General features: G+C 47.5%; 11 protein-coding genes and 1 non-coding gene across 12 annotated transcripts in view; 8 read left to right on the top strand and 4 right to left on the bottom strand.

Moving 5' to 3' along the window:
* LOC101765417 (trafficking protein particle complex subunit 8) overlaps positions 1-4,564 on the top strand; it is a 13,863-nt gene extending 9,299 nt beyond the window's left edge. The window contains 9 exon segments of the mRNA XM_022823408.1: positions 23-95; positions 849-1,025; positions 1,102-1,212; positions 1,359-1,529; positions 1,659-1,814; positions 2,499-2,732; positions 2,872-3,030; positions 3,239-3,345; positions 3,438-4,564. Of these exon segments, the coding sequence (XP_022679143.1) occupies positions 23-95; positions 849-1,025; positions 1,102-1,212; positions 1,359-1,529; positions 1,659-1,814; positions 2,499-2,732; positions 2,872-3,030; positions 3,239-3,345; positions 3,438-3,972 (1,723 nt within the window). The 3' untranslated portion in view covers positions 3,973-4,564.
* A 1,912-nt stretch (positions 4,565-6,476) lies between these two features.
* On the top strand, positions 6,477-8,064 carry LOC101763640 (syntaxin-121). Its single transcript, XM_004981451.4, has one exon. The coding sequence runs from the start codon at positions 6,946-6,948 to the stop codon at positions 7,873-7,875; it is 930 nt and encodes a 309-aa protein (XP_004981508.1). The 5' UTR covers positions 6,477-6,945; the 3' UTR covers positions 7,876-8,064.
* A 727-nt stretch (positions 8,065-8,791) lies between these two features.
* LOC101762553 lies at positions 8,792-16,215 on the bottom strand. The gene is made up of 10 exons (XM_004981448.3): positions 15,972-16,215; positions 15,721-15,843; positions 14,956-15,201; positions 14,149-14,376; positions 13,804-13,917; positions 12,289-12,778; positions 11,923-12,065; positions 10,817-11,212; positions 9,430-9,537; positions 8,792-9,330 (listed from the first exon to the last, which is right to left on the bottom strand). Exons 2-10 carry the CDS (start codon positions 15,814-15,816, stop codon positions 9,022-9,024), a joined length of 2,130 nt encoding a protein of 709 aa, XP_004981505.2. The 5' UTR covers positions 15,817-15,843; positions 15,972-16,215; the 3' UTR covers positions 8,792-9,021.
* Positions 16,216-19,086: 2,871 nt separating this feature from the next.
* On the top strand, positions 19,087-22,043 carry LOC101762146 (dnaJ protein homolog). The gene is made up of 6 exons (XM_004981447.3): positions 19,087-19,339; positions 20,390-20,558; positions 20,649-20,790; positions 20,880-21,156; positions 21,247-21,445; positions 21,550-22,043. Exons 1-6 carry the CDS (start codon positions 19,190-19,192, stop codon positions 21,867-21,869), a joined length of 1,257 nt encoding a protein of 418 aa, XP_004981504.1. The 5' UTR covers positions 19,087-19,189; the 3' UTR covers positions 21,870-22,043.
* A 3,652-nt stretch (positions 22,044-25,695) lies between these two features.
* On the top strand, positions 25,696-27,036 carry LOC101761734 (putative RING-H2 finger protein ATL71). The gene has a single exon (XM_004981446.2). The coding sequence runs from the start codon at positions 25,999-26,001 to the stop codon at positions 26,578-26,580; it is 582 nt and encodes a 193-aa protein (XP_004981503.1). The 5' UTR covers positions 25,696-25,998; the 3' UTR covers positions 26,581-27,036.
* Positions 27,037-31,077: 4,041 nt separating this feature from the next.
* LOC101761072 (putative phosphatidylglycerol/phosphatidylinositol transfer protein DDB_G0282179) lies at positions 31,078-33,693 on the top strand. Its single transcript, XM_004981445.2, has 4 exons — positions 31,078-31,276; positions 31,373-31,474; positions 33,090-33,247; positions 33,358-33,693. Exons 1-4 carry the CDS (start codon positions 31,180-31,182, stop codon positions 33,463-33,465), a joined length of 465 nt encoding a protein of 154 aa, XP_004981502.1. The 5' UTR covers positions 31,078-31,179; the 3' UTR covers positions 33,466-33,693.
* A 1,068-nt stretch (positions 33,694-34,761) lies between these two features.
* On the top strand, positions 34,762-42,667 carry LOC101760384 (mucin-19). The gene is made up of 9 exons (XM_022823256.1): positions 34,762-35,164; positions 35,722-35,768; positions 35,861-35,976; positions 36,283-36,448; positions 37,166-37,450; positions 37,849-37,923; positions 38,287-38,955; positions 39,065-39,546; positions 40,095-42,667. Exons 1-9 carry the CDS (start codon positions 34,846-34,848, stop codon positions 42,184-42,186), a joined length of 4,251 nt encoding a protein of 1,416 aa, XP_022678991.1. The 5' UTR covers positions 34,762-34,845; the 3' UTR covers positions 42,187-42,667.
* A 417-nt stretch (positions 42,668-43,084) lies between these two features.
* Positions 43,085-47,416, top strand: LOC111255836 (calcium-dependent protein kinase 10). The gene is made up of 7 exons (XM_022823257.1): positions 43,085-44,937; positions 45,539-45,682; positions 45,799-45,951; positions 46,066-46,181; positions 46,408-46,575; positions 46,687-46,911; positions 47,016-47,416. The coding sequence occupies exons 1-7, from the start codon at positions 44,028-44,030 to the stop codon at positions 47,142-47,144; spliced, it is 1,845 nt and encodes a 614-aa protein (XP_022678992.1). The 5' UTR covers positions 43,085-44,027; the 3' UTR covers positions 47,145-47,416.
* Positions 47,417-48,607: 1,191 nt separating this feature from the next.
* Positions 48,608-52,237, bottom strand: LOC101759980 (fasciclin-like arabinogalactan protein 16). The gene is made up of 2 exons (XM_004981441.3): positions 50,637-52,237; positions 48,608-49,117 (listed from the first exon to the last, which is right to left on the bottom strand). The coding sequence occupies exons 1-2, from the start codon at positions 51,961-51,963 to the stop codon at positions 49,041-49,043; spliced, it is 1,404 nt and encodes a 467-aa protein (XP_004981498.1). The 5' UTR covers positions 51,964-52,237; the 3' UTR covers positions 48,608-49,040.
* A 3,010-nt stretch (positions 52,238-55,247) lies between these two features.
* LOC101758899 (E3 ubiquitin-protein ligase RHF2A) lies at positions 55,248-58,963 on the bottom strand. The gene is given in 10 exon segments (XM_022823475.1): positions 55,248-55,543; positions 55,739-55,961; positions 55,963-55,983; positions 56,061-56,064; positions 56,111-56,173; positions 56,258-56,583; positions 56,706-56,805; positions 56,888-56,950; positions 58,450-58,496; positions 58,580-58,963. Coding segments are annotated over 9 exon segments (939 nt in total). The 5' UTR covers positions 58,712-58,963; the 3' UTR covers positions 55,248-55,543; positions 55,739-55,778.
* A 582-nt stretch (positions 58,964-59,545) lies between these two features.
* TRNAC-GCA lies at positions 59,546-59,617 on the top strand. Its single transcript has one exon. It is a non-coding gene; the product is annotated as a tRNA-Cys (tRNA).
* A 1,047-nt stretch (positions 59,618-60,664) lies between these two features.
* On the bottom strand, positions 60,665-65,110 carry LOC101758489 (calcium-dependent protein kinase 11). The gene is made up of 8 exons (XM_004981437.3): positions 63,692-65,110; positions 62,921-63,064; positions 62,665-62,817; positions 62,442-62,557; positions 62,194-62,361; positions 61,599-61,823; positions 61,395-61,522; positions 60,665-61,187 (listed from the first exon to the last, which is right to left on the bottom strand). Exons 1-7 carry the CDS (start codon positions 64,509-64,511, stop codon positions 61,400-61,402), a joined length of 1,749 nt encoding a protein of 582 aa, XP_004981494.1. The 5' UTR covers positions 64,512-65,110; the 3' UTR covers positions 60,665-61,187; positions 61,395-61,399.
* Between the last annotated feature and the right edge of the window lie 2,010 nt (positions 65,111-67,120).

The raw sequence follows: 67,120 nt of genomic DNA, 5'->3' as shown, positions 1-67,120 counted from the left end.
TGTTTTTGGTTGAACACTGCAGATTTGAGACCGATGAAGAAAATTTCGTAGTGTCAAAGCTTGACATTATATTAGGAGGTGGTGAAAGTAAAAGAGTATGATTCCATTTCTTGCCTTTTATCTCCGCACAATATTGTGTGTACCTTGAATCTTGTCAGGATGCCTTCACCAACTGATTCGCTACAGCAGATCCAACTTTTCCTTAGTAAAAAAATAAATGAACAGATCATATATTTTTAGGGGCTGAATGGGGAAAGATACTTAAGGGTCTATTTGCTATTGATGGGCTGTGCTGTTGGATCTGTTATTTACTGGGATTTATTACAGTAAGATTTGCTGTTTACGCACAAATAAGAAAGATGTTAATGACCAGCTCTTATATTCCAAAGAACGGTTGAATGTTGTTTAAAAAAACACCACTCATACATACCCTGATAAAGCCTGTTCAATTCAATGAAACATATCCATCATTTTGCTCGGTATCCTTTAACCAGTCATATGCTATTAGTATTTATATTCATTTATTTCAATTTCTTAAATCTGATTTAACAAGAGATGTGCAGTGAAATCACAAGAAGGGTCATCTTTCCTTTAAAAAAAGAAAGATATAACTAGGGTTAAATACTACACCAATTACTACCTTGTTTGTCACTGTTTCACCAAGTACATCAATTTGTACATGCAGTAGATAGTTGTTCCGTTCTTGACTGAGAAGCACCTTTTCATTTTTTTCAGCCCTTTATTTTTGCAGATTTGATGTGTTTGGCAATTATTGTTTCATATAGGTATTCTGAATTTCTGTTAATAGTCTTTTAAAATAATTGTTCATTCATTTCCAATCCCATTAGGTGCAACTTGATGTTACTCCAAAAGTTGAAGGTATTCTGAAGTTGGTTGGGATATGGTGGACACTTTCAAATTCCGTAGTAGGATATCAATACTTCGAATTTGATGCTCAAAAGAAAAACAAGAAAGGGAAAAGAGGCCATCGTCGTTCTTTGAACAGCAGCTTGGTTGTAATCAAGGTTATAATCTATCCAGATTTCTCTCATATATTATTTTCTGATGATATGTGTGAAGTTTTAAATTCTTTGCCTACAGGGTTTACCAAAACTTACAGGATCTATTGATCGCATGCCGACAAAAGCATTTGCTGGTGATTTACAGCTGCTCAAATTAAATCTGAGAAACCATTCAGAATATGCTGTGAAGGTAGAATTCTTGCCACTTATCTTACTCTTGTTTCTTATTCTGATAATTCTTGAAGACTTGCTGAGTTTTTTTTACAAATGACCATAACTTTATGCAAATATGAAGCACCATATTATTTGTTAACTCGTTACAATCCCTTAATGCAGGGCATAAAAATGAAAATCAGCAACCCAAGATTTTTAATTCCTGGTGATTCATCGGACATTGGCCTCAAGTTCCCGCACTGCTTAAAAAAGCACACGCAATCAGAAATCAATCTTGTACCATACAAAAGCACGAAGGAAAATTTCAAGGGTTTACTCTTTGCATTTCCTCAGGTGAGGTGGTTTACGGCAGTCATTTTTATTTTTGCACTTGAAGAGTCCCATTGACGTTTGTATGTTTCTTTGCGGTTTCTTTTATGCTGATTCTTTTACAAATATTGACCATCCTTTTTTTTTGTCCAGGATATTGAAATTCAAGCAGGTGCAACACTCTCGTGGCCTATTTGGTTTCATGCTGCAACTCCCGGAAATGTTTCTCTTTATATATCTATATATTATGAAATGGAGAGTTCCAGTGATATTAAATACCGCACACTGTGCATGCATTACAATCTTGAGGTAACATGCTTTCATCATTTATAACCCTTATACTTAAATAATATGTTTTACAGAAATTGCTGGTTACAGTGTCATGTTGGAAACTTTTGATCTCCTAAACTGATTATATTTGGAATCAGGAGTATTTGGATTGTTAGCACATGCATAATACTTATATGTGTTTTCATAAAATGCTACCAGACTTTCGTTTGGTGGTCAGGGTTCTCTGAAAAGGTCTTTCTGATACAATGTAGGAAGGATAGATTGTGTATAATGGATGGGTTGTATTGCTTGAACCCCATGAGCTGTTTATTTAGGAGTACATAGCTTGGAGGGCAAGGAGCCTCTCCTAGAGATAAGGAAGGATAAGGGATTGCAATCGATCCTAAACTTATATCTGGAGTTGCATAGTATACTCGCAGTTTCACTACACTACATATGGGTGAGACGTTGAGTGTGCTCCTAACAAAATTACTTTACAAGGGTAAAATTGCTAAATTGTTAGTGATCCAAGATCATGGTGTTTCTATATGTTGTCCTGTATACAGCACTAGTCTTTGTACTCTTAATTTTTGGAATGGAGGAACAGACTGGTTGTTCTGTGCATGCTATTAATTTTATGTTTATTATCCTTTGGTTAATCATTTACTGCCATAATTTCCTAAACAGATCAGATTTTAAAGCTGCAAATAATTCTTTTTACAGGTCTTGCCATCACTTGACATATCCTTTGCTATAAGTATGTCCTCATCAAGATTACAAGAGTATATAGTTCGCATGGATGTCAGGAACAAGACCCCATCAGAGTCATTTGTACTTCATCAGTTGTCATGTGTTGGCAGTAAATGGGCAGTTTCAGCATTGCCTTCGTGCAGTTCTATCAGCTCTGTTGAAACAGTATCAGCAAATCAGGCCGTGTCATGCTTCTTCAAGATTAAGGTTGAAGGCGCACTCTTTAATAAGCTGTTGAGACACTTTTACAAGCCATGTTTTGCATTGCTTTATCTTATACGCTTGTTCATTATGTTCTGTAAATTCAAGGTTGTGATATGTTTTCCATTGCATTCTTCTTTTTAAGGATTTTGAGGCTGATTCATGTAAAGAGGCGGACAGGGGTTCCTACAGAACTGATATGACTTTATATCCTGGGAGCAGCGGAGATGTGTTTGACATTGCTCGATCTCCTTTAGCTGATTTTCACTTTCAAGAAAGATATAGGCAAGGCAAGTTAGTAAAGGTCAGTTCTAACTTAGACTATGACTTACTATACCACTCTGGCATCACTTTACAGCATTTTTTGCATGTTGTTTCCAAGAGTTACCTCGGTAGGGTCACGACTCAACACAAACTTGACTGGCAAACTGGGCAGTGGAACTGTGGGCATGTGCACATTTTTTGTCATTTTGAATGATGATTATTCTGACCTGTACTTGATAACTGTTCAGGGGCCATGCAGCCTTCTTGATTTTGTTGTGATCTCAAAGGCAGCTGGTAACTCTTCCGAGCCTTCTCCAGACTTGCAACTACTTTCTCATCACACATGTCATTGCAGGCAAGTGACAAACCTGTACACAATTGGACATTTTTTTTGTTGGCCTTTTGGTGGTTTTGAATATATGCTGATCCTATCTTCTGTTTCCTTAGTGCCCTTAGCCAGAGCCCTGTATGGTGGATTATGGAAGGACCTCGAACAATTACTCATGATTTTTCGAAGTCTTACTGTGAGGTTAGCATCCAGTTGGTAATTCACAATTCAGCAGCACATCCGAGTTCGGTGAGAGTGGTTACTTCTGATGTCATGCCAGAGAAAAGCCAAACTGTCCATCCACATGATCCTTCCAGTGTTCAGGGTGGATGGTATGATGTCTCATTGGAAAATGACATCAAGGCGATCTCTAGTGCCAAGGGTACACAACATGAGAAGCAATCTTCAAAAAGCATTTCACCATATGTTTGGTGTTCATTGAGTTCTGCTCAAATTGAGCTCCAACCAGATAGCTGTGCTAGAGTTCCTCTAAAAGTATGCATATTTGCACCAGGCACATACAATTTTTCCAATTATGAGCTGCAATGGAAAGTGCATCCATCTGAGGGAGCACAAGTGGATGAAAGTAAAAATGGGTCATCCGGTAGCGGTCAAGGACATCCTTTTTATGTTACTGTTCTTCAAAGTGTCTAGGGAATCACCAGGCTGAAGAGATACACCTTGGACATCCATGTAGTTCAGCTTGGAACTCAGGAATTACATCCAATGGCAATGGAGCAAAGAGCCTCGCTCCACCGATCCAATCCTGTGTGGCTGTGTAAGATGGCACTCAATTAGTTCCCTGACTGAATATAGTATATGAATATGCGTGGATATGCGCACGATTGTTCTGGTTCGGTGCTGATATATTTACGCAAAGTCCAGGTTGATGATAAATTCTGGTCAGTACATGTATACAATTGTTGGTGGTAAAATTTTGAGGGACAAGCATTGGTAACGGATGATAGAGACTTGACAATACAGGTTTTGCTTGTGCAACTGTTGATGTGGTTAGTAGCCAGTAGGATCGTGTACTATTCTTGTACATCCTGTTTAATCTTAACACACTGCTAGACGTTTTCTCAGATGCAGTATGTAGTGATAGTTCAATTAGATAAATTTTCTGTACTTTTTTACAAGGTAATCAGGCAATCTTCTTGATAACATTGCTGTATGGACAATGATAAATTTTGTTTGCCCAATGTTTGTTGAGGCCATATGGTATATTGATTCCCTTTTTTCCCCATAATAGTCGATTAGTCGACTGTGTACCTTTGTGCCTATATAACTCTGTTGTTTATCTTGCTTTACACAATGATGTCCACATTATTTTCCTCTGTGGCTGTGTCTGAGTGGCGCTGATTACCTTGAAAGGTTATTACAGTGCTCCTCACATTGCTCGTTTTGCCTCTTTGCTATAGTTCTTGGTCGATTCGCTTGTGCGAGTCGGGCTCGGACCGCAACCTTCCGTTCCGGCCCTGCGCGCGCCACGGCTTGAACGCACCCCGCCTCCGTTTCTCTCACCTGCCCGACTCCGAAGCGGCCGCGAGCCCTCACGTCCGGGGAATAAAGCGAAGCACCGGCGGGCACGATCGCTCCAAAACCCAAGGAAGCGCGCGAGTCCGTGACCAGCAGCGGCAGCTGATCTGCACGCCCACGCTATCCGACGTCGTTGCAGCTACAGGTAACCAACCGCGGCGCTCGGCCGATGGAACAGCCGACCATGGAATCGATGCTCCAATCCATGGAACACGATGTGGGGCTTGTGGTGGAGGAGCTCGAGGTGGCCGACCTGTCGCGGACGTGCCGTCGCGACCGGTTCCGCGGCATGTGCGCGCGTGCCTTCTGCTCCCACTGCTGCGGCCCCACCACTCGGCCATCTGCTTCCACGACGTCATCCCCACCCCCCTGGACGCCGCCGGCCGGCCGGCCGGCCTTCCCGACGCGCTACCCGGGCTCGGCGGACCCGATCCCGGCCTTCGTCGCCGAGCGCATGGCCGCGTCGAGGAGCGCGGCGGCCGGATGCACGTCCGGTGCCGGGGCGACGAGGGGTGGTTCGCGTGGTTGGAGCGCATCCTCGGCGGCCCCGGGGACGACGACGGCGGCGACCTGATGCTGGTGCCGCTGCTGAGGAGGGACCCGCCGTGCACGTGCGTGCAGTGCGGCGGGCCGGTGCCGCACCCGGTCTGGTTCCGCTGCTCGCCGCCCTGCGCCGCGCGCCACGACGAGGAGCTCGCGCGGCGTCGGGACGCCTTGCGGGCCGCGCGCCAACTGGCCAAGCTGCAGATCGACGGATCCAACTAGCTACCTACGTGTTCGGTGTACCCATACGTAGAAAAGGTCCGAGAAGTGTGGGTCCCGTTCAGCTGATCTGATCCTAAACTGCATAACCCCTCCGTCTCACGGTACGGCGATGTGCCTCTCTATTCTCACCTTCCTGTCCAGCGACGGCGTTGATCGCCTAGCTAGAATGCAGCCCAACTGCCGCCGCCCGCGATTACGCGGTGATTCAGGCCGCCGTGGAATCAGCTGGAGCCGTGCGTTGTCCACCTGTCCTCGTCCCTTGCCTTGCGTCTGCGTGTCGCGGACTCCCCGCCGCCCGCTGGCCCGCCGCTGCTCTCCCAAATCTTGCGTCGGGTCAACGGGGGTGGGTAGAGCCGACTGCCGAGACGTCATCTGCTTGATGCAATGCATGCGCCCTCCCCGGGCCGGGCACTCGGGTTGCTCAGCCCCATGGTGGTAGAATACTCGTGTGACGCAATACATGGATGCAGATGCAGCACGAAAATGTGTGACGCAGATCAACGCGATTACTCTATAAGTATAGTTTGTCGATTGCATCACTTTTGCTAGTACCAATTGATGAGGGTGGGACTGGCCGATTGCAATCAAACCACTCTGGCAGCCGTGCAAGTAGCCTGATATGGCCCTTTTCGGCCTTTCCTCTCCTCTCCTTCGTGCTTGTGCAGTCGTGCACATGCGCTGACGTTGATCGGGTCAACATGGGCCACCTTTAACGATGAGTTCGTTACCTCCTCCGTATGATTGCTGCCTAAAACTCATTACTGTTAGTCTAAAAAATATAGTAATTATAAGAGTGCTTACTCGCAGCAGCCGCCCCGTCAAGTCGTCCAGTGAAAATGAGAGCTAGCTGCTCGCGTGTGCGGCAGCTGGTCAGCTGCGTGGTGCGGTGGTTGGTTCCGGCTCGGGACGGTTGGATTTCCAGCGACGCCACCGCGTGATCCGGCGCGACCGCGCGCGAGCCGGACCTGGACCTGGCGGCGCCATCGTCGTCTCCCAACTCCCGTACGTGTCCACCCTCCTGCCTCGCCTTCCTCCCACCTTCCTCCCTCGTTGCCATTTCAGACGGTCTCCTCAGTCCAGACGCCGACTCCTTCAACTCCGCGTCTTCTTCGTCCCCCTTCCACGATTGATTGAATCTTCTCCTTCCCCCTTGTCCAACCAACTACTTCTATTTCTTCTCCCGATCCAAGAAACCTGCCACCGAAGCGAGCTCCAAGAAACGATCTTGATCTCGATCCGGGAGGAAGTCGCCCGGCCACCCGAGCAGAGCCAGAGCCAGAGCAGCGGCGCGATCCAGGAGACAGCCACAGCCAGCCAGCCGCCATGAACAGCCTGTTCTCGAGCTCGTGGAAGCGCGGCGGCGGGGGAGATGGCGGGGACATCGAGTCCGGCGCTGACGGTGTGGAGATGTCCGCGCCGCCGGGTGCCGCGGCGGGCGCGAGCCTGGACAAGTTCTTCGAGGACGTGGAGTCGATCAAGGATGAGCTCCGGGACCTGGAGCGCATCCAGCGGTCCCTCCACGAGGCCAACGAGGGGAGCAAGTCGCTGCACGACGCCGCCGCCGTGCGCGAGCTCCGGTCCCGGATGGACGGCGACGTCGCGTCGGCGATCAAGAAGGCCAAGGTCGTGAAGCTCCGGCTCGAGTCCCTGGACCGCGCCAACGCCGCCAACCGCTCGGTGCCCGGGTGCGGGCCGGGGTCCTCCACCGACCGGACGCGCACTTCCGTCGTCGCCGGGCTCCGCAAGAAGCTCCGCGACTCGATGGAGGCCTTCTCCTCCCTCCGGTCCCGCATCGCCGCCGAGTACCGGGACACGGTGGCGCGGCGGTACTTCACGGTGACGGGGTCGCAGCCCGACGAGGCGACGCTGGACGCGCTGGCGGAGTCCGGGGAAGGGGAGCGGTTCCTGCAGCGGGCGATCGCGGAGCAAGGGCGCGGAGAGGTGCTGGGCGTGGTGGCGGAGATCCAGGAGCGGCACGGCGCCGTGGCGGAGCTGGAGCGCAGCCTGCTGGAGCTGCAGCAGGTGTTCAACGACATGGCGGTGCTGGTGGCGGCGCAGGGGGAGCAGCTCGACGACATCGAGGGCAACGTGGGAAGGGCGAGGTCGTTCGTCGACCGCGGCCGGGAGCAGCTGCAGGTGGCAAGGAAGCACCAGAAGAGCACCCGGAAGTGGACGTTCATCGCCATCCTCATCGTCCTCGTCATCGTCCTCGTCATCGTCCTGCCCATCGTGCTCAACAACACCAAGAAGTAGCAGCCTGGCTGCGGTTGGCCTCAGGCGCCATGGCGATCAGGTTGCCGAACGTTTTGTTGATACTTGATAGTTGATACTGCCCCAGGAGAAATTCTTTTTCCCCTATCTCGTTTTGTTGCGATTCGTGGCGTTTATGGTTGGTTGATCCGATCGGGTTGATTATATTTATCAGTGATTTTGTTCCTAACACATGGATTGGTATTTGGGTTGGATTCTGGCGACGAGCCATTTTTCTGCTCTTGCTGGGCAGATGAACGAACTTGGACTCTTTGGATCGAGCAGACGAGACTCGCGGGTCAAACCTGCTTGAGGCTTGACGCAGTCTCACCAGTCTTGCAGTGTTCCTAGCCCCCTACCCTAACATACCGGCCAGGGCTGGCTGGAATACATGGCCCGCCCAGGCAGGAGCAGAATACTCTGTACCACACCACTTGGTTCGCCGCGGGGGACGACGCCCTCGCCCTGGCCCTTACGCTGCTGCCGCTCCGCGTTTCAGCCTGATTGCTTCAGCTTATCAGCCAGCAAACAATGTTTTTCTTTCACAATAAATGAGCCAGCTTTTCAACCACCTTATAAGTCGAGCCGAACTAGCCGTTTCTCCTCTGCTCCCGTTGCTTGCACCAACGCTCGAGCCTCGAGGTGGCCACGCCGCGCGGCATCAAGCCACGTCCTCTGCCACATGTACCTGCCTACGCAGACCCGTTTATCCCCGGAGCGAAGTGACCTGACGTGCTGTCCAACACATGGGAGTCAAACCTCCGTGTCCTGAGGTTTGACTCCTATCTGTTGGACAGCAGAGGGGGGCTGTCACGGCCGGAACCGGTTCCACCAGAGGCTCACCAGTCACGGCCGAACACAGGTGCATGGCATGCCATCTCCTCCAGAACAAAGCAGGCATGAAGTACAATGGACGAAATGGCGCGGAACATGTTTAAGAATAAAAATCAAAACTGAAGAACTGTCTCGTATGCATTATACCAACCACATGTAGGCATACATCTTCTACATATAAAAGGATCGATAGGTAATGAACAAACAGAAGTACTCCATTCACTAAACATGCACATGCTAGCGTAGTTCGGCACAACAGATCAACGAACATACAGAACGATATCTCTGGTCTCGCTCATCCCATCGATCCGGGCTCTAGAAGAAGCTGCTGAACTGGCTGGCCAGCGAGTCCTTGAGGTTGGAGAAGAGCCCGAACAGGGAGTACTGCCGGAGCTTGGACACCTCGTACCACGAGTTGAGCACGTCCTCGTGCTTGTCCGTGCCCGAGAACGCCAGCTGGATCCCGGGGCTGCAGTCCGCCTGCCCGCCCTTGCCCTTGCAGCTCGTCGTCTTCACCGCGCAGCTCTTGTCCACGCACGCGAAGTCCGCGCGCCCGGAGCACGACTTGCAGTCGCCGTCCTTCCAGAACAGGTTCTCCAGCCTGCCCTTCTGGAACTCCAACACCTAATGAATCGGAGGATTTAGGTCAGCAGTTGCGAGCGGGGAACATGGTGAATATACTGTACAATTAAGTAACCAAGTTATGGTTTGTGGACGACGCACCAGGGTAAAGCTGGTCACCGTGTAGGAGCTGTTGCCAACGAACACCGGAGCTGACCTCGCGGCGTATTTCCTCCCGGCGAAAGCTACCATGTACCCACCAGAAGATGACTGGAACAGAACAGGGTGAAAGGATTATCCATTAGTCGCTACTCACTACATGTCACTCAATTGCATCCCAACTAAGAAGGATAAGAAACCTCAGTTTGTAATTCATCTCACATACTAGATGGCACAAACATGTCATGATGAGAAAATCATACCATGATTACAAGTTTAGAACAATGCAGAGCCACTTTCTTGTACAGAGGATGTATGTTTTTGCTGGTGACCATCATGGAGTAGAAAATATATGCGGCATTTTTTCCAGCCATTTCTGGTTGTCTCGGCAGTTGAACTCAGTTTTCAGGAGTACCTTGTGCATCAAATGCTATTGCTAAACATTATTTTGCAATAGGCATGCTATGATAAATCATTGAAGAAAATTTATACAGCTATTTTTGAAAGAAAAAATCGCTAGTTAGCCTAGTAAAAGCAGAGAAGCGTGAGTCTTCATCATTTGTTTTTTAAAAAAATGCAGGAGCTTTGACTTTCATTTAGCGAAAGGAGTTCATTCATACAAGCTGGGCACTAAGGAGCCCTCCCCCCAACGCACAGGGAAACAAGGTGGTGACACCTTCATCATGAAGATCAGCAAGTTTGTAAACGTTCAAAATTTAAGCCATTGTGGATGAAAAACTACATAAACCGGCAGCTCCAACCAATTCCTTGACACAATCAATTGGGACAGAACATTCCAAATTTGAGAGAACAACACATTCATAAACTTCCGAATAAATTGCATCGTGAGAGCTAACAACCCAACACTTGGACCACAGAAACACACGAGGCGTGTCCCAACCTCATAGGACAGTCAGCCCTACCCCTGCATCAGCAGCCCAAATGAGTCCAAAAATGGCACTGTCTCAACATGTCGATGGGACAACAACGTCCAGCTCCCTCAACGATTGGCTTAACCGCTCCGAGCTGGCCGTGATCACCGACGTTTCTGACGAGTTCTTCTCTGACTGCCTCAATAGCAAGTAAGGTTTTCTTCGCAGTAACTATTTCATCGATAGCCTAAGATTTTTTTTTCCTAGCAGGACGAATGGCATTGACAAATTTATTTTTCTTTTCTTCTAGTAGTAGGACGAATGGCATGTACAGATTTATTTTCCTTTTCTGTAAGAAAACGGAAACTAAAAATAAATATTTTATGCCATGAGGTGGAAAAATATGCAATTAACTAGGGTTTCATTCCGTAATTCAGATACCATATCACGAAGAATTTTCGCAATTGGACGCGAAATCAAGAAGGATTTAGTGGCTAGCACGGCGGCGAGGAACTCACCGGGTCGAAGGAAGAGGAGTTGATGGTGAGGAGCGAAATCTCGTCGACCTGGGGGCGGAAGAGCGCGACCTGGGCGCGGTTGGAGAGACCGAGGCGGCTGTCGCAGGGGGAGAGCTGCACGCCGCCGGAGAAGAAGGCGTCGCGGCCCGTGAAGGCCACACCGAAGGTGAACCCGTCGCCGCGCCCCACCGTCGTGTCCGCGCACGGGTCGTACACGCCGTTGCGGTCGTCGCCCGCGGCCACGGACGCGAGGAGGAGGAGCACGGCGGTGGCAACGGCGGCAGCCACCGACGCGCGCCTCGGCGACGTCGCCGCCATAGCGCGCAACTGGGGTGGGGTTTCCTTGAGCGCGACGGACGAGGGACGTTGACGAGAGGGAGGTTCCGGTAATCCGGTTCGTTACAACTCACGAAGACGCGTCGTGGGGGCAAGGAATAAAGAAGGCTAAAAAGGGTCGCGGCTTCTTGTTGGGCCTTGACGGCCCATTTCTCCTTGTCGGCCCTGCATTTACAAAACTTTTCTTTTCCTACTAGCATGACATATAGGCCTCTAAAAAACAAAAACATAACATGTTTATCATATTTTGTGCTAAATATCAGTTCACTCCCACAAGTTTGTTGACTTTAAGTCCAAGTTGATTTTCAGTTTGCAGCCTATGCCATCACCAGTTTCTAATCAACAAAGTAAGAAATGTTGAAAATAAAGACAATAGCATGTGTAACTTGTTCTCTGATGCGACTATGCGTCTATACCGATACCAATGACCACGAAACAGTTCAATAGATTTACCACGTAACCTTCCAAGTGACAACTATACCAATACCATGGGCCGATAACACTACCTCACATGTCAAAACACAAAAATTTACATCTCATAGCTACAGCTTACAAATACAACAATACACCCAATAGACAATAGTCACTCGACATATAGGGCCAATCTAATCTCTCATCATGGAATGAGCTGAGGCCACATCCATATTGCAACGAAATGCTGGATCTTCGCTGTCGAAGACCGCCAATACATGGATGATGCGATGCAGACACGAATGGCATCTGCCATCTGACTTGCTTAGCCCAATCCAAGGCGATGCTCAGGCTTCTCAAGTCTCCAGCTCAACTCTGTTGGGCAACGGATCAATGGAACTGGCAAGGTGATGCCTTGACTGCAACATTCGGTGCTCTTTTGTAGGCTTCAGGGATCGGTTAGCCGTGGCTTTCTTTGTCAGACGTTTGCCAGCTTCTACACCTGTGGTGATTTGCCAATAGCAAGTGAATAAGTTCGAACCTTTCTTTAAGCTGTCATCTAAATATCAACGTATCACATATTTGCAAGCTAAATTCTACTACAATTTGCTAATAACGTGTGTATCTACGGAAACAACTCAGATGACATACGCGTAACAAGAAATATCTTGCAAATCTTCAGATAAAAGAAGCTCATGCTAGATGCAGGTGGTGTGTGGACTTACCACTGCCAGGCAAGGACAGTCTTTTATGACCTTGACAATCCAAATCCCCAATCCTCTCCTTTGGATTACCAGTGGGAGTCCTCTCCTTTGGATTACTAGTGGAACGCACACCAAGTCCTGAAGGACGAGATGAAGCTTCATCAGAACCTTCTCTGGTTAACACCTTCAGCCTAGATTTAGCTGATACAGAACCACTGGAACGGTTTGTCGAGGAGCCACCACCCTCTGAGTTCGACGGGAAGACCTTCCGGTTCAGTGTGTTTGATTGAAGAGTTGAATCCGACTTTTTAACAGGTTTTCTGTATGGGGTCTTGGTTGCATTTCTGTCAGGTTGCCTGAATTCATTAACCATGACACTTCCATCTGCTGTGTAAGCGCCAAGGAACCGACTCTCCCAAGGACGAACAGCCATCCATCTCTCTAGCCAATTCCAGCCCCAGTTGTTCTTGTCAGGTTCAAATGTTGTAGCTTGTCTTGCACTTGCTTGCCACTGAAATAAAGGGGAGAATGTTAGAGTTGACCTCCACCGACTCGGTCGTGGACCGAGTCGGACCCTGATCCCGCGCCCTGATCGGGGGCGCACAACCAACTCATGGTTGCGGGGCCCCGTCGCGCAGCGCTATAAAGAGAGAGGTGGGGCCGGGGGCACGCACGCGGAAGATGTCGCCGTGCCCCACTCACCCACCTGACAAAACCTAGACCCGATCTACTAGGCGCTGTAGCGGCGGGAAGCACCGCCGCTACCTACGCCGCCCACTCACCGCGCCACCGCCGCCGACGCTGCCGTCACCGCCATGGCGAGCTCGTCCTCCAAGCCCGATGGTCGGTGTCCCTACTCTCTCTCTCTCTCTCTCTCCCTCTCGGTTATTCTTGACTAACCATAGAACATGTTGTTTTTAGCCTAAGAATTAAGTTAATTACCCACTAGATTCACACCTAGAGATCCAAGAAACTCTATCAGTAATAAATTAAGAATTTTAGATCCCAGGATTTTGAAAGTCTCCCTAACCTTGCATTGTGGATCCCTTTTTTTATCAGCTGAAAGTAATTTCAATTATCATGATTGGATGTGCTTTTCCTCCCATGGAGGCTCAAAGCACGGGTCTTTCCTTCTCCTTTCAAGTACTGGTTTCATGTTTGCTACAGACTGTAATTAGTACTAGGAGCTAAGAGCTGACCGAGCAGAATAGCATGGAAAAGATGAACACTTAATTCACAGGCTAGCATGCAGGGAAGGGCAACTTCAACTGCAACCTACTATGAAAGGAAAGCTTAGTATCCAACAACAGGAAGCATCATTGCTGTAGATACTAATGAAGCCCATTACAGAAGATCAGCAGGCTGGTAGGGCCAAACCAGATCACTTCACATATATCCATAATATATTCAGACTAGAGCAAGTTTCACGCATTACAACATTCACTCTAATCCAAGCAGGTTTAATAATTCAGTAATCATCTCATTACTAGAATAACAGTTTCTGCAATCAGTTAGTGTAAAAGTTGTATAAACTACCTGATGAGTAAGAGCATAAGCCATGGCTCGCTCACGTTTAGCTGCAGCTTCCTGCCTTTTCAAAAGTTTTGCTTGGATATCTTCCACAGAACCCATACTATCACACCAGCCATCCTGTAATTTAAAACAATGATAAAAGTTTACAAACAAACTACATCATTGTACTGTCATGCCAGTTATTTCCTACTGAAAAGAGCAGGATAGATTAAAATATGGCAATTTGTAAGCAAACCATGTCATAGTCTTTTGGAAATAACTTTTGAAATAGTATCAGCATATATAACTATCAGCCAAAGAAATGACAGGCTGATAGGATGCCTTGTTTTTGCAACTTGTGAGTCTCACCTCAATTTCTCTAACATGTGCCTCGTTTGTTTGCTCAGGTGAACTATTTTGCTGATCAGTCTGGTTTTCCAAAGCCATGCGAACACGCCTTGCTCTAACACGGGCTTGAACCCTGACCAAAGCTTGCATACAACGGAGCGTTGTAGCAGCCTGCTTTCTCACGATATGACCTCTTACAAGGGCTTGAAGCCTAACCAGCCCTTTTAAAGCTCGACGGGCTCTCCTAGCCTGAAAGAAGGAACCCGAGGGGGAACTATAAGGAACTAGAACAATAAGTGAGAATGGTGATGAAATAATCAGCTTATTTTCTGGAATCTCTTTGTTTCTGAGACAAAGAAAACTTCTTTTGCCAACTATACAGATGCAAATGGCAATATGCAATCAGCTTGTGAACATACTGATTTCAAGCATCATTACAGAGTACACCCATGGATAGATATAAACCATACTTAGAACATAAGATTAACTGGTTTAAGTTTGCACCAGGAAATAAAAATTGCATCGGCATCAGCTACAGCCAGAATTGAGATAAAAAACTGCAAACCTGATAATATACCAGGAAGGTCTAGCAGGACAACTTTATTTTTAGCTAAAACTCGATATCATTTGTCTATATAAAGTTGTCAACTACTTACATGACTCAGTGCATGTGATTAATGTGGAATTAAAACCATATGCAACTGATAAGGTAAAACAAACGGTGAAAAAACAAACAATATTGAGGTTTTGGGTATAAGAGTGCCAATTCAGGTTTGCTGAGATATTGGAGCTGAGAACATGTTCAGGAGTCTGCACTTGCATGCGTACCAGGAAAGCTCTAAATGCTGTCTGAATAACTGTAGCAGCCCAGATCTCATTGAGTCCATCTTCAGTTTGAGGAAGTGGAACATGAGGTGAACCACAAGTGGGTTCCAAACATGAAGGTACATCCGAATCACCTTCCAGTGAACCATTTCCATTAGCAACTTCTGGAAACTCTTCTTGTGCAGCAAGGCAGCTATCATATTGGAAGTGCAGATTCTGGCCGTGAATCTGGTCTGTGGCGTCATTTTTCTGCAATTTACCAATTGGAGACGTAAGCAAAATGATATGATACTCATAACAGGGTTATGATTTATATATCCATCAGCTTGTTAGTTTGCAGCTTTTGTAATGCACAGCAACTGAGCATTTTGAGTGCTCGAAATTCAGAAAGTGCCAATGAATGATCCAGGTATTGCCATTACTTTTCCTTATGCCTGCATGTACTTAAGCAACCTTTCTACCAAGCAGGTGACCAATTATTAGCAGTATGCACCCTGCTGTAAAACTCAAAACTAATACACACAATGCATAAGCAATTACCAAGCCCAACCCGAGTTCAGTCAAGAACCTAGGATCTGTCAATTGTCATGACATGATCGAAAAGCCCAAATATTAAGTTCTCCCATTTTTATTCTGAATATGATCCATTGATCCTTTCACGATCCACATCACTACATCAGGACTAGGCAATAAACAACATCAATGCACCAACCACCAATTTAAGAACCAAGATACGCCATAACCGCAGCATGATTGGACCAGCCGTACCATTTGTCCGATAGCTTCATCCTCCTTACGCTGCTGCTGGCGCTCCACCTTCCTCAGCCCAACCAACGACTTAAGCCACCTCGCCGAGATGCCCATGGCGCCGCCCTCCTCAATCGCAACAACCTAAAACGCAAACTTTCCAGTTTCCATCAGCACCGGCACGAATGTGTCGCGCCCAAACTGCACAATCCCACGGAAAGGAAAAGAAAAGGGGAGAGTAAAACGCAGCCAAGCCATAAAAGGCGTATTACCAGAGCAACGCCGGCGGAGACCACACCGAGAGCCGGGGTCGCCTCGCCACCCAATGAACGGCGCCGCTCGGCAAAGATGCTGGGGTGCGCTTGGGGGCCAGGCGCGATCCGGAGCGGGTGGTGAAGGGATCAAGGAAGGGGTGGGCTCGAAGTATCTCTAGTAGACGCCGTGGTGGAACCGGCCGGCCATTACTGCCGCAGCAGTGATGCCGCTGTGCTCCCCTGCGCCCGCATTATTGCGCCCCCGCTGCCGCTGCTCCTGCTTGCGTGGTGTGTTGCGGAGTTGCTGCAGTGCTGCCTGTGTGGCAACAGTGGCAACGGCACGGAGGAGAGAGGGAAGGGAGAAAGGAACAACAAAGGACGGCGCTTTTCTCGCCTTCTCACTTTCTGCACCGCGTGTCGGAAAAACCCTTTTTGTTGGTGTTTTTTTTACTCATCTTGCTGATTTTCTTGCGCCTTCTTGCTGAGCTCCAACAATCAGGACAAGATGTTTTGCTGATCGTCACCTGAAAGCGGTCGGGCTTGTCAGCTTTGCTTGTCGATTTTTGCCTGTGGTTTCTTCCGGTACCGTTGGAGATCACAAGTTTTAGGCCAGGTTTAGCCTTGTTTTTGCCTGTCAATGGTATCATGCATCAATCCTTAAATTTCTGATGAAGAACTTGTTCTTTCTTGCTAAATTGAGGAGCTTGTTTTCTACTACTCCCTTTGATCCAAATTAATCCAAATTATAAGTTATTCCAACTTTATTGGAGAGTCAAACCATTTTATATTCGATCAAAATTATAGAGAGGATCACGTAGATTTATGACACCGAATAGATATACTATGAAGTAAAAATATATTTAATGAAAAAACTAACGATACTTATTTGGTGTCATGAATGTTAGTATTTTTTTTAATAAATTTAGTCATTTGGAATGTTTTGATTCTTCAAGAAAGTTAGAATAACTTATAATTTGGAATGGAGGGTGGGAGTATTTGTTTGTTTGCCCTACATCTTTTTGGTTCGTTGCCGTTGATGGTAAGGCGCACTCATGGACTGGATGACCGTGCGCAACATCTTGAAATTTCGCTTTAGATCATGCGATTAACGTGCTACTATCAGCGGAGCCTATCAGTGCTGTGCTGCAGCTACCAACCACTGACCAGAAAAGGACAGATGCTCTTTCTCCTCGGAAACAGGAGGTTGATTGAGCGCCATGCCGCCATGTTACCCGTCCTTGCTAGTCCACAACACGTAGGCGCCTCTGTGAAAAGGAACACTAATTTGGATTTTGGAGGTTGCCGGATTCAAATTTCTGTACATTTATGAGTTATACCTTGTACGCAATATTTGAAATCTAGTAAGATTCTTCGCTCTGGACTGCCTCTACACTCTGTAGGTCTTTTAATAACTAGCGGCTTTTCTAATTGCCCATCATAAAACGCTCAGCATAAGACATGGTATTACACAAATTGTCTTTCATGACATGCTCAAACAAAAAAAAAACTCCGGATTGATAGGCATGGGAAATGCTCAAATTGTCTTGCGTGAGCTGAAGAGTATGTTAGTGTATGAGTTCAATATCATGTTCGCTTATGCTTCTTTTAAGCCACTGCGAGCTGCGGCTGTTTTGCAGCTGCAGCCAGCAAGCAGCAGCTCAGCTACTTGGACTTGCAGCTGTAGCTAAAGCCGCTACAAAGTAACACAAACGAACAAACTGCAAGAGTTTAACCATCAAATTTCCTTGACAGAATAGTAATTTTCCTTTGAGGTTAAGATATGTCCATCAACTATCAAATTGGCAAGTTTAGTCCTCAAGCTTCTTATTCGAGCCCAAAATTGACTTTAATCCGTGCAGTGTGCTAAGTCGGCGAAGAGTAGTTCATGATATGTTACCACGGCAAGCGTCCATATCAATTCCCAGCATGTTCGCTTCAGATTATTCAGCCGGCTTATCAGCCACCAAACAGTATTTTTCTCTCACAACAAATTAACCGTTTCAGCTTTTCAGCCGGCTTATAAGCTGAAGCGAACAGGCTCTCCATTGCTAACCCAACCTAGAATTGACTACCATAGCAAAAATGGGTGATTGATGACCATATGTCCATGGATAAAAGGTTTATGCTTTTTGTCTGTTTTGTGTATTCACCTTGATCAATCAACTATTTTTCTTGTGATACAAACACAAGGAAGAAAACTGTGTGCAAAAGAGTGAATTTATGTATATTAACTCATCTATAGCACCCATCGCAAAATAAGAGTATCAATGTTGCAAAGCGCGTAGAATCAAGGATGAGGCTAAACTTAAATGACAAGTTCGAGGACTAAATTAGGGGGTGTTCGGGAGACAGGAGCTAAACTTTAGTCCTATCACATCGGATATTCGGATGCTAATTAGGATGACTAAATATGAGCTAATTACAAAACTAATAGCAGAACCCCTAGGTTAAATCGCGAGACGAATCTATTAAGCCTAATTAATCCATCATTAGAGAATGGTTACTGTAGCACCACATTGTCAAATCATGAACTAATTAGGCTTAATAGATTCGTCTCGCGATTTAGCCTAGGGGTTGTGCAATTAGTTTTGTAATTAATCAATGTTTAATACTCCTAATTAGTGTCAAACATCCGATGTGGCAGGGGCTAAATTTTAGCCTCTGTGTGCCAAACAGCCCCTTAGTCAATCTGATAGTTGAGGAACAAATTTGAATACGAAAAGGATCGACGTGACCATGATTCCATTGGAATATTAGAAAATTCATGTTCCTCTTATAGAAGAATCATAAGGATTGCGGCCACAAAAGACGTTAGACGACGGGGAGCACGAGTATCTTCCCCAAACGAGCGGATCTCCTTTTCGGGCGCGCTTCGCTTCCCTCCGGCACGGACCCGAACCCGACGACCCACGCCACGCAGGAATCGAGTCGCGTCAACACGCGCTCCCCGTAGCCCGCCCCGCCACAGCGCCCGCCCTTTCTCAGGAAGACCCCGGAAGCATCTGGAAGCTCCAGCCCCAGCCGCCGGATCCGCATCCGACGGCCCGCGCCCCACCCGCCCCCGCCTCCTGCAGCTTCCAGAGCATTCACTCCCCACCACCCGTTCCCACGCTATAACTACCCCCGCCGCCTCCTCTCTCTCCTCCTCACAAACCGCTCCCGACCCGCGACCACGCTTCCCGTCGGATCAAACAGCTAGGGTTTCGGAGGGATTCTCCTCTCTCGTCGGCGGCGAGATGTTCGGGCGCGCGCCGAAGAAGAGCGACAACACGCGGTACTACGAGATCCTTGGCGTGCCCAAGGACGCGTCCCAGGATGACCTCAAGAAGGCCTACCGCAAGGCCGCCATCAAGAACCACCCCGACAAGGGCGGCGACCCTGAGAAGGTGAGCAGCGCGTGGGCTGGTCTGTTCGATTAGCTTCGATCTGTCTGCAGTGGGGGGAGTAGACGGCGGGTTATCAGGTTTGCGGCGGGTTTGAGGCGGTTGGCTAGGTCGATTTTTCCTCTGGTGCTTGTGAGGGGCGGCGGCGGCGGATCTGAGGCGGCATGGGATTCGATGAGTTTAAGGGTTGGGCTGGTGGATGCGTTCGCAGCGGTGGAGGGGTTCGGATGGGGAGGTAGATGTGGCTCTGAATTATTAGGATTATTACCTGCCACCTAGATGCATCTGAAGCTGTTCACGTGTTCCTGAAAGTAGTTGCTCTATGCGATTTTGATGGGATTGATTCTTCGGATGGTGGTTGATTATGCTGATTGTGCCGCAGACCTTGCTTGGTACTCAAACAGCGTAGAGTTAGCTTATGATACAGGATCAGCAGTTTGTTAGTGTTTTTAGACCTGATTGTTTGCTGCACGGTATTTGTTAGTAGGAAAATGTGTATTTTTCATCCCTCAAGTATGGCAAAATTTTGACATTCATCCCCGATGTTTAATTTGGTGCAAATCAACCCTAAACTGATCCATTTATCATCCGCACCTTATTTAACAATGGTTTAGTGTAATATAATATTGGTTTAGGCCATGCAATCATCTTATTGCTGTTAATATTTCGGTGTGAATTGGTTCTGTTAATTTTTCCGATAAGATTTTTATGGGGTAGCCAATTTAGAGGATTTGCTGATTTTTTTGTGGGCTCTATAACCTCAAGTCAGCATATTACATTGCTAAGCATCCCTAAGCAGGGATTAGTCAAATGATTACATGGCATAAACTGCCATTAGATGGTACTAAACCATTGTTAAACTAAGGTGGGGATGATTTATGCACCAGTTTAGTTAGTTAAGGGGTTGATTTTCACCAAATAAAATGTGAGGGGTAGCCATTTTGCTTCTATATGAAAGTTATGAATTACTATTGTTTGTTTGTCAGGCTATATGAATGGAGATGTTGATTTCTGATTGAAATGACAAACTAAGATTCGTTCTTTCAATTTCAGTTCAAGGAGCTAGCTCAGGCTTATGAGGTCCTCAGTGACCCTGAAAAGCGAGAGATTTATGATCAGTATGGTGAGGATGCTCTCAAGGAGGGAATGGGAGGTGGAGGAGGGATGCATGATCCATTCGATATCTTCCAATCCTTCTTTGGTGGTGGAAGCCCCTTTGGAGGTATGTTATGTGGGAAGCAGTTACAACAATCTCTTTGCAGTTGCTAATTTGCATACCTAGGGACTCACATTCTATGCTCGTGTTGTGAAGGTGGTGGTAGCAGTAGGGGCAGAAGGCAGCGTAAGGGTGAGGATGTTGTTCACCCTCTGAAGGTTTCTCTGGATGAATTGTACAACGGCACCTCAAAGAAGCTCTCACTGTCTCGCAATGTACTCTGCTCCAAGTGCAATGGGTATGTCATTTGGCTCATCTTTTTTGTTGAACCATGCATCTACTTCCTGCTGTTCCAGGTTCTCATGCTGTGCTGCATTCACTATACAGCAAGGGCTCAAAGTCTGGAGCTTCATCGAGATGTGCTGGTTGCCAAGGCTCTGGCTATAAGGTCCAAATCCGGCAGCTGGGACCAGGAATGATCCAGCAAATGCAGCATCCTTGCAATGAGTGCAAGGGTACTGGGGAGACCATCAACGACAAGGACAGATGCCCACAATGCAAGGGTGAGAAGGTGGTGCAGGAGAAGAAGGTTCTCGAGGTGGTGGTCGAGAAGGGCATGCAGAATGGCCAGAAGATTACATTCCCTGGTGAAGCTGATGAGGCGGTATGTCTCCACTCGTTGGTCATTGGTTATGAAGTTGTGCAGGTCCCAAATTGAAGCGGGTCCTAACTGTTTTGTGTTTGTTCTATGCAGCCGGATACTGTCACCGGAGACATCATCTTTGTCCTCCAGCAGAAGGAGCATCCCAAGTTCAAGAGAAAGGGCGATGACCTCTTCTACGAGCACACTCTGACCCTGACTGAATCTCTGTGTGGCTTCCAGTTTGTTCTGACCCACTTGGATAACAGGCAGCTGCTCATCAAATCAAACCCTGGTGAAGTTGTCAAGCCTGGTAGGTGATCTGAACATACAATTGATTTGGTCTTTGCCCATGCTCATGGCTTGCAATTTCGGTGTTTTTGGCCAAATGATCATTGCTTATTTTCACCTGTGCAGATTCTTTCAAGGCCATCAATGATGAGGGCATGCCCATGTACCAGAGGCCCTTCATGAAGGGCAAGCTTTACATCCACTTCTCTGTGGAGTTCCCCGACTCTTTGAACCCGGAGCAGTGCAAGGCCCTGGAGGCCGTCCTCCCTCCCAAGCCGACGTCGCAGTACACGGACATGGAGCTGGACGAGTGTGAGGAGACGATGCCGTATGACGTGAACATCGAGGAGGAGCTGCGGAGGCGGCAGCAGCAGCACCAGGAGGCCTACGACGAGGATGAGGACATGCCCGGCGGCGCGCAGAGGGTGCAATGCGCCCAGCAGTAGGCGCTGTAGCAAGATTTGGTTGACGGTGGCGGCAAATTTGTTGTTTCGCTATGTGCGAGTATGCGAGTAGTACTGTTGGGGTCCTAAGTTTTCCCGCGTATTATGTGGTACTTTCGGTTATAAAAATACAATATTTTATCCGTGGAGCGGGAGTTTTGCTGGTTCTGTTGCAAATAGTTGGCTGGCGAGGCGATGGTTTGCCCTTTCCTTTTTTTCGCCCCCTTGTGGAGAATAGCCAGCCATGGCCTGGCTGAACAATAAGAAACAAGACCCTTGTCGAGTCGACGGGGTTTGTGAGTGGGGTTTGGGCGTTTGGTGTATTTTTAGTTCGGTGACGTGACTGACCAACGGGGTTTACACTGAACTAACCTGTTGAGCTGAAAATCAACAGGTTAGAATAGGGCTTCGCTATATTTCGATTTCTTTCGCTAAATCAGTTAGCCTAACTCTAGCTGAAACCCAAACAAATTTGGTTAGTCCGAGACATGATAAACAAGTATAAACAACTTCAATTTCGGTCAGCGGTTATTTTATGTTTGGTCTGTTTAATTATTTGGTTTTGGATAATGTTTCCCGCTCCTAAACAAAAATCGTCTCCAGTCCATAAGTATTGCGGTATCGGGAGAGATTCAGAGGAAAGTAGCTGCTTGACTGCTTGTTCTTCGGGTAAGTGAGGAGGTTCGTAAGAGCAGGCCCAACGCTCCAACGTGGCTGGTAGCTTCAAGTTTACCCGCCTGACACAAATGTCCAGCTCAACCGGTGCAGTCCGTCAGTGCACCCTGCAGAAAGTGCAGTGGCTTGGGATTAATAAAAAGCAAGCGCTCTAGCTGTTGCGAGAGAGGAAAAGCATAGAGAAAAGGCTAACTTGGGAGGGAGAGAGAAGATGAGTAGGGTCATGGTAGAAAAAGTAAAGGGTGGGTGCTTGAAGGTCTTAAAATTTCAGTGCCTATGTTGAATACAACTTTGCTATGTTGAATACAACTTTTTCATGGGGTTACTAGTATTGTGTGCTTGCGTTGGGCTTGCTAGGCTATCCACACTCATCAACCTCTATTTCCATACTTAAAAAGAATATTTTATCCTAATCATCGAGATTCTCTACTGTATATTTATTTCTTCCACACTCATGTTATCTCTATCCTATACTCTATACTAACTACTTCATATTTTATTCCCCTCCCTTCTCTTCCTCTCTCTTCCCAACTCTCTCTCCGTGCGGAACCTCGGGAAGCGGATAGCGGGCGGCAGGCGCGTCCTCTAGGAGTAGTGGTCCACCGACCGACCACTACCGTAGCGGCAGCCATCCAGTACCGCGCTGCAGCGGGTAGCGGTACTGGAGGCCTATTTAGCGGCGCGCGGTGCGGACAGCCTAAGCTTGGAAAGATCAGAGGGAGGATGTGGAGAGGCAAGGTGACGTCGTGGTCTGCCATGCCAGGTGCAAACGCCCCCTTTGGAACATAGGATTCATTAGGAATTTTGTAGGATTTGATTCCTATAGAAAATTTTCCTATATGACCTTTGGAACAAAGAATTGGCCATCCTCCAATCCTTCAAAATTCGTACGTAATGGCTCAATCCATGGAAATTTTGGAGAAAATCTAATATGAGGTCCAACCTCTTGGAAACTTTTCTTTGTGTCTATATCTCTTTTCTCATTTCTTTGTTTTTACTATGTTATATCAAAACACTCTACTACAAAATTTCCTACATTCTCAATTTCTATAGGATTGTAAATAACATGTAACTCTATTCCTATATTTTTACAATTCCTACATTTAGAGATTCCTTTATTCTAAAGAAACCCTGAACCGCTCAGACCAGACCTTGAAACCGGCAGGTTAGTCTAACCGAGGCCACGATCGAGAAGTGTTACGGCAAGAATCTTAGAAAACCAGTGTGTTTTCCTTGAAACGCTGTTACCTCACTACGTGAGCAGCATAGCAGCACCCAAAACACCGTCCTCCGTACATGCTTGACGATTGGAACCTGATAGTACCTGCACTTCCTCAGCCCTGATCGTACAACGCCCCCCAAATTCTTGAGCAATAAAGTCACGGTTGAACCTAGGGTCCCATGATCCATGACTGCAAGCAAAGCCGTAGCTGAAGATTACAATCCGTGTAGTGCAGTCCCGTATTCATGAGCTTCTCTGCAGTATTTTCTCACACACACATTGGTGTGATTCCGTGCCGTCTCTCTCTTCTTTATGAAACCAAGAAACCATTACCGGAAGTTCAAAGTTTATTTGTGATGCCAAATCTGTCTGTGACGTGAGTGCGTTGTACTTGAGGTGTGCGAATTCAAACGGGACGGCTGTTCGGACTTCCGAAGGAAGAGGATAGAGGGAGGAGGAATTCTTATTTTCTTGATTGAATACGTACTTTGCTTAATCCAGTTGATGTTAGATTTAGTCCCACATCGAAAATTAACGGTGGGGATACTGCACACTCTAACACTTGGAATGAATACTGGACAATGGACGAAGCACCAGGGGAAGGCATCGCTGGAGGAGACCAGGCTGCTCAGCTAGTGTACTATATACAACTGCATTATTCTACACAGTTCAACTCAAATACATTAAACAAAAGAGTTTTATGTTCTTTTCTGGCGTTGCAACGAAAAGTTCTTCAACCCACCTTCTCTGACGTTGCAACGAAAACTTCAGAAGTCAGAACAGAGATGCAGCAGAGCTGCTATTTTTCTGAACAGCAGCAACCAAGATTCGGTTCCAGAGTAGCAATCGGTTAAAGATCGGAACGAATACTATTAGTCGGTTGGCATTTGGCAAGATTGAGGCAAGGTGTGGTGGAGGTCTATTCCGCTAGATCTTTTGACGTCACCCTTGGGTGTGAGTGTGAAGCAAGGCCTTTGCAATCTTTACCTGTCGCTTTGCATGGCTGCGATTGTCATGTAAACTTCAGCCGGTCCTCTTCGACGATAGGCTCTTAACTTGGCCACTTGGTTTTGTTGGCGTGAACAATGGTCACTATGACGTTGTGCAGAAAGGATCGCTTCGGAATAGCAACAGTAAAAACAATCATGACTTTCCAGAAACCAGAAAGAAGAAAAACTGTGATGTGAGGCATGACAAGGCCTGGGAGCTTAATAAGGATAGGAACAAAACTGTTCCTTTTTTAAGAATAAATATGGGTAAGAAAAAGGAATCAGGCCTATCGAAAGAAGTCTGGAATTCAGATGACTTGAAGTGCACTTCACATGTCACCCTGAGGATTGCAATTGGCCGATTGACATCATCTTGCCTTCTAAGTCAGTAAGGCATAGATCATGTTTTTACAAAGCAATCGTATACATTGGATTAGTCCTTTTTTCATGACTTGATCCATTCCACCCACAAGGATGGCATCTAGGAAAGTTTTTTAGCGCGCGCGCGCACACACACAAAAAAAAACATCACTACTCCTACAAATCTACCATGACACTGCAAAAGATTTTCCAGTCATGGTTTTGCCAGAAAAAGAAAGTTTTTTAGCACACAAAAAAACATCACTACTACAAACCTACAATGACACTGCAAAAGATTTTCAATTAATCATGTCCAGATAGATGCTCATCGTGAACTACTGCAGACCGACTCAAACTACATGCGTGCTTCTCACAACTTTAAAAATCAAAGAAAGTCAGAACTCGCGCACATGATTGCATTGACCTTTGACAAAAACCAAACGAATAAACAGTTGTGCACCAACACAACCTAACGAAGTAACGAGAGAAAACTTGTTCAAACAAACGCAAGCAAAACCAGCAGCAAATCAGCAGGAAACAGGCGTATAAAAAACACCAAACCGACGCATTGACCTCGAGATCATTGCCGCCTCCCTCCCTGGCTCCCTCTCTTCCTATATAGAAACTCCATTCCCTGCTCCTACTGTTCCGCGCTCTGCAACATGCAAAGCGTTGACGTCGCACTCGCAACCTCCCCAGCTTGGCAGCTTCGGATCCAAGCTCCCTTCAAACCCAAACAAAACCGCACCAAACGATCGAAAGCACAGCCACGGATCGTTGTCCTCACCAACACCAACGCCGACGCCTCACCTCGCCGCGTTTCAGCTAGCGGCTCACTTGGCTCGCTCGCCGGCCGGCCAAGAAACCGATCGACAGGAACGCCGCGATGAGCACCGGCGGCACTCCGCCCGTGGGGCTGACGCCGGGGCCGGGCGACGGCAACTCCGTGGGCATGTTCAGCTCCGACCGCATCGGCGGCTTCGGCTACGGCGTCGGCGTCTCCGTCGGCATCCTCCTCCTCATCACCACCATCACGCTCGCCTCCTACTTCTGCACCCGCGCGCCTGTCACGGCCGCCGACGCGGCGGGGGAGACCCCGTCCCGGCGCCACGGCGGCGGCCGGGGCGGAGGCGACGGCGGCGAAGGGGTGCACGACATCGAGCTCGGCATCGACGAGGCCACTCTGAAGGGGTACCCGGAGGTGGTGTACGGCGAGGCCAGGAGGGAGGCCAAGGCCAAGAAGGGCACCACGTGCACGTGCTGCTCCATATGCCTGGACAACTACGGCGACGGCGAGGTGCTCCGGATGCTGCCGGAGTGCGGCCACCTGTTCCACCGGGAGTGCGTCGACCCGTGGCTCCGGCAGCACCCGACGTGCCCCGTTTGCCGGACCTCGCCGTTGCCGAGCCCCATGCCGACGCCGCTCGCCGAGGTCACGCCGTTGGCAATGGCGAGGATGTCGTCATGACAATAGGCAAGGACCAGGTTCTTGCTTTCTTTTTTTCTCTCTCTCCAAATTTTCTTTTATTTTCTTGTCTTTACTCCTTACTGCTATACCACCAAAATGTGAGGTGGAATTGACAAATTGGGGAACTTCATCTTTGGAAATAGAATAGCTGAAAATGTCAACGGTAGGAATCAGAGACATCTTTTCTTGGGTGTAATTGTAAATTTGGGTTCAGAGTATTTTTCTCCTTGATGAAAAAACATAGTTTGGATTAGGATTCAGTATGCATGGACTGCAAATGCTTGATGAATCTTCCAAAGATAACCTCACTGGGGTATTTATTCAGATTAGCAAATTTATTGTAGATGAGTATGTATATTCAATCTTATTTCAGAAAAAAGTTTATAAAAGGATTGTACTGTATGTATGTTTCAAACGTTAACTCGACATGGAATTTACATCGAAGAGTTGTATTTCTGATGAGAACAAGCTGCAGCAATCCTGAACAAGCCTGATAAATGGTATTCATATTAGCATACGATTCATGGATATGGAGGATGGTAATCAGACAGTCCATACTATCATATACTCCTATAGATTGAAATGTAAAATGCAGAATGGTCCCATGCTCCGATTCCTAACTGTAATTGTTCTATACAAAAATATCACCGCTCCCAGTTGCTTCAATGCCTTGACTTATGCAGCCAAGTAACAAACAATCAGACTAGCGGTTCAGACTTTCAGACTCCCGCAACTTGATCAATTTCAAAGTTGTACTAGACAAGTACTTAATGAATATAACTCAAGCATTCTTAATGATGTACATTATTCAGCCCCCCTTTTCATCCCTGGATTGCTGGGTCAATTGAGCAAAATTTCATTGTTTGAGCTTTGAAGTAACGAATGCCAATCAGAATGGTTGCTGCACAAGACAAGGGAGCAAAAAGGCAACCTTTCTTTGATCCCCAGAAATGATACTTCCAATTTGATGTTTTTTAGGGCTACTTCCAATTTGATGTTAAACAAAACAGCAATAAGCTATCTAAACCAAGCAATTTTTCCCTGTTTGAGAGAAGATGATTTCCTGAGAAATGTAAATTGGGTAAGGGAAAAAAATACTGTAGGCAAATGTTGTACTGAAGCTGTTCTTGCCATTGAAGAGCCTGAGTCCAGTACAAGACCTCACTCTCCAGACATAATATCTCACTTAATGCAGTACCTGAAGGATAAAGATCTTGGTGCCATTTCCTATTTTTGTACACGAGCTTGCTACGACCAAGAGACTTTATAGCTCGTTGAATCGCCTGTGTTGATCTGCAGTACATGAGACCTTAATAAGACAGCCTTGTATTCACTAGTGTCTCACAGGAGTGAAAGGACACACCAATAGCGCTGGCATTTGGTAACTGAAAACTTGAAAAGGACTTGTAACCAGTAGATTTTGTTATGTTTTACCAGTGTGATTCTGAAATAAGCTTCACTACATTACCTTTGAAGTTGGAATATAGTTGTCATCCATTCTTATGTTTTTCACTTTGGCAGAAGCATGAAACTTTTAAGAATTAGTGACAGAAGTAGTCCGTCAACACAATTTGGAATATTTGTCTGAATTTGAGTCGGTACAACGTATAAAAGCCAAACTGCTCAGCAGTGTTCGAATGGCCAAGATTTTCTGCCATGGTACTATTATCAATCAACTGACAACATCTATGGAAACCTGCATTCTTGTTCTCCGATCTAATGTGGTCCTAATGCCGTCCGTGCGAAAAAAAATGCTAGTACAAGTTTAACAACGGATTTAGCAAAGATTTCGGCCAGGATATGCGTATCGTTTTGACATTCCTGCAAGATTTTATTCTCCATGTGATCAAGAATATAAAACTGAAATGATAAAAACATCTCGGTATTTTTTTTTCATAATTTTATAGCAGGTTCGTTCCAAACAGATGTTACACCATAATTCTTCGTAAATCTTCCCGGTCTGAGTAATGAGTAAATTCCCTTAGTTTCCCTGAAAATTTTATAGATTCCCTGAATGCTACCGAATAATTATCATCTAGTCGTTTGTACGACATGAGACTTGGAGGAGCAGTACAGTACTCAACATAGCTAATAAACAAATCATGCACTATGCACTGTGTTGGCTCTAGGTCCATGTGAGTTCAGAACAAGGAATCCAATTGAACTTTAAGGGAAATATTAAAGAGAAGAGCTTCAGAATGGGAGCACGCAAGAAGCATACCGGTGGTAACATGGTTTAAGATTTCTGTTTATCAGGGTCTTAATCCTGAACCTGTTTGCGTGCTCATCCATTTCAGTGGAACAAAAGAGATTTCGTCCAGTCCCAGAACAAAATGGTTTAAAAGTCGAGAAATGGATTAAATAAAGACTAGTCCATCAACCCGTGCTCCCGCACGGGCTAATATTTTTAGAAGCTATTGTATTTAAAAATTATTTAGAAATTAAACTCCTAACTAATAATCAAAATTGTTTACCTACTACTCTCTTATTTTTCAATACTTCAACATAATACTTATATAGATATGTACATATCTTTGCCCAGTTGTGATTGATTTTTAATTAATAATTACTCAATGCACTTTTTCATCCATATTCATATTTTTTCCATTTTGTATCACACCTCCAATCCTCCATACATTATGTTTAGCATACAAATCAATACTTTTCATCAATTCCTCACATACATATATAAATGATCTTACTCGTCATGTGTATATACTTTAACTTAGTATTTTTATATTAACAATGACATAAATATATAATTTAAAATTATATATTAACATAAATAGATAATTTAAAATAATATATTAGTTTATTTTTTGATATTTCTGTATGATGCACATGAAGATAATTATATTAAGATTTAGGTGTTTACTTAGGTTATTTTTAATAACGACATACGTGGATAACATAGATAAAATTTTAGAATGACATTTTAAGTTATGCTTTATAATGATGTGTATTAGTAAATTGGATGAAGGTTATAGGGTTACTTTAGATTATTTTTTATAATAGCTGAGCTCGGTAATTGAAATATAGGTTTAGAGCTCATTTTTAAATATTTTCACTATCATGTGGGTAACTTTTTAGAAAATATAATAGATCAATGGCTATGATTATTATAGTTTACAGGATTGGTGTTTGATGTTTTTAATTTTTATGAGAATTTGTCTCTTTTTTCTGACTTGTCTCGTGGGAACTAATGTGGAGCCTCCAATGGAAAAAAAGAGACTACATTGCTAAAAAACTATTACCATAAGCTAGCTCTCGTTTGTTAAATATTCGAACACACAATGCATATGTAGGTATATACTTAATATCTTCATCCAATTGTGATAGATTTTAGTTAGTAATTACTCTATAATATTTTCATCCACATTTATAATCTTTAAGTTTTCACTTTGCATCGCAGGTATGTGCTTGAATTTGTTTAATGAACCTTATGTTTGAGATACAATTTTAGCATAGAAATCTATATTCTCATCATTTTATATCCTTATAAATGGTGATACATATCATGCGCATAGACCTTAATTATTATATCGTATACCAATAGTGAAAGATATAGATGATTTAGAATCATATATTGCTGTATATTTTTAATTAAGGTTATTTGATTCAAATGTAGAGTTATCTCATGTTATTTTTAATAATGATAGGTGTGGTTAATATAGATGCAAATTTAAGGGGTTACTTTAAGTTTTTTAAGTAATAGTGGTAGGCAATTCAATTGCAAATTAGGGGATTATTTTAAATATTGTTAATAATGGCATAAGTGGGTAATTTTGATAAAGATTAGGGGGTTACTTTAGTTTATTTTATATAATGGTAGAGGTGGGTAATTTATATATAGATTTAGGGGGTTACTTTAGGCTATTTTCATAATGGCATAGGTGGGTAATTTTTTAGAAAACATAATAGATCCAATGGCTATGATGATTTAAATATATCGATTGATGGTCGGATGTTTTGCTTTTTTGTGAGAATTTCTAGGATTTCTCTCTTTTTCTAGAGTGTCCACCTAGGAATCCTAGGTGGCTTCACCTGGAGGCTTCAAAAGGAGCCTCCAATTAGTAATAGTAAGATGCTAAGGCTAACTGTGCTTACACCGGAATCCCGTTATACAAACAAAATAAACTCCCACACTGGTTTTTTTCTGATAAATGACTCCCAGACTTGTTCAAGCAATCTGTAGCATTCATTGCATTACAGCAGAGAAGTTGACTGACCCATGCTTGAAATACGATGTTTGAACTGGGATTTTCTAGCCCAGCCCAGCCCGATGCAAAATAACCGCCTCGCGGGCCGACAAGGCCCACGTCCACGTAGACCGTCTCTCTCGCCAGTCGCCCTGAAGTGACCGGGCCCACTTCCTGAACCAGGTTAGTGAGGTCACCGACATGCGTCAAACCGCATCCGCATCGAAACAGTGTTTTCCTCTCACAACAAATCAGCCGTTTCAGCTTTTCAGCCGGCTTATAAGCTGAAGCGAACAGGTCCACTGCGGTGGATTCGTGGCGTCACCTGCTAACCCATCTCCATCTGCTCGACACGACTCCACTGCTCGAGACGCCGGAGAGCGAGAGCCCGCCTGCAGCGATGGCGACCAAGCAGCACTTCCTCCTCTTCGCCGCGGCGGCGATGCTCCTCCTCCTCCTCCCCTTCGGCTGCACCGCCACCGCCGTCGAGTACTGCAGTAAACGCGCTTTAGAATGTCCCCGTCTCGAGTTTGTTTCTGCGGGATTGTGGGGGCGAGATCGTTCTGATGATGATTTCTTGCGGTTTTTTGCAGATAAGGGCCTGGACTACCCAGTGAAGGTGAGCGGTGTGGAGGTCGTCCCCGATCCCGTCGTCAGGGGGGAGCCGGCTACCTTCAAGATCTCCGCCTCCACAGGTAAGAGTTAACCAATCTATCCGTTTTCCGTTGTGACGGGGCTCAACGAGCTAGCCTATGCGTTTCGAATTAGGGTGTTACCAACATACGATTTGTAGTGGATAAGCCGCGTTCGGCGGTTCCATTGTGCTTTGCCATTGTCTCGGATTGAGTATACTGCTTGCCGGATCAAACTGAACTGTTGATACTATAGCATGCCATAACTTAGAGTTTGGTGAGCGTTTCTATGGCATTGTCCATGTTTCACAATAAGAATTTCGCAGGATTGTTCTGGTGTACCAAACATTACAAAGAGCTTTCTAAGGAAGACAACTTCACTTCTCTCCTTAGACCTTAGGTACTGACGTACTGTATTAGACCTCCCTTGGCAACACTTGCCTTTGACATGAAAGTATGGAACATCATATGTTGGGAAATTGGATGCACGCGTGCATGCCAATTCAGCAATTTCTGTTACTTTTGTAACCTTCTATTCTTTTACTGATGCATGTATTTGAGTCAATGAGGACCCTTTTGGTTTACTAGTTGTATCCTACAAATGATCTGCTATCTCTTGTGTGGTGTTCCCATGTTCCTCTCGTAGTGAAGGTTAAAGGGTATAACTGCAAAGCAGGGTGAATTGACTGTTCTGACTCAGCCTAAAAGCAACCACTGTGCTATATAACTACTCTTCCTTCTGTAAGATTGATTAAAATTCGGATTGAAATTGTTTACTGCTACCTGTTTTAGATCTACATATTATCCGATGGATTTTATCCACCTACTTTTAACATTTAAGCTATCTTTTTATAGCTCGCTGAAGCTAAACCTCTATTCAGAAATTATGGTGTCACTATCTAGTTTCTCTAAATTTGGAAAATCTCCTGGTTATCAATCATTTGACATAACAATATTGTTTGGAAGCTACCTTTTTGTTACAACAGAATGAGTCAATACTCTGTCACCTAGGGAGCATATGTATGATATATAACAGTCTCTATTGTCTAGGATGACAATACGATCAAGAATCTCACAAAGCTGTTTATTGCTCATATGACCTGACCACAGTGCAAGCATTTGCATCGAAAGTCAGTTCAATTTTGCTGACATATTTTCATGCATGACAGTACTAGTATCTGCTGTCTAGGCTGTATGCATAGGACCACAGTGCAAGCATTTGCATCGAAACTCAGTTCAATTTTGCTGACATATTTTCATGCATGACAGTACTAGTATCTGCTGTCTAGGCTGTATGCATATAACTTTCGGAATTTCGGAGTGATGCAAAACATACAGAGTAGAGATGCTATTTTTGTCTCAACTTGTCTAGTACCCAGGGCTTAAGCCAGATGGTGAGCCTAGACCCTGAATCTATGACCAGTAGACATATGGCATTATTTTACTTATAAAGACATACGGGTATAGTTATTTTACCTTTGGAAAAGGCTTGTATGACTATTGGAGCACTATGGTAGAATCTGAAGTCGAAAAAAATTATCTAGATGTTCTGTTTTATACTGCTATGATTTGCTTGTTATGAGTATTCATTATTTAGTTTCTATCACCTTGTCAGTGTATCTGCTTCGTGCCATTCACAAACAGGGTATTTACGGGATGTTTTTGTTTATGAATACAGATAAAAACATCACTGCAGGGAAACTAGTGATAGATGTCGCGTACTTCATCTTCCACGTTCACTCAGAAACTCACAACTTCTGTGATGAGACTCCTTGCCCAGCAACTGGTGAATTCGTGCTAGCTAGCAAACAGACATTGCCATCGTTCACCCCGCCGGTAAGCATAACTAGCACCGCTAATGTAGCTCAATTAGCGAACTAGACTTGTTGGATTTCCTTGGGAATGAATTTCTTTAATTTTTTTCCTGGCATTTTGTTCTGTTGCAGGGTTCTTACACTCTCACTATGAAGCTGCTGGGAGACAGCAACGAGGAACTGACCTGCATCTCATTCGGGTTCAGCATAGGGTTCGTTACACCTAATGCCATTATCTAAACTCAAACTCTTATCAGGGTTTGTGATCAAATGTGATATGGATGTACTTGCGGAACACAACTATTCCATCTTACTTCGTACGACTTAGAATGTGTTCAACCACCCTGTGTTATTCCTGAGTTGGACATCTAACTACATATGGTGCTATCATGGAACTAACATCTTTACATGTATCTTGTATAATTGGACATTGCCTTTCGTCGATTGTTGTTATGGTCTTGTCCTCAATGCGTCTTTCATGAATCATGAGCGCTTGAAAGGGCAAATCGCCTCACTGCTTTTTTGGTTCTGGGTTCTGTTGTGCTGCGGTGCCCAGGGCCCCGGCCCCCGGCGATAGCGTGGGTGGCGTGCCGCGGCCTGGTGGGTTGCTGTCCGTCCAGCTAGTCGTGCAGCCGGAAGCTGACGCTACCCGAGTGGTGCACCGCGATCGTAGGTGTGTGGCGGGGCCGCAGGAGAGGAGCAGCAAACGGCCAGACATGGCGGGGCGACGAGCCAGCGACAACGAATGCCGTTGCTGTAGTGGGCTCGCCACCCCCACTTGGCCACGTGGCACGCATAACACTGCAGGTGCAATTTCTTCATGAGACCGCACCATGTGCACCGAAATGTTCTTTTATAATTATTATGTGCACCGATTTTTTTTCTTTTTGTTTGTGATAACACTGCAGACTGCAGTGGTGGGACCAATTAGCACTGACACGGAGGAGTACTTTGTTTTATTTTATGTTCTGAAGTTGGCGTTTGAACTTTTTTTTTTGAAGTAATGCTTTTGAACTTTGAACACTGCTTTTTTTAAAGAAAATAAAATAGTGGCTATTGAACATTGTTTTTGCCCATTACACTTGTGAACATACAAATTTCTTTTTGAATTTGTGCAGGGTTCTTACTGAAAAATCGTGCAAACTTCATGTGTTCTGTAGGGAAATAACTTGGATGTTCAAACTCATAACTGCAAGCGCGTGAAGTAGAGCATTTATTTAGTCACGATGAGCACTTCGCAAAAAAAAAATCACGATAAAGCACAAGTAAAGCATCCGGGCTTACCGTGCGTGTGATAGATTTGATATTAAAAAAGGCCGTTCAAAATTTCAAATCCACCAATCGCATTAACGGCTCTTATCGTGTTCAAACGATCAAATCCGAACGTTAAGGGGCTGCCCGGGAAGCGGCAGCCGCCCCCGCCCGGAAATTACGTATCCGCAGGGAGCTCACGCCCCGCGCACGCCTACGCCGAGCACGGAAACAGAAGGAAACAGGAAGCTGCGCACTACACGGGCCTCGCGAGTCGCGGGACGGGAAGCCCTAGCCTTTGCCTTGCCCTTCCACCCCCTTTCCTCCCCTTCCCCGCCGCGCCTCCGCCTCCACCACAGCCGCGGCGCCATGTACCCAAGCCCGTACGGCGGCTCCGGCGCCGGCGCTGGAGGGAAGATCCGGCGCCGCCCGCCGACCCGCGCCGCCTCCACGCCCTACGAACGGCCCCCAGCCGCCGCCGCCGCGCACCGCCTCGCGGCCGCTGCTGCAGCGGCGTCCGCTTCCTCGGGGCCGGGCGGGGAGGGCGGCGGTGGGACTGGGAGCGGCGGGTGGGTATCCCGGCTCGTGGACCCGGCCTCCCGCCTCATCGCTGGCGGCGCCGCGCGGCTCTTCGGCTCGGTGTTCCGCAAGCGCCTCGCCCCACCGCCGGCCCCGTCGTCGCCTCCCGGTGAGCCTGAGTCTCCTCTTCGTTTCTCTCTGCTTCCTGGGATTGGCGTCGGCTCCGACCGTCCCTGATTTTGGCTTGGGCTAGGGTTTCGGGCTATCCGGGCATGTTAGGGTTTACCTTACATTAGCTAGCACCTGCTTTAGTTTTGGGTAATTTTAGCTGTTGCAGATGTATTGCTGACACGTATAGTTCAGCACGTGAGGAAAGCAAATTGTTTTGCTGCGGGAACTCACAGGAGCCTTCCTGCAGAAATGGAAAGCTTTAAAACCGTGCTTTGTAGTGATATGTACAGTGCATCAGTGTTGTTTAGATATGCGTCTGAACGGTATCACAATGATTGATATCTGTAAGTACAAATAGTCTAAATAATAGCATCAGGGAGGTGTCTAACCTATAGGAACCAAGCTTTGTGTTTTTGTTGCTTGACGCGAAATAAGAGATCCTCTTCTCGTCTCCCTTCTGTTTGTATTGCTGGCTCTTAATTCTTGTTCAGACTTTTGTGTAATAATTGCCTAGAAATTATACTGTTGCTGATCTGATGGCTATTTTTTTTGCAGGAAGAAATAATGATCCAACACAGGACTTACCTGATTCAACTAATGTTGTAAGCAGTCGACTGTTATATTGTGTTTGATGTGGCATAGTATCATTTTTTTCATCATTGTTCATACCAGAATATTTGAAATTTCAACTCAGGATTCACCTCCACTCCCAGAGGGTGGAATGGATAATGGGAAGAACATAGCTGCGACATCAGATGACAAAGCATTGTCTGAAGTAGAGCACTTGTTAATGCGGAAGACGTTCACTAGGTTTGTATCTGCACAATTATTATTCCTTATTAAATTCTGGTGTTTAAACAGTTATGTTTTAATGCAAATGTAAAATTACTGATTCTCAGTTGATGAACAGTATTCACCCTCATTCCTGCTATAATGTCTATTATCTGGTTCTGTGATGTTTCACCTCTTTCGTTCTAAATCTTTATTTTCTCAAATTTTCCACTGATGTGTTCCATTTTGCTCTCACCTTTCCTTTATTTGTGCTCACATGTTCCTTTCACAATGTATTCTTTGCTCAATGCTTCTAAAGCATGACGATGAGTTATTCCTGTGCAGGGTTGAGTTTGATCGTCTTACAGACTTGTTGCGTGCAAGAACCATTGAGCCTGATCCGCCTACATCTATTGTTTCACGTGAGGAAAAGAATGAAGATATTAGAATTGATGGAATAGGAGGCTCCACATCACACCAGATGGCTGCAGATAAATCTCCGACTGTTAAAGTAAGGACAAAAACCTAACCAAATTAGAGGAAGGCCTGTACAGTTTATAATTCCTTTTCCGGCATTTTTGTGGTCAGGATGTGTGGTATATAAGTTTAGCTTCTTCAAATTATTGGAGTCCTCTCTTCATATTTAGATTGGATAGCATGTCCCTGGAATTCCGTGCGACTCACCAAGGCTCTTAAGTTGGTAAGGCGAGGCATGGCGACCCACCCCCTTTGCAATGCCTATTGCTTGCGAGGTGAGGCGAGGCGATGTCATACCAACTAGAAACAGAAGAACAGCTGCTGGGAGAAGAGGAAAGTAAAGGAGGGGAAAAAGAAGGTAAAGGGAAGAAAGGGGGGAGGGGACAGGTCCACCGCACCATTCAGCCTATGCACCTTCTCTTAGTGACTTCCCTGAACTCCTGATTGCTCGATGCCCTTTGCCCTAAATGTACTGCTTGCAGTGCTGCTGCTCCCTCCTCTTCTCCCTCCCTCCCTCCCTCCCCCGAGGGAGTGATGCTCTGGACATCGATGTTGAGCTGACGGGGTGAGTGAGGTGGTGGTTGCATGACCTTGCCTTGCCAGTTCCCGGCCCACTTTTCCTGCCGACTTGCTGCTTCAACAATTCAGTGAGCTAGGAAGAAGCTAGCAAATGTAGCTTTTTGAATATGCTCTTGTCTGGAACTTCTGTTCCCTTTTTAATTTAATTCATATCTAACATGCACTTTTGCAGGTACATAGTCATGGTACCAGTTCTCCTGCAGAACTTGCGAAACAATATATGAGCTCCCGTTATTCGAGGGAACCCCAATCAAGTAATCTGCGGAGCCGATTGTTTCTTGAGAACAAAGGTGAAGCAAGCAACACTGCCTATGATAGGAGATTTGGACCACCAATTGTTCAGGCACCAATTGAATTTGGGAATGAAAACCCTGGGCTCCCTGTAAATGGCTATGTGACTTCGGGATTACGTGGGCGGTCAGCGATATATAGAATGTCCCGCTCTCCATATTTTAAGGTTAGTATATATTCTTTGCATTATATCAGATTCTTGTAATTTCTTCAGTGTCGATTTGCATTGCAACGGCACAAAAAATACAATATTGATTATCAGACCTATCTTGATATGTTTGTAATTGCTACTAAAGTTGTGGTATCATGGAAGTATGTTGCGTCAATTCCACTTTATATCATTACTGTACCTGTTGGTCAAAGTCAAAAAGATAATTTACTTAATCCTTTCTAGGTTATCACATATTTCTTTACCAGATGTCATACGTATTTATTTGTATGTGCTGTTTCACGCAGAATGCTCTTGGTCCTACAGTACTAGAGATTTTCTCCGTGTTTAATTTAATGAGTTCAGAAGAGTTTTCAAAGTTTTTGGAAGCAATTATTTGTTTATGCATTTTGTAGGCTCCGAGCTCTAGCGAAGTGAACAGATCTTCATTGTCCCAACGAGCACAAAGTTTGCATGTCGGTGGCAGGCAGGTAATTTATTAAACATTCAGTAGTGCCGAATAGCTTTTTGTAATGAAGTATGCTATTTTTCTTACTGCATATATTTGTGCATTAGAAATAGATATAGATATGTTTCATGGTTATGGTTGTGAATGTGTAAAATCTAGGTTTCCCCCCCTAATATAGCTGTGCTGTGGCATATGCAAGCGTTGAAAGCAACATATTATTTTATTTTTTTAAAGACAAGTATAATATCATGGCAATCATATTGCGACTTGTTAGGTACACGATTGAGGAACTTTCTCTGTGACCTTGTGAGTTTATTTGTAAATTCTGCATGGCCTGAACTTTACCACTGGAGCTTTTCTCACTGCACTCCCATCTTCCCAACAGGTATTGAAACGAAGAGGGGGTGACTTAGAGAATGAAGTTGGATCCATAGGTCCCATTCGCAGAATCCGGCAGAAGTCAAATATGATGTCTCCTTTTAGAGATGCTCATTCAGTTCCTCGAGGAAACCTTCTTACTAGCCGTACAAGTGATTCTGATTTCATTGAAGACAGCACATCCATCCAGGAATCTCCGAGCTCAGAAAGACTATTGCTTGGAACAAGTCAATCTGTGAGGCCCCTAGGATCCCATAATAATGGAGATGGTAAACCTAGTGATAGCGCTCCACCCATACCAGCTCAATCAAACAAGATGGCAGAGAAGATATTTGAGCAGCTTAATATAATAGCTCCATCGCCTAAAGAGAAGCAGTCTGGACAGCAATCTGTAACTGGTAATGCTAGTAATTCAATGTCAAAGAAACCCATTTTGCAAGATGCTGGACCAAGCAGTATGTATGACCCGTCTAGTTCCCTGAAATTTCAAGATTTGGATGGTGCAAATGGACCCCTTGATCCAGACTTGAATGGTTCCCTGTTGAAGAAAGACAAGCTAAATATGATAAAAGATGGACCATCAAAAGTTGCTTTGTCTGATAAGTCTACCTTTTTGGGGAACTCAGTATCTGCTTCTACATCACGGAAACCAAGCTTTAAAATGGCTGTGATAGAGGTACCGGAAAGGTTTATTCTTGTTTCATCATATGTAATCCAGTTATATGTGATATATCCAATATTCATGATCTGACGCCTTGTTTTTTCTTCACTTTTATGTTTTCAAGGACTTACCAGAGTTCGATGATGATCTGGAGGTCCCCATTCCATCCAAGAGCCCATCAAGTAAGATAGAGATTGAAACAACTGGGCAGAGATCTGAGTCAATTAGAAAAGAGCAGAAAGTTGAACAAAATATATTAGAGCAAAAGGTTGAATCAAACTTAATGAAGAAGAACATTGTTGGTTCTCCGGTTAGTGAACAGCCTGTAGCATCACTATCTAAAACTGTCTCTTCATCTGGTGGTTTGCTTTCATCAAATGATCCTGGAAAAGCAGTTCCCAAAGCTTCTGTGGATAAGAATGCTGGTTTTGCATTCTTGAATGCGCCTCCTGGCACCCGTCCTGCAAGTGTGTCAGCAATGCCGCTTGCTCCAGTTAATGACGATAAACAGACTGGCGCTTCAAATTTTATTTTTGGCCTCAAGCAGTCTAATACATCAGATTTGGAAACACCGAATGTTAAAAACAATTCAACACTTGGGCAGAGGTGATTTCTTGGCTCCTTGTCTCTCTTTTGATGTTTTGTGGGCCATTTATGCTATTAGTAGTAAGCCTTTGCACCATAAGGTTATCGGGTTTTATACTTCCATTGTGTTAGTGAAAACATAGTAGGCACATAATATCATCCAACTTGAATATTAGCATAGGTTCAATTTTCTGCGGTATGTTGTTGATTTGAGCCATTGAACTGAATGGAGTTTTGGAACTATGTTTGGTTTGTCCTTGTTCAGAGTAGTGATGCATTGAGAGATTTATTATTATTATTATTATTATTTATCTTATCAGGAAATTGGTAAGACTCAGTATTAGTAGTCGGAAAGAGAAGTGTATTTGTCCTTTTTCATTTGATGTGGATCTTTTGATTGACAATGGAGATAGAACCTATGTGTAGTTCTGATTTTTGTCGAGTTTTTTGTTTTTACTTGCTGACGCATAAAAAACAAATTTAGTCTTAAAGTGATCCTCATAGGAATGTAAGCCAGTTCTTTTCAATCTTTTTAGGTCTGCTAATCTATTCTGCCTTTTATGTTTCAGTGTCACCAAGCTAACAACATCCGACAACAGTTCTGAGAAAGGCGATAAAACAGAAAAAGCAGAAGATGTCATTAAATCATCGGACAAGGTTTTGCCATCAGCTGCATCAACAACACAGAATGTGCCTGTCCATTTTGCTTCCGCTGCATCTACTTCTGCGAGCCTGAGCAATGGCTTCCCGCACTCTTCATCACCAAAGCTTGCAACTGTCCCACCTACTGATAAACCTTCTGTTGGCTCAGCTGCTTCCACCTTGTTTGCTGTGTCCAGTAGCAGTCCAGCTATTTCATCATCATCATCTCCTGCATTTACAGGATTTAATTTTTCTTCCAGTGCTTCGGTTGGCTTGTCATCAGCAAAATCAGATGGCACAACTGCCGGGGTAAAGCCAGCTAGCACCCTATCATTTGGAATAGGAGGTGCTACAGATGATGCAAAGTCTACAGCTCCAGATTCAGCCAGCATGCCACCATCAAAACTTACATCACCTATTTCAAGTTATCCAATCACATCTGCGCCTACTTCCTCTCCAGTTGTAGCTTCAAGTGATGCTGCAGGCTCAGCTACGGCTGCACCATCTAATACTTCCACTGCACCTGGTGTTCAGGCTGCTTCAACCGCATCATTTACATTTCCAAGCTCCGGAAACAGCCTTTTTGGGTTCAACTCGCCAGCCCAGCCTACTGGCCTCAGCACATCATCGGCTGCTGGCAGTACCTCTCAACCATCTGCTGCTAGCACATTCTTTGGTAGTAAGCCGACGCAGTCAGAGGGCACAATTCAACAACCATCCCAGAGTCCCAAACCACAATTTGGCTCACCATTCCCGTCCGTGACTCCTGGTGTTGGAGCTTCTTCATCTGGATCTGGGACCTTATCTTTTGGAATTGGAGCTTCCTCGACTGGTTCAGGGACCATGTCATTTGGTGTTGGAGCTTCATCATCCACACCTGGAACTTCATCAGCTTTTGGGGCAGCAGCTCCCTCATCAGGACCTGGGATTTTCTCTTTTGGTGCAGGAACTTCCTCATCAGGATCTGGAACTGTTTCCTTTGGAGTTGGAGCTGCCTCATCTGGACCTGGGACCGTGTCTTTTGGAGCAGGAACTGCCTCATCTGGACCTGGGGCCGTGTCTTTTGGGGCAGGAACTTCCTCATCAGGATCTGGGACTGTTCCCTTTGGAGTTGGAGCTGCCTCATCTGGACCTGGGACCGTGTCTTTTGGAGCAGGAACTGCCTCATCTGGACCTGGTACCGTGTCTTTTGGAGCTGGAGCTGCCTCATCTGGACCTGGGACCGTGTCTTTTGGAGCAGGAGCCTCCTCATCTGGACCTGGAACTGTCTCGTTTGGAGCAACAACATCTACATCGGGTTCTGGATTTGGTAATTCACCATTTGGAACTGGAGCTACATTTGCGAACCCATTCAGCTCTAGCTCAGGTACTGGGTTTACATTTTCTTCAGCTAGCTCTTCTGCTGGTGCATCAGCAGTGGCCAGTACAAGTGTATTTGCCAGCACCTCCACAGCTTCGTCAGCCTCCACTTTCAGCAACCCTTTCGGCTCAAGTTCATCCCCTCCCAGCACATTTACATTTGGGCAATCAGCGTCTTCAAGCGGTGGTTTTGCATTTGGAGCACAGCCAGCTCCAACTTTCTCATCTCAGCCTTCTGTTTTCTCGTTTACCTCAGCAAACACAGGCATAAACTCGTCTACTCCGCAGCCTGCATTTGGAATGGCAAATACGAACACAGCCTTTGGCATGGGCTCCCCTGGAAATGATCAGATGAATGAAGACAGCATGGCAGATGACACGAACCAAGCAGCACCAGCACCGGCACCAGTATTTGGTTCACCCTTCGGACAGCAGAATAGTACGCCTGCTGCCCCGGTATTTGGTGCTCCTGCAGTCCAGCCAGGTGGAGCTTTTCAGTTCGGGGGCCAACAACAAGCAGCACAGCAGAACCCATCCTTCCCAGCTGCAGGCAGTCTAGAGTTTCAGGGTGGGAATTTCTCATTGGGCAGCGGTGGAGGTGGCGGTGACAAGTCGAACAGAAGAATGATCAAGGTCAAAAGGGCACCAAAGAAGAGATAAACCCCTCTGTTGGAATGATCAATGTCGAACAGAAGAATGATCGGACCTGCACCTCTCGTGACAACTCTCGGCTCGGTTGATAGTCAAGGGACAGAAAGATAACTACGATCCGGTTCATACGGCCATACAGATTTGCCAGCAGCAGGACCATAGCACCACATCCCATGGCTGGCTTGTAAACCAACCCCCAAAGGTCAGTGTAAGAGTCTTCCCCACCCAATTCATTTGCTCGTCTGAGCCGGCCTGCATGTCTGCATGTTGTGTCATACGCTTGTGCTCTTGGGGTGTAAAATAGAACCACAAAAGACGTGTCTCCAGGTGTAATTTTTGGTTCCCTGCCATCTCCGTTTTTTTTTCCCTCCTGGTCTGCCTCCGGTATATTTGTCTCGGAGTGTAATGCACTGTTGTATTTTTGTTTACATTCAACAAGCTCTGGACTCTAGCTTAGAAAAAATATCTATCCAAACCTCGCTTTCTAGCACTCCTTCGTACGCAGTCGCCTGCTCATTTCCTGCCGAGCTGTTGCGTGCCGCGGCCATGCTGTCGTGCGTGTGTCCTCGCCGCGAAAACATTTCTTCGTTCCCGTGTGCTTGACCACTTCCTCGGAAAGCTACTGATCGGCAGCTATGCTTAATTTATAGTCGGGGCAACCGACGGGCACCTACCTAATTTTGAATCCGAGTTCCGGCAGCTGAGAATTCTCAACTGGGATGCTTGCTACCGGCCACCTGCCGCGTCTGGGAGGCGGGGATGCAGATGCCCATTGGCTCCCGGGCTCGGGCCGACGGCGACGCGCTTCGGACTTTGGCTTGGACAGCGGCGCGACCCGGTCGCCTTCCTTCTCCCAATCCTTTCCCTCCGCGATCGGCGAGAGGGAGGAAGAAACGGGGCTACAGGACAAAAAAAAAAAAAGACACGGGCGTCGTGCCCCCTCGCCGCCCCCCACTTCGCGCCCTCTTCCTCCTGCTGCTGTTTTCCATTTCCTCCCCGTGCCATGTCAAACTCACAGCGAGGCACAAGTACCCGCCCTCCGCCCAATCATTGCCCCTCCACCCATCGAACTGCGAGCCTCTGGTCCCCCGCCCGGCTCTTGTCCTTCTGCTGAGCTCCTGGATCTCCCCTTTTGTTCGCTTCTGTCCGTTCATACTTCCCCTCAGGTACTCCTCGATCTTTTACCCTTTCTCGCCCATCTATCCGAGAGATCACGCGTTTCCATGTGCAACCCCTGCCCTTTTGTTGCCCCCCTGCCCCTCTTCTGCGTTCTCACTCCTTCCCCAGAGCTACCTCGATCACGATCCCCCCAAAACTTGGTTAGTTAATCTGGTCCCAATCCCCTGTTGCTCTGGGCAATTTGGGTTCTTGCACTTGCGTTTGCTCTGCTCCTCTCTCTGACTGTTTCGTCCACCTGCCGCACAGGCCGGCCGGACGAGGTCCATCCATCGTCGCTTGCTGTTCCATTGAACAATTCTCCTCCTCCTTCTTCTTGCCGCCGCTTCGTCGCTATCCTTGACGCGTAGTAGCTGCTGCCGCTGGCCTTACCCAAAGGCGTCGGGTCTCTGCATTGCAAGTTCAAGTTCGGGACAGCTTCATCGCTCTTTGCCTCCCGTTGACTCCGATAACTCGGATTCGATCTCCGCTTTCCGTGGTTTCCCGCGGCTTTGCTGATCTGCTGCCCAAAAAAGGGGGCCATTTGCCCATTTCCTTATGTCGGAGGAGGAGGCGTGTATATCCACGACGTGACGTGATCTAAGCCAGCGCGGAGGAGTTGGGAGCTGTTCCTTGGATCCGATCCCGGCGAGGCGCCCGGTGAAGATTCGGCGGCGGTCGGCCCGCCCGCCGCGATGGGGAACACGTGCGTCGGCCCCAGCATCACCAAGAATGGCTTCTTCCAGTCCATGTCCACCGTGCTGTGGAAGGCGCCGCAGGACGGCGACGCGCTGCCCGCCGCCGCCAATGGCCCCGGCGGCGGCAGCCCGGGACGGTCGCCGCCGGCGGCGCTGCCGAAGCCGGCGTCCGACGTGCAGGTCGCGGTGCAGAGCAAGGCGCCTGAGCCCGTCAAGATGGCCACCTCCCAGTCGGAGCCGGCGCCCAAGCCCGCCCAGCAGCAGCAGGACGCCAAGCCGGGCGCCGCCGCCGCCGCTGCCGCTGCCGCCAAGCCCAGCTCCAACTCGTCCGGCGAGGCGCCCAGGCCGCGTCCCAAGGTTCCGCAGGTGAAGCGCGTGTCCAGCGCCGGGCTACTCGTCGGCTCCGTGCTCAAGCGCAAGACGGAGAACCTCAAGGACAAGTACAGCCTGGGGCGTCGGCTCGGGCAGGGCCAGTTCGGCACCACGTACCTCTGCGTGGAGCGGAGCACGGGGAAGGAGTTCGCGTGCAAGTCCATCCTCAAGCGGAAGCTCGTCACCGACGACGACGTCGAGGACGTGCGACGGGAGATCCAGATAATGTACCACCTCGCCGGGCACCCCAACGTGATCTCCATCCGTGGCGCCTACGAGGACGCTGTCGCCGTGCACCTCGTCATGGAGCTCTGCGCCGGCGGCGAGCTCTTCGACCGGATCGTGCAGAGGGGGCACTACACCGAGAGGAAGGCCGCCGAGCTCGCCAGGGTCATCGTCGGCGTCGTCGAGGTGTGCCACTCCATGGGCGTCATGCATCGGGATCTCAAGCCGGAGAACTTCCTCTTCGTTGACCAGAAGGAGGAGGCCGCCCTCAAGACTATTGACTTTGGTCTCTCCATTTTCTTCCGGCCTGGTGAGTTTCAGCGATCACATTTATCTAGGCGCATTCCACTCTGTGCACAGGATATTTGTTTGTCATTTAAACCTTTCATCAAACATTGCTACTATACGGACATGAATTGGCATTTTTGTATCTCGATTCTTTTTTTTTTCTTCAGCTTGATCCATGATTTAGTCATCTGCTCCCATACCATCAACATTTGATCAGCATTATGCAATGCAATGCTACTCATGAAAATCCGTTGTGTTGTGGTAATTGTTAATACATGTTCGAATTGCTTGGGATGTTTGATGAACATATTTAGGGCAGTTACAGAAATAATGACACCTGATATTCAATTTACCGATTTGGTTTCCAACAAAATTAGAATTCCGAATTTCAGCAGTCATTAGATGCTAATGTGGTTAGTGGTGGTACATTATGTTCTGGTTGCTTGAAGTACTAGTGAAAATCTGGTCCTTGTCATCAAAATTATTTGGAAGAATTTATATTGTGTCACCAACCGTTGAGACATACAGTTGCACATGGTTATCATCTGCAGTATGCATCCTATCCTTATGATATTAACTATTCTCTATTTTTCCTCTATACTTATATGTGGATCTTATTTCAGGTCAAATATTCACTGATGTTGTCGGTAGCCCTTACTACGTCGCACCAGAGGTCCTCAAGAAGAAATATGGTCCCGAGGCAGATGTTTGGAGTGCTGGTGTAATCATTTACATCTTGCTTTGTGGTGTGCCACCATTCTGGGCAGGTGCAATATTTGTTCACCTTTAGTTCCACGATCATCATTGCACAAAATTCCTGAATTTTTTCAATACTTTTGTCCAATCTCTTGGACTAATTAAGCCTTCCATTATTTTCGATCAGAGAACGAGCAAGGTATATTTGAAGAGGTTTTACATGGGAAACTTGATTTTGAGTCAGAGCCGTGGCCTAGCATCTCTGAAGGCGCCAAAGATCTTGTGAGACGGATGCTTATTAGAGACCCAAAGAAGAGATTGACTGCCCATGAAGTTCTACGTGAGTTTCTAATTTTGCATGATATGTTCATGCTTGCATTCCAGTTTTCTTCAGAAGTACAGACCATCAACAATGCATTTTTCACTTAACATTGTTGTTGCCATCTTCTTTTAGGGCATCCATGGGTCCAGGTTGGTGGTCTGGCTCCTGATAAGCCGTTGGATTCTGCTGTTCTATCCCGTATGAAACAATTCTCAGCCATGAATAAGCTGAAAAAGATGGCTCTTAGGGTAAGCATGTCATGAAATAATCTTTTTTGTTTTAAAGTTTAGCTATCATCAGCTTGCATCTGTACTCATGTACCGGTGAATAGCTGTTGGCCATTTGGCTGATACAAGATGCATTACAAAAACATGCGAGGAAAAACAAACAAGGAATGCAGTCCAAATGGTTGGATGCTATTCCTGACGAAGGATTCAGCCAAAACGCTTGTCCTGATATGTTTGTTCTCTCCAGGTCATTGCCGAGAACCTATCCGAGGACGAGATTGCCGGCCTGAAAGAAATGTTCAAAATGATAGACGCGGACAACAGCGGGCAAATCACCTTCGAAGAGCTGAAGGTCGGCTTGAAAAAGGTTGGCGCCAACCTCCAAGAGTCCGAGATCTACGCCCTGATGCAAGCAGTAAGTCGATGTATACGTCTTCGGTTTTCACCTGGGAATCAAAATTGCGAGTAGAACCTGCCGTGTCTGACAGATTTGGGCTGCTTTTTCTCTCTCCCCCTTTTCCAACAGGCGGACGTGGATAACAGCGGCACGATCGACTACGGCGAGTTCATAGCCGCGACGCTGCACCTGAACAAGGTGGAGCGGGAGGACCACCTGTTCGCGGCGTTCCAGTACTTCGACAAGGACGGCAGCGGGTACATCACCGCCGACGAGCTGCAGCTGGCCTGCGAGGAGTTCGGGCTGGGCGACGTCAAGCTCGAGGACATGATCGGGGAGGTCGACCAGGACAACGTCAGTGCCGTCTTCGTCTCGGTTTCAGAACACTCTGAATCACACGTAACTATATGTCTCTGAAAGTCATGACTGATGATCTATTTGGTGATTTTTGCTTGCAGGACGGGCGCATCGATTACAACGAGTTCGTGGCGATGATGCAGAAGCCCACGCTGGGGCTCCCCAAGAAGACCGGCGGCCTGCAGAACAGCTTCAGCATCGGCTTCAGGGAGGCGTTGAGGATGAGCTAGATACAATATAGCGCCTGTTTGTACGTGCTCCGGAGAGAGTTATACTGCCTGTAGATGGAGTGAGCGAGTACAGTTTCTGTAGAGACGGGTGATGGTAACAGATAACTGGTAAGGCGATTGGTTTCGTAGGACTGAATGAAAACGACTCGAGGATGAAGCGGCGACGGCTCGAGGTGTGTACGTAGGCAGACAGAGGCAGGCCACTCCTGAATCGGGTTCGATTGTTTTGGTTACGCGTGAAGTACAGACGGTTTTGTTTGATCCTGTATACACATGTGCCATCTCATCTGCCACATGACATTGGTGCTCCTGATTCCTGTCCGCCGAGCTCTGACGGATTCCTGTCGCCCACCCACCGCCCGCCGCTGCAAAGTCCGCAGCGCACCGCCCGATCGAGCGCGTCGTGGCCTGCCACCCCCTCCCGTTTTGGTTCCGTTGGGCCAAGTTTCCACGCCGCTGAAGCGCCGCTCATCTCGGCTGCGAGGAATCAGCCCGCTCGCCGCCGCGGTGCCGTGCGCCCTTTCCTTGCCAGCGGGTGCGGCCCACGCGCGCGGGGAGAATTCGTCGTGCAGGCTCCGTGGGCGCAGGCCCTCGTACTCTGGCGCGGCGCACACGGCACGGCAGCTTCACTCCACCGCGCGTCGGATGACGTGTGCGCCTCGTGCCTTCTGCCCGGGAAACCAGGGCAATCTGCTGCTGCCTGTTCCAATCCACCCAGGGCGAGCTACGCCGTGAACCAACCAGGCACGTGAACACGTTTTCACTCTCTGAATCTGGAGTCTGAAAGTCTGAACCCCTCAGCAGCAAAACGCAACACCCACTTGCACGATGGGTTCAGGTTTCAGGCGCCGTGACTCTGTCTGTCGCTTTGCTCCCCCAGTTGTGCTCCGCCCCAGCGATACTGTATTCCTGTCCCGGACACGGCACAGACCTGTGGTCCGTTCCGTCCATTAAACCCGGCCGGAATGCTACCGTTAGCGTCACCAACCTGGACCAGCCCACCCGGCTCTGACTCCCAGAAGGCCAGCACGGCTACAGGTTTCTGGAGAGATACAGTACCCCCTATTGTGCAGGGTGTAGGTGTGGTAGTTTCAGACTTTCAGTTTACAGCAAGATTGGCAGCCATGCGATGTGGTTACCTGCCAGTTACTTAGGAGTACTAACCTTTTCTCACTGTTAACCACTAGTACTAGCAAAGAGCAACCCCTGAGCTAGTTGTTTGCCACCCAAGACATCGATCATGGACGGAGTCAGGCGGGGACGCAAGGTCAATCGGCATTAGCTGTCACTTGTTTTGATACCAGCACTAGCCGCTCGCTTGATTGCTCCTGAGCTGGAGCATCTCTAGTTTATTGCACACCACATCCATCATGTTCGCTCCCCGGAAGATTCCTCCCACTGTCATGACTCTTGGAGGAGCAATGCAGGTACACCGACAGACAGATCACACAGCCTTGCAAATCTTACCAAAAAGGTTTATCACGACAAATAACATATTGGGAGATACAAATACTATATAAGAGAAAAAAGGAATCATAAGAATGATGTGTGTGTTCACCCCGAGATTCTCATTGTCAAAACGGGAGCAGAAGCAAAAGAATGACGAAAACAAAACGTTTTAATTTCCTTCCTATACACAGACGACGATCCTGGTCCTCCTTCATGTATGGACAATTTTTTTTTTCTGACTTTTTCTATTTTTTTTCCCCTCTTTCTCTGGACAGACACACCAACAACCACCGAGTTTACATCCCCACCTGATTCATTATTATTATCAATAAACAAAAAAAAAGAAAACAAATAATATTGTGGACGGCTCCCTCCAGCACCAGCCCATCATCGCCCATCGGTCATCACTTCGTTTCAGTTCGTTCGCCTTTCGGTATCATGGAGAGCTCAATCTTCGCAGCTCGCGAATCGCGATCGCTGACCGAAGAGGCCTGCCATTTGGCACGATGCTTCTAACAACTTGCCTGCAGGGTTTTGGTAGGGAACAAAGCGTAAGGCTAACTGCATGGTTAAGGTTAACAATTAACAAATAATGACACCGACGTGGTGCCGAACAGAAAGGTAGAAAGTAATAAGAATAAATGCTAGATTATGCTGTAACAGACAACCTGTCAAATCAGCAGGACGGCACCCGATGCCTAACTAATTAATTATGCGAAAGAAAAACTTGGAAATTCTATACATGTTCATTTTCTTTTTCTCATGGTTGAGGGACATGACACTACTGGCCAAAGGTAACTTGGATTCAAAGGCTACAACAGGAAACACTAAACACCATCTTTGGCAGGTGGAATAGATCATGAGGAAACAGGGTGGACATTACCCAAAAAAAACTATGGACCAAAGGCATCTGACTATGCAATCAGCATGGCAATGTTGCAGTCCTAGAATGCCATTTAGAAAGTGTGTCCCTTCCCAATTTCAACGGCCAGTTAGTAGCTGAGTGACCCAAAACTCTAAAGTTTTGGCCCCTGCACTTCGGGCACATTCCTGGAAGGCTTTGGTTTATTCCTGCTCCCACGCTTCCAGTATTGAGTAGCCTTAAAAATAAATGCTAACGAAGGCCTACAAGGGTTTAGTGGTTTGGATCGAACAGAGCTGTCTAATTGAGATATCATATGTATTGGTTCAAGGATATTCAAAATTTTTCCTGTAGCATGCAGGTTTCCTCTGGCCAGATTTTGATTTTGTTCATTTGTCAGTGTCTACGGTCTGAAAACTTCCAAATTCCAACCCTTTCCCATACAAAGGCACACAATTCGACCTTGCCCTCCCTCTAAGCATCAGTACCATTTCACCTAAACTATGACAACAAGGACGTGGCCAAGGCTTCACCATGAACCTTCCATGCTTTCGGGAAAGGCAAAATTGTTGCCCAAGCGCAATGGGTTAAAGAATAGCGTTGCTTGCAGTCCCAGGAACGGTATCAGCCATCAAAGAGATGCTGAAGACAACCTCCCACCAGCATATGCTCAACTATCCCTATTATTTCAGTCCACATCCATGTTTTCACGGTGCTAGAACGTTGGCATCTGTGACAGTAAAGCCTAAGGAGAATACAGTAATATTGGTCCATGGTAGAAAGTGGCCAAACGGGCACCGACAGGCCCATATGCCTTCCAACACGGCCATGGCAGTAGGACAGTAAGGAACCCTAATTGCTGCTTCTATTTTATGCCGACGCCTTCGTCTTTATTCTACTAACCAGTACTACTCATCACCCACCAACTGATAAATTAATCGCCGCCGGCTACGAGCCGAACACTCACCGGTACCCTCACCGGTAACATTCTTGCCATCAACTGATCAACTCGCATTGATCTTAACCAATTGCGAAATTAATCTATCAACCTCCCCAATCTAAGATGCAAATTTCGGTGCTATGATTGAAGCAAGGACAATGTGTTGGGTTACTTTTGAGCAATCTGTAATAGTGATATGAGTAGAACAGAAAGGACCAGGTCCAGATCTGAAGGTACTGACCTCGCCGGAGCTTGATCTTCTTTTTGGTGGTGATGACGGGAGGCTTCCTGTGAGGGTCGGCGGTCTGCGTCGCGTTCTTGTCGCCCGGTGGGAACAGCACGGCGTCAATGCCCTGCACCGAGATCCTACCGTCGGTGTAGATGTCCGGGTCGAAGAGGTAGGCGGAGCCCTCGCCCTGGCCGAACTTGACGGAGCCGTCGGCCTCCCGCGCGGTCACCTTGTGCGGCAGCCGGAGCGTGTCGTAGCGCACCTTGCCGAACCGCCGCACGGCGTTGTACATGGACTCCTCGGTCTGGTACTCGGGGACCATGTGGTAGTAGAGGATGTTCTCCGGCGAGCCAGGCTCGCTTAGCTGGTCCGTGGTGAGGCGCGCCATGGCCTCGTCGTTGGGGGCGAGGACGGTGAGCACGTAGCCCTCGGAGACGAGGCGGCCCATCTCGGTGGCGAGCGAGGTGAGGTTGACAAGGATGTCGGCGAGCTCGTTGTAGCCGCCGTATAGGAGCAGCGTCTGGATAAAGTCCTTGACCTGGCTGTGGCCGTCGAAGTGGTGCTTCCCGGAGCTGGGCCCAGGTGCCGGTGCCGGGGCGATGGCCGGGCCGGGCGCCATGGCGTCCCAGATCGGGAGCACGGGGGGCGCGCCGGGGGGCACCGGCGGCGCGGGCTTCTTGAGGCGGTGCGTCCTCGGGTCCACCTCGGGCGCGCCGGTGGGCAGCACGGCCGAGATCGCGGCGAGGCTGCGGCGGCGGTTGAAGTCTTCCTGCACGGAGCGGGGCACGAGGAGGCGCTCGATGCCGTGGATGACCCCGTCGGGGCGGAGCACCGCGTCCGGGCGCGTGACGGCGGCGCTGCCCACGCGCATGCCGGCTGCGAGCTCGACCTCCTCGCCGGAGAGCGTGGGGTGGGACGCGGCAGGCCAGGACTCGGAGGGGAGGCGCGCGGGGAGGACGTGGTAGAGCAGCAGCGCCTGCAGCGACTTGAGGTTGCGGGGCTCGAGGAGGAAGCGCTTGAACTCGGGGTCGAGGTCCCGCTCCAGCGCCTCGTTCCGCGGCGCGAAGATGGTGACGTTGTGCTTCCCCACGGCGTCCTCGAGCGTCTGCAGGAGCAGCGCCTTCTCCACCAGCTCCGCCAGCTCCGTGTAGTGCGAATCCAGCAGGGCCACCAGCACCGAGTTGGAGTTGACCCCGACGGCGCCGCCGCCGGAGCCGACAGCACCTCCGCCGGCGCCCGCGGCGGGCAATGTGGGTTCCTGCGGCGCTACGTCCTCGGCCGCCGCCCCCGCCAGGAGCAGGAGGAAGAAGAAAAGGGCGCCGCGCACCGGCGCGCCCATCGCTGCGCGCGACCGGCCTCTGCTCTGCTCCCCCCTGTAGATTGCTCTTGCTGCCGCCGCCGCCCGCCGCTGAGTTGCTGGATTCCCCTTGGGGGCTTGCGCTGCTTCTCTATGGACCTCAGGTCCTCTGCTAAGCTAGCTCGATTTGTTGGGTGGGGAAGAGGGCGAGAGGAGAGAGAAGTAAGCTAAATGGAGGTGGGTGGTGTGAGCCTTTCTTTTGGGTGTTTTTTTTTTCTCCCTCTCTACCTTTGTAGAGAGAGAAAGCAGAGTGAGGTGTGAGAGGGAGAGCTTGCTTATAAGTGAAGAGAGACGCGGTGTGGTGGGTGGGGGCAAGCGCGAGCAAGCGAGGCGCGCACAGACACAGGCTGGCGGGCGGGCCCGAGATGGAGGCCGCAGGGGGATGTGTCGGTCAGTCGTCGGTGTGCGGCGGGCGGCAGCGCACACAAGGTTCGCGTGTGCGTAAGCAGGAAAAAGGCGGGACGCAATGGTGAGCTCGGTCTGGGGCGCCACCGCGCCAGGGGCCACGGCCGCTGCCGATGCGGCTGCCAGGTGGCCGAGCCAGCAGCCAAGCGGCGGGCGAGCGCGGCAACGAAGGGGGCTCGGGTTTCCGCGGTCTTTTTAACCCCCCCGCGCGAGGATTTCGGACACTTTTCACGGTGCCCGCCGCGCGCTTTTTCAGCCCCTTGGCGTAGGCGGCTCGGCGGGGACTTACCGGCGTCACGGGTTCCGGTGTGAGCCAATGGGAATATGGCCGTATGACTACGGACATGCCCAGTCAGTTATGGCCGTATGACTACGGACATGCCCAGTCAGTTGGATCGCGATCGGCCTATGAGATTTTGGGCTGAAAAGCTGCCGTCAAAAGTTTGTCTTGCGACCTGTATTTACATGCTGATTTCATTCTGCAGGCGTAAACTGATAATGCTTCTCCAGGCAAAGTGGACTCGGTTTTGCTAGCCACTCCGACACTCCGTCCGTGCTAGTAGCGGGCCCAAAAGGAACTGACGAGGTGCTCGAGTGCGTCTCGTTTCCTCTCAAAGAAAAAACAATTGCGTTCCGGTAGGTGCAGGTGTGCCACCAGACCCGGATCAAGAAGCGACGAGCTTCTTTATCATGCTAGACTAAAGTATACTACTATGTGAGGTCAAACAAGACTTACAAGAGCTGGCCGCGTCATGTGCGTTCGCATTGTAATTAAGACGCACTAACTACTGATCTCCAACTCTAAGTGCCCTCGTTTACCAACATGTCAATGAGGAGCAATGCCGAAGCAATGTGCTGCTGTGCTGCTTTGTGTAGATGTGTCGTTACAAACCTACTACAATGCAATGCACACTTGCACAGGAACAATGGCCCTCTTCTCTACCGTGTCAGGTGTGGTGAGGAGTAATGGAAGATTTAGATGGATATCATATATGAGTAGTTGAATGTCCCTCGGAGAAAGACTACTCACCCACAGCTAGCTCTCCCTGATTAGACCAATGATCACTGATCCATGGTCTGCCATAAACTAAACTCGCTTGCGGTTTTTCAATGATATCGTCGATCGCCTGCCAAAGCATTTGCCTTCTGCCCCTGGATAAAATTAACAACAATACACCGTACGGCGTGTCGTGCGTAGATCGCCACGTTTTTCCGGCGTTGCATTGCACGGCATGTACAACCGCAACGCGGAATCATTAGCTCTACGGCGATGCGGAACATGGCTTGATGATGCGGCTTCGCTGGACGGTCGCCATCGCCGGAACGCCGGTACGGTGCCGCCCGAACGGCCGGCGATCAATTCAGTTCGCTGCGGCACCCAAAAGAAAAACGCGCAGGACAGCCCCGTACCGTCTCTCCTGATCTTTCTTTCACACGTCAAAAACGCGGCGCAAAATCATCACTTAATGACACTATTGCCTTTCGTTAAGGAGGTGTTACATGGACCAATTAGTGGCAGCAGCTTCTCCCTTTTTTCCTTTTTTTTTTCTTGTGTTTGTTCAATTATTGACTCTTGTTATAGGGAGAGGAGGAGGAGGGTAAAGTGAGATGTCTCTTTTCCGATGGTTTGGCCTGAGGCGTCGCCGGTCGCTTGACGTGGGTTACTCTCCACGCTAAGCTACCGCGCTCGACGGCTTGTTTCCAGCTTCCAACCAACAAATTCCAGCACCACGTGCTTTTCCGTCTCACAGTTACTAATGTGTTAGCGTCTGCCTGCCTTTTGGTTTCGCCCGGCCTGGTTTCTTTTTCTTTGCCCTTTTGTTTTTGTTTTTGTTTTGCACGACGGGAATGCGTGCGCCGAAGTTCCTGCTCCGGTCACGTTCGTACGGACTTTTACCAACGGCTGCAGGTAGCCCTGAAGTCTGAAGTCTGAACTGGTGCGCACGTAGTTACGCTGCATCCTTTGAAGCCAAGCCAAGTCGCCAAGTCTTGCGCTACTGCCAACCAGTAAGTGCTAGCGTACAGACTACAGAGGCAACCCACGGACTGGCCAGTGATCACCACCAAACGCACGCCAGGTTTCGGCCTCCGGATACGAGAAAAGCTAGGGAGCGGTGAAGCCCGGCCGGTCGGTCTCCAGCAAGCAGTGCCGCCCTGCCAGCCAGATGCGGCGCGGACTGGCGACCCAACCGGCGCGAGCAAGGCAATGGAACGAGAGGAAGACGCCGGGTCGTTTCGTTACGGATATAGGAGTTCTGTTGATCTCGCGGCACGGGGTCGCGTCCGTCACCGCGCCCCGAGATGACGGGGAAAGCGTCGGTGCCGGTGGGTTCGGGTTCCACGTCTGGGGCCGGGGCCTCGCCGATGGGGTAGGAGGGGAGGAGAGTACGCGAAGCGGGCGGCAGGTGCGACGGGAAGGGAGGAAACGAACCGCGCACCTCGTCCCCTCCCCGTGGCCATCAAGCTGCACGCTGATGCTTGTTGCCTGGCGCGCCTTGATCTGTTGTCTTTTGCCTAGACCGGCTGCTTTTGCTCTCTCTTTCCCCTCTTGACCGTCTGGCTTGTTCTTTCAGAGATCCCTCAGCACCTGGCATCTGTTGGTGTTGGCTCCGTACGCTTCAGAAGAAGCCATCGCTTGTCGCGCCTGCACGTGCGAGAGTTCAGTTCCTGCTCGTCTACCTGGAGGAATTGGGACGGGCTGGCCACGTGAAGGCCGCATTGATCTGATGCTGTTAAACCTTGATCCAGTGCGGGTTACAATTTTTTAACTCCTCGTCGATGACAAAACTTTCATTCCTCCCGCGTGTGCTGCCATGTGCTCTTCTATTTGTCTGACCAAACTGAAAAATGCAGACAGAGAATTTACCATGAGAAAGAGAAACGATCCCTTGGCACGGTATATTTGTATGGATATGAACAGGAACCGCGCCACCAACACTCATATTGTTACAGTTACAGACATCTCATTAGTTACATTCCTTGCAGATGTTAACGCAGGGGAAAACGTATAGAAGACTCGAGTGGAAGCACATGTGTTGTTCCTTCCCGTGACCTGGACGCAAGAGCTTCAGCGAACTTCTGAAGCAAGGACCAAACAGAGATCATGAAGCATCGCTGGATCCCAGGAGCTCTGAACAGATGCTGTTTTCCTTTGGACCTGAAGCAAGCCAAATTTGTAAGCAGTCAGTCTACATTGCCGAACACAATCAGAGTATCAGTGATACTGCCTAGTTGATTGGAGAATTAATAACTCGGTTTCATAAACGTGAAGGGCGATAGTATGCCATCTCAGAAACTTCAGACTGCTGATTTCTCAACTTTTTACTTGTACAACATGAACATGAGCACATACCTGTCTTTTGAGTTGTGTCAGTTATTCCAAGGACATTCCCTCAATGAGAACCAGATCCTGATGCAGAGGTAGCAGAAGGCCCTGTTCCGTCCCTTGTATCCATCCGTTCCATCATGCGAGAGACTGCAGCAATCCCTGCGTTGACCTCCCTCCTTACTTCAGAACTGATATCCGATATGGTGTTGCTCCGCGAAAACCACCTTTCCCTCCACCCACTTGCACTCTTGGTTATAGAATCCTTGTACCTGCCATTGTCAAGTAAGCGCACAGTAAGATGCACATGCCTCTGTTCCATTCATCAGGAGTTTTAATGGGTTTGGACAGTACTTCATTGAAGCTGACTGCAGACGAGATCTCAGTGTGTCAGAGAACGATGGTAAATCGGATGGTCCTGCTCTATCTTGATCAACAGGTGTAGATTGCATCCCAGCAATCCTGATCAATTGCACAAACAATTAGCATGAGCAAAGGTTCAGAGGAAAAGCGCACAAGCACAGTATCCTAGGATGTAGAAATTACCTCTCGTTACTATCAGCAGGAGTAGAACAATAGAGAGGTGGATTGATAGCACCCTCTAAACCACGAGTTGTGCGTTCCTGTTGAACAAGAGTACCTAAACGGTGACCAGAAAATACAGCAGGGGCTTGTTCATAATCCCCTTCTTGACCTGAGGTTGTGTGCTCATCTGTTGAAAGCACAAGAACTTGTGGGTGACTATTTGCTCCCGATCTGCTGTGGTGCCCATCTCTTCTATGATGCCGGTGTGACCTACGCACTGCAGCTGCAGCAGCCAGATGCTGGATAATGCGTTCTTCAAGTTCTGCATCATCTGCACCTACAGGAATCTAATAGTTGAAATGGTGATATTAGTAGAGGTACATCTGAGAAATATACATCCAGAGCAAAAGAAAAAGGCAATTACTGAAAAGATCCTCAAATGTGAATGAACAAGCATGCCATGCCACACCTCAAAATCTCCCAGCATCGGATGCCGAAAAAGAGCAGTACTATGTGAACGATTAGCTCGCATGTTCCTCTCTTGTTCAACAGCCTCCAGTAGCTCTTGACTGCAGTACTTCGAAAGAGTGTGAGAAATAGCACAAGATCAATCGCTCAGAAAACAGACATGATAGGGGATGCAATTTTCACCTCATAGGATCTTTCATGCTGATAGGCTGCCAACACATTGGACATTGGGAGCTTCTCTGGCACCTAGATTGTCACATGAATCAGAATACATTGAAAAACACGTGAAATGGAAACTGTAAGCACGGCAAACAGTAAAAGTAATTTCTGTGTATATTTATTGGAGACTGACTTGGGTCAATTCATCCAACTTACTCAGACAAAATGAAGCATGTACTAACATTATTTCTTGCATTCTAAATCAACAATATGATGTTATTTTCCGCATTACTCCAATATCGGAAACCACGCACTAAATTCAGTTCCCTGAATTTTCAAGGACAAAATAGCACAAACCCCAAGAATCAGTGACCATAACAAGCTGACACATGAATTGGAAACTGTAAGCATGGTGAACAATAAAACTAATTTCCTTGTGTATATTGATTGGAGACTGACTTGGGTCAATTCAATCAACCTTACTCAAGCAAAATAAAGCATGTATTAATATCATCTCTTGCAATCTAAATCGAGCATATGATGTTATTTTCTCCATTACTCCAATGTCAGAAACCACACTCTAATTTCAGTTCCCTGAATTTTCAAGGACAGTATAGCCCAAACCCCAAGAATCAGTGACGATAACAAGCCATATAAGTTCAAGTGGCTACTGGCTAGGCGGTAGCTTCATGAGCTCACCATAAACGAATCTTCAGGCTAAAAGCTTCTCCAAAAAAAAAAAGGTTCTGGGATGGATGACACAAACTCAATAAACAACTCTCGAACTACAGAAAGACTTTCAACAGGATATCTCAGTCAACTAATGAAAATCGCTGCAACAATACAACATCCAGAAAAAAAAAATGGCTGAAATATTGCATGGTTGTGAATCATATATTCTGCAATGTGTTACTGTAACTCCATGCTAAAGCAAGACAGGCATGTTCAGAAGGATTAATAAGAATTCCCAACTTGTGTAGACAAGTTGAACACAATTGTATAAATGAGAACCTACAAAACACATGATCCGACTGAAACCCATTTGGTAGACTAGTAGTTACTCTTCTCATTTAGCACATCGATTTGGGAGCAAGTAACAACTCAAATAACATTAGCTTATGACCATGAAACAGGAAATATCTGCAATTCTTTTAAACTAAATTTCTAAAGCAAGCACCAGATCATCACAGTCAAATTGCATAATGAAAGCATTACTGAGGTTATTAGGCAAGCACCATTTTACTTCATAAACTTCACAGCTAAATAAAAGTTATTTAGTTTGGTCTTTGGTGTTAACTAAGGCCATAAGGATGAAGCACATAACACGGGGAGTAATGTCATAATTTATGCCACAGAACGCCACATGCCAACATGTTGCTGTGCAAACTGATCAAGAGAATCAGAATGTGCTATTATAAGCTAGACTAGTATCACCCTGGCCACACATGGGTCAACAAGCATAACTTCATAAGGTTTGTAGTAACTTGCAAGCAGAAACGGACAAAGACGTTTTGGGAACTTGGAACTTTAGCATAGGACCGTAACTAGCAGGAGGAAGAAAAGGGTAACATATTAGAAACAATTACCATTCAAGAATACACTGGAGATGGTAGTCATGCTTGCAATTCGTCACCTGCAAAGAAGACATCAGTACCAACAAAACACGAAACAGCACGCGCATCGATCACAAACAACCAAAGCTCAATTTTAGCAGACCGTGGAGGGGTTGCTGTCGCAGAAGGCGTCGAGGCAGATGCTGCAGGCGTCGTCGCAGGCGTCCTGCACGCCGCCTTCCACGAACGCCGCCGCCGAGGATAGCTTGCTCTCCATCTTCGCCTTCTCGTCCATCCCCGCCGCGAGGGACCAAACAGACTTTGATCACCTCTGATCAGAAAAATCCCTGCACCCGCGTGTTTTTGGTGAAATTCGTGTGGCTAAGGCAAACCAAGAACCATGGATGGAAAAGAACATCATTCAGAATCTCCCATTTCACGCGAGAAAACTGGCGGAATCGAGGCAATCCAACCAAAACTGCACCCAGGGCCAAAAACAATCCAAGAAAACCGGGGGAAACGGAAGGGACGGACGGGGGATTCGGGAGGGTACCTGGCCCCGTTTTCTCACGGGAACGGCACCGAACGCCACGAAAACGATAGAGTTCCTAGTGGAATGAATCGTCCCACTCCGTTGTCGCCGAAGACGAGCTGGCAACGTCGCCCTCGCGCCTGCGCCGGGGTGGTGGTGGTGGTGGGGCGATGGCGAGAGGAGACGAGACGGAGACGGGGGGAATTAAACGCTTTCCTCCGCCCCCGCTCCCTTCTCCTCCCCTCGCACGCCAATGACAGGTGGGGGCGGACGAACGGTGGGCCAGCCTTATGTAGTGATGTTATTGCTGGGGTTTGCTAAAATTGAGAGGCGTGCGCACGGGTTTCCCACCGGAGTGCGGGCCCGCTTTTATATTGAACAGACGGGGCCACCACCTGGGACCGTAAGGCACGTCTTCTGTGTGATTGGTGGAGCACTACTTGGGGCAAATTATTGTGAGACCGTATGAAGCACGTCCAGCATCCACCGTGCATGTCTCTACCGGGTCATGCGACCGTCCGATGCCAGGATCAGTTGGCAACAGGTGTGCTTTGTATATTGTTATTAATACAATTTTTTGTGCCACAAAGCAACGAAGGGTCCATAGCTCAGTGGTAGAGCAATTGACTGCAGATCAATAGGTCACCGGTTCGAACCCGGTTGGGCCCTTAGTAGATGATGTTTTTGGAATATTATTTTTTTGTTTTAAATTTGGTTTTAAATCCACGACGGTTGCATTTCATCTCTCGTTTTTTTTTAACGAACGAACGAGCACAAGGAGGTGCTTGTTGACAGCGTGACTTGATTAGAGAGCACTCCACTCTAAATTTTTGAGCTTTACTCCACCAACTCTACCACATCGTAGCTCCACTCCACCAACTCAAAAAAAAAATACCAGAGTTGTCCACATATTTAGCAAAATGCACAGATCCAGCTCTGGAAACAGAAAGTCTTGCTGTGTAAAGTCCATTATACCCATATGAATGGGTCCCGCTTGTCAGTCTCCTTTAGTTCTCCCCTCCCCTTCTTCTCCTTTGCTAGTAGGGAAACGAAGGCCAGGAGTAGTCGTGCAACTAGTCCATTGAACTCTACTTCCTGGGTGTCAAGGCGGCACGGCGGGTATGAGCGGGCGGCGTGGTGGGCACGGCCGGCCGCAGTGGAAGGTAGGTGCGGCGCGGGGGACAAGGGCGGGCGGTGCGGCGAGCAGGGGCGGGCGACGAGCAGGGGCGGTGCGGTGGGCACAGCCGGCCGCAGTGGAAGGCAGGGGCGGCGCGACGGGCAGGGTGGGAGGGGGCGACAGGAGGATTCTTTTTATTTCGTCAAACGGTAAGTTGTGTAACGAGTGGCAATGGTGGGTAAATCCACGAGGAAGTCTGAGAAGGGGGTTTTTGGAGCACCTCGAGGTACTCCACAAAAAATGTGGATCTACCCCCCTGCTCCACCTGTTTCCTAGAGCCGGAGTTACTGGAGCTCGACGCGTTTGGCTGCGAAATTTTTGGAGTTGGTGAAGTGGAGCAATTTTCCGTGGAGTGGAGTGCTCCCAAACAGGCCCTAAGTTTCTCGTTTTTTGTTTTGACTTGTTTGGAGAGTTTCTCTCGTCATTTTTTTTTGACTTGATTAGAGAGTAAGTTTCACAAGCACAAAAAGAAACGGAGAATATATAACCCCAAGGTAGGAAACAAATGCTGCTTCAACAATAATTCATCAGGTTTCCGTAACAAAGGAGATTCAAATACAGTAGAATTGTTTCATTGGTCAGACTCCTACAGTACAATCTTATATTCTTACAGGCACTAAGAACTATACCACTATCCAATATGAATGAACAAAAATGAAACATTAGTCTGGAATGCAGATGCAGGAGGGTTGACACTCTTCCCGCCGTTGATCAGAATGGACAGATAAAGGGACAGAGAAAAGGACCTCACCTACTCTCATATCATGCTTACTTACAGTGCAGATACATGGTGGACTGAAGAAAGTTTGGTTGCCACTACATGTAACTAGAAAGGAGGGAAATCAAAAGATGCCATGTAGAGCATCAGGACCCTATTGTTAATTTTGAGGCTGATGCAGAAACTCCTAGGTTGCTTCAGCGACCAGAAACTTTGATGGTGGCACCATGGAACCTTGGAGATCAGAACGCCTGCATGCGACAAGCCTTTGGAGCTATTCTGTTGCGGGGTCAATTTTTCAGAGTCACTGAATGGTAGTTTGCTATGATGAGAGACATCTGCTACTGTAAAAAGGAAATACAAACAGTAAACAGAACAAACTTAAGAGCAATAATCCATCAAATACCCTAGTGAAGCAACAGTATCCATAGAAAAACAAATATCATGGTGTAAGTCAAGGAAACTGAAAATTATATTCTTTTGAATTGAAGGCACGTCTAATATTGCCAATCAGTAGGAAGGGGAAACTATGGAAAACAAACATCTATTACCTCCTTTACCGAAGCTTCAGTGCTTCCCCAAGACCAAAATTCGCATTACTTTGATGCCCCTTTCTCCCAAGTGGATTATCTCCCTTTTGCATCATTGCAACAAACTCATTGTAGTCAATCCTTCCATCCTGTAAAAAGGGATGGATAAATAAGACGAATTATAGTTACCAATTTGAACAAGAAAAGCGAAATTACTCTGCTTACATTGTCCTGATCAATGTCCCCAATAATATCCTCAAGTCGTGTATCCCCTATACCAAACTCCTCACATGCCTTTTGGAGCTCATCTTGAGTTATGTAACCACTGCCATCTTTGTCAAAGTATGAGAAAGCCGCAAAGAGCTTATCCTCCTTTTCAACTTTGTTTATATGCAAAGTTGCAGCAATAAACTCTCCATAATCAATTGTGCCACTGTTATCGATGTCCGCCTGATATTTTCATGAAACGTGCTTCAACTGAGTTGTAGTCCATAAATTGGAATGATGGTCAGAGAATTAAATTATCACTACTATTTTAGTAAATTTCCCAAAAATAAATCGCATACTTGATAACACAGTTAAGCATTCGCAATAATGTGGTCTTTTATTTCCTCTCCAAAACACGGCACATAATTGAAGCTTATTTGAAGTTCAAAACCATGCAAGGTCAGAAAAAAAATGAATTTATTCTTAACATTCTTCCTGGCTAACATTATGAAAATGAGATTTAGTGACACCAAAGTGGTCTGCAGACTAAATTCTATCCAAAAAGTTGTATAGACAGGCAACATATATGTTGTGATCATCTTGGAATACTTACTGCTTCCATTAGAGCATTGATTTCCGAGTCCATCAAAGTAGCACCAACTCTGTGCAAGCCAGTTTTTAGTTCCTCTAATGTGATATGACCACTGTTGTCAGTGTCAAGCATTTTGAACATTTCTTTTAATCCAGCAATTTCTTCCTCAGATAAACTCTCAGCAATAACCTACAAACATAGAGCAAAGAAGACAATACATGAACAGCCCTGATATAATGCACAACTAAACCATTTGTATTAGTACTCACCCTAAGGGCCATTTTCTTTAGTTTGTTCATTGCAGAAAATTGTTTCAACCGACTTAGAACAGCAGAATCAAGAGGCTTGTCAGGAGCAACTCCATCAACACAAACCCAAGGGTGACCTAGGAAAACCCAGGTCAGTAATTATATCTGATTTGGTTGAGATGAGGCTAAAGAAACTAGGAAGGAATTGTTTATTAAATTTTAGTTATGCGCCCATACTACTCACATAGGGCTTCATGGGCAGTTAATCTCTTCTTTGGATCGCGGATAAGCATTTTCCTGACCAAATCCTTTGCACTCTCTGATATGCTAGGCCAGGGCTCTGACGAAAAGTCCAGGTCACCTTTCAAAACTTGTTCGAATATCCCTTGTTCACTTTCTGCCCCAAAGACCAATAGAAAAAACAAATTAATGCCAACTGTCAATGTCACACACAAAATTGCAATGCAACACTTCACCAAAAAGGCTACATATAACCTCACCATCCCAGAATGGAGGGACTCCACTCAAAAGGATATAGATTATGACACCAGCACTCCATACATCAACTTCGCGGCCATAGTGTTTTAGCAGAACCTCAGGTGCAACATAATATGGGCTTCCAACAACATCCGTAAACATTTCACCTGCACAAAAAATTATATTTGCCCAAATGGCATAAGAACGCATTGGATTACATGGTAAAAATATCACAATAACATTCCTTGGACAAATCATCTTTCCTTAAAAAAGGAAATAATCCACTGCATATAAATATATGTGTTACAGTATAAACCCGGTGTTAAAACTCCTGGTGTAGATCAATGCGGAAACGGATCTTATTCTAAGCCATGAATGTGAGATTGACTGGTATTGAAGACGAAACCACAAGCAAACCTCAGGAACTTCATAAATTCTGGGGCGATGCTCGTTTGCAAATCATAGTCATATTTACAGAGGTTGAGCCAAACTACTTGTTGAATATTTATAGTTCAGCAGCATAAGTTATCTCAATTTGTTGATTGGTGGAAATGATGAAACCATGGCCCTGCGGTACTAAATACTCAATCTGAATTTTGTTGTCACCATATGGTGGCCTGCTACGAGTGCTATCCCCACGTATGAATTCCCCATTATTCTGCAACAACCGTATGGCACAATGGCACCTAATTTTGCTAACTCACTATTAATTCCACTTACAGAGGCTCACATTACTACAAGAACATCATGATTAGATAAAACGGCATTGCTAAGTCCATGAAGGCCATAAATACCTGGCTTGAAGAAGATGGAGAGGCCAAAATCGATGGTCTTGAGGGGCGAGTCCTCCTTCTGGTTGACAAACAAGAAATTCTCTGGCTTAAGATCCCTGTGCATCACGCCGAGCGAGTGGCACGCCTCGACGACGCCGACGATCACCCTGGTGAGCTGCGCGGCGGCCTTCTCGGAGTAATGCCCCCTCTGGATGATCCTGTCGAAGAGTTCGCCACCGGCGCAGAGTTCCATGACGAGCTGCACGGCGACGGCGTCCTCGTAGGCGCCGACGATGGAGACGACGTTGGCGTGGCCCGCGAGGTGGTGCATGATCTGGATCTCGCGGCGCACGTCCTCGACATCCTCCTCCGTGAGCAGCTTCCGCTTGGCGATGGACTTGCAGGCGAATTCCCGGCCGGTGGCCTTCTCGACGCAGAGGTAGGTGGTGCCGAACTGCCCCTGCCCTAGCTTCTTCCCGATGGTGTAGAGGTCCTTGAGCCGGGCCGTGTTGACGTCGCGCTTGAGGACGGAGTCCGCGAGGAGGCCCGCGCTCTGGACGCGCTTGACCTTGGGCACGGGTTTCTTCGCCGGAGGGTTGTCCTGCGGCTGCGTCTGGGCAGCGGCGGCAGGCGGTGGCTGGTCGGAGGATCGGGATGAGTGGTGGGAAGAATGCTCCGAATCCGGGATGGTGACGGGCTCGGGCGCCTTGTCGGAGGCTGGGGAGGAGGGCGGCGGTAGGGCTGGGGCAGGATTGGGGTCGCCGCGGGGCCGCCACAGGGTGACGTTGGCCAGGAAGCCGTTGCGGCCGGCGGCGCTGGGGCCGACGCAGGTGTTGCCCATCGCCGCGGGGACGCTACGCGGACGGCGGCGGCGGTGGCATTGGACGCGGGGGACGGCGAGGAGGCGGTTGCCGGTTGGGTGGTTCAGGTTGGATCGATCGGGGAAGCGGGCGGAAGGGGAGGAACCGAGGAATGAAACGGAGCCGATGTGGGTCCCATGCGAAGGTTCGTGGATGACGTGTGGGTCCGCTGCGTATGGGACCGGTTGTCAGTGGCGGATTCGTGATCCGGCGTTTGGAGGCTAGTGACACCGCGGGATGCGGATCGGGGTCTTCCCGCCAAATCGGATGGCTAATCGCCGTTTTCTCCCATCAGTTCCAGGCCGTATTTGGGAATTGGACGGGCCGTTTCCCTGGCTTAATAATCTCACCGCTGCGCGAATTCATCAAAATTACTCGGCCGTTGGGTTATGCCAGAACTGGATTTGGTTTGGTACTCCATAATTCGTTGTGGTAGAATTCAATCCTGCCAAACAAATGTGGTGGATGTGCAAGCAAGAAAAAATTCCCAAATTTTCCATGCCAACTGTACTTCGTTTTCATTAAAAAGTTTTCAATTAACCAACTATCTTCATCACAACATGGGATTTACAAATCAGAATAATGAAGAGGATTGAATCTACTGCCAAGCATTTGCTCATTCAGTGAGGAAGCGCTTCTAAATGGTACTCAACATGACCTGGTTCGTTTAAAAGGATCAAAGATGAAGCTCGGGCATGGTGTATTGCAGGTGCGAAGCACCTCGCTGAATTATCACCCCACCTGTAATTGTTTTCAGCTTGAGGGCATTGCTGTGCTTGGGGTGGGAGGCTCCTATGTGTTTTTCATTTCTTTTTCTTGACCTCGGTACCTCTCCTATAGTATCTCTACAGCTAAAAAAACCAAAACCGAGATCAAAACATCGTACCAAAACCGAGATCAAAACGACGTCACATGTCCTCCGCTCCTTCGTCCCGCGCTACAACCATTCGTCCCGCGCTACAACCAATCAGCACCCTCCGATCTTGTTTTTCACCCATCCGCTTCCCTCCGTCCTATCCGGCATCCGCTCCCCTCCCCGCCATCCACGCAGACCCGATCCCCCACTCTCGCTGCCCCCCGCCGCATCCCCACCAGCCCCGCCCCCTGCAGCCTCCCCTTCTCCACCCAAACCCTAACCGGGGTCCTCCTCCCCCATCCACATCGTCAGGGGTGAAACCGGAGGGAGCTCCCGCTGCCGTAGATAGATGCCGGAGCTCTGGTGCCAGCCCCAACCGTCCGCTGCCGCAGCTGCCCTAGTCGTACCCCGCGCCGGACCAAGACGCGCCCAATTTGCATTTGGGCGGCGGTGCATATGCTACACGTGAAATAGGGCGGCAGCGCATCTGGAGATGAATCGGCCGGCCGGCGGCGGCGACCGTCGCTAGAGGTTGCTGCTCCATCAGGTCGGCTCATCCTCGACATGGCGGGTCGGCGGCTGCTACTGCTGCTTCTGCTCATCCCTTGTTCGAGGCCTTCACCGATGGGCCAACGGGCAGCGCGTGGCGGCCGCGGGCGGGCAGCAGGCAACGGCGGTCACGTGGGCAGGCGGGCAGCGACCAACGGTGGCCGTGGGTGAGCAGCGGTGGCCAGCGTGCAGCGGACAGCGGGGGCCGGCATGCAGCGGACAGCAGGGGCCGACGTGCAGTGGTCGGCGGGCGTGGGGGCCGTGAGGATCGGCGTGCAGCGGTGTCCAGCGGGAAGCTCTATTGGAATATTTGGGCTAGACCCATTTATTTCATTTAATCTCAAGGCCTACGATTAATGCTAGGTGGTTGTTGGCGCTAGAAATCGGTCCAGCGGCCGACACACGACCCGGGAGAATCTGCTTAGCTCCTGTTCGGGTGAATGCCCTGGTGCGGTTCGCGCGGCGTGCCAGCCAATCTGACCTGTTGATTGGCAAGGAAGAACACGTGTCAAATTCGGTAACTACGATCGGCTAAGTTTCCGATCGAGAGGACAAATCGGCAGATCAGCCGATTTACTGTAGTAAAGTAACCGGCTACGAGAGAGCGCGATCCTTATAGCCTTGTAGACAGAAAAATACTAAAACAATCGGTACAAAGCTTATGAAAATAACACTAGGAAAAGATCTAATCGGCAACGAACGGATCTAACAACAGAAGGTAATAAAAGCCGATACTACCGATTCCTAGCGGGATAACTGGTGATAAAAGCTAGAAAAACAGGTAAAAAACCTATGAATCTAGTTGATATCGATAACTGGTGAATAAATCTAAACGAAACGACAGCGATACGCCGGAAGTTAAAGCTTAGACGTTACTCGATAAGCGGAACTTACAGAATCGGCCGGAGATCAAGATGATGCAGCCCTGCCAACCCGCACGAACTCGTGAGAAGAAAAAACGATGGCGAAGTCGCCTGCTTGAAAGTAGTATGAAGAATAAAGTAACTTGTTGTATTGATTGATTGTTGTCTTACAGATTTACAAAGGTAGCTATTTATAGCCCCGTACAAATAATCTTTCTTAACCGAGTAGGACTCTATCTCTAATTCAAACAGAAAACAAATATCTACAAGCACAATCCGTGTTAAACTAACTACCCCACGCTTCGTGGGCTGAACTCCACCT

This window comes from Setaria italica, chromosome IX, assembly GCF_000263155.2.
Source record: "Setaria italica strain Yugu1 chromosome IX, Setaria_italica_v2.0, whole genome shotgun sequence".
NCBI lineage: Eukaryota > Viridiplantae > Streptophyta > Magnoliopsida > Poales > Poaceae > Setaria > Setaria italica.
Note: the sequence above shows the minus strand (reverse complement) of the source record. Positions and strands in the feature narration are given on the sequence as shown.

Bases quoted from the DNA above. Each gene is read 5' to 3' on its own strand.
- LOC101763640 (XM_004981451.4), top strand. From the start codon at position 6,946: ATGAACAGCCTGTTCTCGAGCTCGTGGAAGCGCGGCGGCGGGGGAGAT.
- LOC101762553 (XM_004981448.3), bottom strand. From the start codon at position 15,816: ATGGGCATCTCGGCGAGGTGGCTTAAGTCGTTGGTTGGGCTGAGGAAG. The intron at 13,918-14,148 runs GTGAGACTCACA...TTTAAATTACAG, and splicing joins CACATGTTAGAGAAATTGAG to GATGGCTGGTGTGATAGTAT. The intron at 9,538-10,816 runs GTGAGTTCCTCG...GTTCTGTTCCAG, and splicing joins ACTCCTCTTCCTTCGACCCG to TCATCTTCTGGTGGGTACAT.
- LOC101762146 (XM_004981447.3), top strand. From the start codon at position 19,190: ATGTTCGGGCGCGCGCCGAAGAAGAGCGACAACACGCGGTACTACGAG. The intron at 20,559-20,648 runs GTATGTTATGTG...CGTGTTGTGAAG, and splicing joins TGGTGGAAGCCCCTTTGGAG to GTGGTGGTAGCAGTAGGGGC. The intron at 20,791-20,879 runs GTATGTCATTTG...TTCACTATACAG, and splicing joins CTCTGCTCCAAGTGCAATGG to CAAGGGCTCAAAGTCTGGAG.
- LOC101761734 (XM_004981446.2), top strand. From the start codon at position 25,999: ATGAGCACCGGCGGCACTCCGCCCGTGGGGCTGACGCCGGGGCCGGGC.
- LOC101761072 (XM_004981445.2), top strand. From the start codon at position 31,180: ATGGCGACCAAGCAGCACTTCCTCCTCTTCGCCGCGGCGGCGATGCTC. The intron at 31,475-33,089 runs GTAAGAGTTAAC...TTATGAATACAG, and splicing joins CAAGATCTCCGCCTCCACAG to ATAAAAACATCACTGCAGGG. The intron at 33,248-33,357 runs GTAAGCATAACT...GTTCTGTTGCAG, and splicing joins TGCCATCGTTCACCCCGCCG to GGTTCTTACACTCTCACTAT.
- LOC101760384 (XM_022823256.1), top strand. From the start codon at position 34,846: ATGTACCCAAGCCCGTACGGCGGCTCCGGCGCCGGCGCTGGAGGGAAG. The intron at 35,165-35,721 runs GTGAGCCTGAGT...TTTTTTTTGCAG, and splicing joins GGCCCCGTCGTCGCCTCCCG to GAAGAAATAATGATCCAACA. The intron at 35,977-36,282 runs GTTTGTATCTGC...ATTCCTGTGCAG, and splicing joins ATGCGGAAGACGTTCACTAG to GGTTGAGTTTGATCGTCTTA.
- LOC111255836 (XM_022823257.1), top strand. From the start codon at position 44,028: ATGGGGAACACGTGCGTCGGCCCCAGCATCACCAAGAATGGCTTCTTC. The intron at 46,576-46,686 runs GTAAGTCGATGT...CTTTTCCAACAG, and splicing joins TCTACGCCCTGATGCAAGCA to GCGGACGTGGATAACAGCGG. The intron at 46,912-47,015 runs GTCAGTGCCGTC...TTTTGCTTGCAG, and splicing joins GGGAGGTCGACCAGGACAAC to GACGGGCGCATCGATTACAA.
- LOC101759980 (XM_004981441.3), bottom strand. From the start codon at position 51,963: ATGGGCGCGCCGGTGCGCGGCGCCCTTTTCTTCTTCCTCCTGCTCCTG. The intron at 49,118-50,636 runs GTCAGTACCTTC...AAAACCCTGCAG, and splicing joins GAAGATCAAGCTCCGGCGAG to GCAAGTTGTTAGAAGCATCG.
- LOC101758489 (XM_004981437.3), bottom strand. From the start codon at position 64,511: ATGGGCAACACCTGCGTCGGCCCCAGCGCCGCCGGCCGCAACGGCTTC. The intron at 63,065-63,691 runs GTATTTATGGCC...TTTTTTGTGCAG, and splicing joins CTCCATCTTCTTCAAGCCAG to GTGAAATGTTTACGGATGTT. The intron at 62,818-62,920 runs GTGAGGTTATAT...TCTTTGGGGCAG, and splicing joins AGTCCCTCCATTCTGGGATG to AAAGTGAACAAGGGATATTC.